This window comes from Scyliorhinus canicula, chromosome 25, assembly GCF_902713615.1.
Source record: "Scyliorhinus canicula chromosome 25, sScyCan1.1, whole genome shotgun sequence".
Lineage (NCBI taxonomy): Eukaryota > Metazoa > Chordata > Chondrichthyes > Carcharhiniformes > Scyliorhinidae > Scyliorhinus > Scyliorhinus canicula.
Window position 1 is genome coordinate 16,698 of NC_052170.1, and position 71,452 is coordinate 88,149.

The following is a 71,452-nucleotide window of genomic DNA, read 5'->3' on the forward strand; positions in this document are numbered from 1 at the left end:
GAGGTCGTATTATTGTCAGTGTTGCTGTGTTTAATGCTGAGGTGTCAGTGTTGCTGTGTTTAATACCGAGGTGGTATTATTGTCAGTAATTCTCTGTTTAATGCTGAGGTAGTATTATTGTCAGTGTTGCTGTGTTTAATGCTGAGGTGTCAGTGTTGCTGTGTTTAATACTGAGGTGGTATTATTGTCAGTAATTCTGTGTTTAATGCTGAGGTCGTATTATTGTCAGTATTGCTGTGTTTAATGCTGAGGTGGTATTATTGTCAGTATTGCTGTGTTTAATACTGAGGTGGTATTATTGTCATTATTGCTGTGTTTAATACTGAGGTGGTATTATTGGCATTATTGCTGTATTTAATACTGAGATGGTATTATTGTCAGTGTTGCTGTGTTTAATGCTGAGGTGTCAGTGTTGCTGTGTTTAATACTGAGGTGGTATTATTGTCAGTAATTCTCTGTTTAATGCTGAGGTAGTATTATTGTCAGTGTTGCTGTGTTTAATGCTGAGGTGTCAGTGTTGCTGTGTTTAATACTGAGGTGGTATTATTGTCAGTAATTCTGTGTTTAATGCTGAGGTCGTATTATTGTCAGTATTGCTGTGTTTAATGCTGAGGTGGTATTATTGTCAGTATTGCTGTGTTTAATACTGAGGTGGTATTATTGTCAGTATTGCTGTGTTTAATGCTGAGGTGGTATTATTGTCAGTATTGCTGTATTTAATGCTGAGGTAGTATTATTGTCAGTATTGCTGTGTTTAATGCTGAGGTGGTATTATTGTCAGTATTGCTGTGTTTAATACTGAGGTGGTATTATTGTCAGTATTGCTGTGTTTAATGCTGAGGTGGTATTATTGTCAGTATTGCTGTGTTTAATACTGAGGTGGTATTATTGTCAGTAATTCTGTGTTTAATGCTGAGGTAGTATTATTGTCAGTATTGCTGTGTTTAATGCTGAGGTGTCAGTGTTGCTGTGTTTAATGCTGAGGTGGTATTATTGTCAGTATTGCTGTGTTTAATACTGAGGTGGTATTATTGTCAGTATTGCTGTGTTTAATACTGAGGTGGTATTATTGTCAGTATTGCTGTGTTTAATGCTGAGGTGGTATTATTGTCAGTATTGCTGTGTTTAATGCTAAGTTGGTATTATTGTCAGTATTGCTGTGTTTAATACTGAGGTGGTATTATTGTCAGTATTGCTGTGTTTAATGCTGAGGTGGTATTATTGTCAGTAATTCTCTGTTTAATGCTGAGGTGGTATTATTGTCAGTAATTCTCTGTTAATGCTGAGGTAGTATTATTGTCAGTGTTGCTGTGTTTAATGCTGAGGTGGTATTATTGTCAGTAATTCTCTGTTTAATGCTGAGGTAGTATTATTGTCAGTGTTGCTGTGTTTAATGCTGAGGTGTCAGTATTGCTGTGTTTAATGCTGAGGTGTCAGTGTTGCTGTGTTTAATACTGAGGTGGTATTATTGTCAGTAATTCTGTGTTTAATGCTGAGGTCGTATTATTGTCAGTGTTGCTGTGTTTAATGCTGAGGTGGTATTATTGTCAGTATTGCTGTGTTTAATACTGAGGTGGTATTATTGTCATTATTGCTGTGTTTAATACTGAGGTGGTATTATTGGCATTATTGCTGTATTTAATACTGAGATGGTATTATTGTCAGTGTTGCTGTGTTTAATGCTGAGGTGTCGGTGTTGCTGTGTTTAATACTGAGGTGGTATTATTGTCAGTAATTCTCTGTTTAATGCTGAGGTAGTATTATTGTCAGTGTTGCTGTGTTTAATGCTGAGGTGTCAGTGTTGCTGTGTTTAATACTGAGGTGGTATTATTGTCAGTAATTCTGTGTTTAATGCTGAGGTCGTATTATTGTCAGTATTGATGTGTTTAATACTGAGGTGGTATTATTGTCAGTATTGCTGTGTTTAATACTGAGGTGGTATTATTGTCATTATTGCTGTGTTTAATACTGAGGTGGTATTATTGTCAGTATTGCTGTGTTTAATACTGAGGTGGTATTATTGTCAGTATTGCTGTGTTTAATACTGAGGTGGTATTATTGTCAGTATTGCTGTGTTTAATGCTGAGGTGGTATTATTGTCAGTATTGCTGTGTTTAATACTGAGGTGGTATTATTGTCAGTATTGCTGTGTTTAATGCTGAGGTGGTATTATTGTCAGTATTGCTGTGTTTAATGCTGAGGTGTCAGTATTGCTGTGTTTAATGCTGAGGTCGTATTATTGTCAGTATTGCTGTGTTTAATACTGAGGCGGTATTATTGTCAGTATTGCTGTATTTAATACTGCGGTGGCATTATTGTCAGTATTGCTGTGTTTAATACTGAGATGGTATTATTGTCAGTATTGCTGTGTTTAATGCTGAGGTGGTATTATTGTCAGTGTTGCTGTGTTTAATGCTAAGGTGTCAGTATTGCTGTGTTTAATGCTGAGGTCGTATTATTGTCAGTATTGCTGTGTTTAATGCTGAGGTGGTATTATTGTCAGTATTGCTGTGTTTAATACTGAGGTGGTATTATTGTCAGTATTGCTGTGTTTAATACTGAGGTGGTATTATTGTCAGTATTGCTGTGTTTAATGCTGAGGTGTCAGTGTTGCTGTGTTTAATACTGAGGTGGTATTATTGTCAGTAATTCTCTGTTTAATGCTGAGGTGGTATTATTGTCAGTATTGCTGTGTTTAATACTGAGGTGGTATTATTGTCAGCACTGCTGCGTTTAAAGCTGAGGCGGTATTATTGTCAGTATTGCTGTGTTTAATGCTGAGGTGTCAGTGTTGCTGTGTTTAATGCTGAGGTGGTATTATTGTCAGTAATTCTCTGTTTAATGCTGAGGTAGTATTATTGTCAGTGTTGCTGTGTTTAAAGCTGAGGCGGTATTATTGTCAGTATTGCTGTGTTTAATGCTGAGGTGTCAGTGTTGCTGTGTTTAATGCTGAGGTGGTATTATTGTCAGTGTTGCTGTGTTTAATGCTGAGGTGGTATTATTGTCAGTGTTGCTGTGTTTAATGCTGAGGTGTCAGTGTTGCTGTGTTTAATACCGAGGTGGTATTATTGTCAGTAATTCTCTGTTTAATGCTGAGGTAGTATTATTGTCAGTGTTGCTGTGTTTAATGCTGAGGTGTCAGTGTTGCTGTGTTTAATACTGAGGTGGTATTATTGTCAGTAATTCTGTGTTTAATGCTGAGGTCGTATTATTGTCAGTATTGCTGTGTTTAATGCTGAGGTGGTATTATTGTCAGTATTGCTGTGTTTAATACTGAGGTGGTATTATTGTCATTATTGCTGTGTTTAATACTGAGGTGGTATTATTGGCATTATTGCTGTATTTAATACTGAGATGGTATTATTGTCAGTGTTGCTGTGTTTAATGCTGAGGTGTCAGTGTTGCTGTGTTTAATACTGAGGTGGTATTATTGTCAGTAATTCTCTGTTTAATGCTGAGGTAGTATTATTGTCAGTGTTGCTGTGTTTAATGCTGAGGTGTCAGTGTTGCTGTGTTTAATACTGAGGTGGTATTATTGTCAGTAATTCTGTGTTTAATGCTGAGGTCGTATTATTGTCAGTATTGCTGTGTTTAATGCTGAGGTGGTATTATTGTCAGTATTGCTGTGTTTAATACTGAGGTGGTATTATTGTCAGTATTGCTGTGTTTAATGCTGAGGTGGTATTATTGTCAGTATTGCTGTATTTAATGCTGAGGTAGTATTATTGTCAGTATTGCTGTGTTTAATGCTGAGGTGGTATTATTGTCAGTATTGCTGTGTTTAATGCTGAGGTGGTATTATTGTCAGTATTGCTGTGTTTAATACTGAGGTGGTATTATTGTCAGTAATTCTGTGTTTAATGCTGAGGTAGTATTATTGTCAGTATTGCTGTGTTTAATGCTGAGGTGTCAGTGTTGCTGTGTTTAATGCTGAGGTGGTATTATTGTCAGTATTGCTGTGTTTAATACTGAGGTGGTATTATTGTCAGTATTGCTGTGTTTAATGCTGAGGTGGTATTATTGTCAGTATTGCTGTGTTTAATGCTAAGTTGGTATTATTGTCAGTATTGCTGTGTTTAATACTGAGGTGGTATTATTGTCAGTATTGCTGTGTTTAATGCTGAGGTGGTATTATTGTCAGTAATTCTCTGTTTAATGCTGAGGTGGTATTATTGTCAGTAATTCTCTGTTTAATGCTGAGGTAGTATTATTGTCAGTGTTGCTGTGTTTAATGCTGAGGTGGTATTATTGTCAGTAATTCTCTGTTTAATGCTGAGGTAGTATTATTGTCAGTGTTGCTGTGTTTAATGCTGAGGTGTCAGTATTGCTGTGTTTAATGCTGAGGTGTCAGTGTTGCTGTGTTTAATACTGAGGTGGTATTATTGTCAGTAATTCTGTGTTTAATGCTGAGGTCGTATTATTGTCAGTGTTGCTGTGTTTAATGCTGAGGTGGTATTATTGTCAGTATTGCTGTGTTTAATACTGAGGTGGTATTATTGTCATTATTGCTGTGTTTAATACTGAGGTGGTATTATTGGCATTATTGCTGTATTTAATACTGAGATGGTATTATTGTCAGTGTTGCTGTGTTTAATGCTGAGGTGTCGGTGTTGCTGTGTTTAATACTGAGGTGGTATTATTGTCAGTAATTCTCTGTTTAATGCTGAGGTAGTATTATTGTCAGTGTTGCTGTGTTTAATGCTGAGGTGTCAGTGTTGCTGTGTTTAATACTGAGGTGGTATTATTGTCAGTAATTCTGTGTTTAATGCTGAGGTCGTATTATTGTCAGTATTGATGTGTTTAATACTGAGGTGGTATTATTGTCAGTATTGCTGTGTTTAATACTGAGGTGGTATTATTGTCAGTGTTGCTGTGTTTAATACTGAGGTGGTATTATTGTCAGTATTGCTGTGTTTAATGCTGAGGTGGTATTATTGTCAGTATTGCTCTGTTTAATACTGAGGTGGTATTATTGTCAGTATTGCTGTGTTTAATACTGAGGTGGTATTATTGTCAGTAATTCTGTGTTTAATGCTGAGGTAGTATTATTGTCAGTATTGCTGTGTTTAATGCTGAGGTGTCAGTGTTGCTGTGTTTAATGCTGAGGTGGTATTATTGTCAGTATTGCTGTGTTTAATACTGAGGTGGTATTATTGTCAGTATTGCTGTGTTTAATACTGAGGTGGTATTATTGTCAGTATTGCTGTGTTTAATGCTGAGGTGGTATTATTGTCAGTAATTCTCTGTTTAATGCTGAGGTGGTATTATTGTCAGTAATTCTCTGTTTAATGCTGAGGTAGTATTATTGTCAGTGTTGCTGTGTTTAATGCTGAGGTGGTATTATTGTCAGTAATTCTCTGTTTAATGCTGAGGTAGTATTATTATCAGTGTTGCTGTGTTTAATGCTGAGGTGTCAGTATTGCTGTGTTTAATACTGAGGTGGTATTATTGTCAGTAATTCTGTGTTTAATGCTGAGGTCGTATTATTGTCAGTGTTGCTGTGTTTAATGCTGAGGTGTCAGTGTTGCTGTGTTTAATACTGAGGTGGTATTATTGTCAGTAATTCTGTGTTTAATGCTGAGGTCGTATTATTGTCAGTGTTGCTGTGTTTAATGCTGAGGTGTCAGTGTTGCTGTGTTTAATACTGAGGTGGTATTATTGTCAGTAATTCTGTGTTTAATGCTGAGGTCGTATTATTGTCAGTGTTGCTGTGTTTAATGCTGAGGTGTCAGTGTTGCTGTGTTTAATACCGAGGTGGTATTATTGTCAGTAATTCTCTGTTTAATGCTGAGGTAGTATTATTGTCAGTGTTGCTGTGTTTAATGCTGAGGTGTCAGTGTTGCTGTGTTTAATACTGAGGTGGTATTATTGTCAGTAATTCTGTGTTTAATGCTGAGGTCGTATTATTGTCAGTATTGCTGTGTTTAATGCTGAGGTGGTATTATTGTCAGTATTGCTGTGTTTAATACTGAGGTGGTATTATTGTCATTATTGCTGTGTTTAATACTGAGGTGGTATTATTGGCATTATTGCTGTATTTAATACTGAGATGGTATTATTGTCAGTGTTGCTGTGTTTAATGCTGAGGTGTCAGTGTTGCTGTGTTTAATACTGAGGTGGTATTATTGTCAGTAATTCTCTGTTTAATGCTGAGGTAGTATTATTGTCAGTGTTGCTGTGTTTAATGCTGAGGTGTCAGTGTTGCTGTGTTTAATACTGAGGTGGTATTATTGTCAGTAATTCTGTGTTTAATGCTGAGGTCGTATTATTGTCAGTATTGCTGTATTTAATACTGAGGTGGTATTATTGTCAGTATTGCTGTGTTCAATGCTGAGGTGGTATTATTGTCAGTATTGCTGTGTTTATTGCTGTGGAGGTATTATTGTCAGTATTGCTGTGTTTGATGCTGAGGTGTCAGTATTGCTGTGTTTAATACTGAGGTGGTATTATTGTCAGTATTGCTGTGTTTAATGCTAAGGTGGTATTATTGTCAGTTCTGCTGTGTTTAATGCTGAGGTAGTATTATTGTCAGTACTGCTGTGCTTAATGCTAAGTTGGTATTATTGTCAGTATTGCTGTATTTAATGCTGAGGTAGTATTACTGTCAGTATTGATGTGTTTAATGCTGAGGTGGTATTATTGTCAGTATTGCTGTATTTAATGCTGAGGTAGTATTACTGTCAGTATTGCTGTGTTTGATGCTGAGGTGGTGTTATTGTCAGTATTGCTGTGTTTAATACTGAGGTAGTATTATTGTCAGTATTGCTGTGTTTAATACTGAGGTGGTATTATTGTCAGTATTGCTGTGTGTAATACTGAGATGTCAGTGTTGCTGTGTTTAATGCTGAGGTGGTATTATTGGCATTATTGCTGTGTTTAATACTGAGGTAGTATTACTGTCAGTATTGATGTGTTTAATGCTGAGGTGGTATTATTGTCAGTATTGCTGTGTTTAATGCTGAGGTGGTATTATTGTCAGTATTGCTGTGTTTAATACTGAGGTGGTATTATTGTCAGTATTGCTGTGTTTAATACTGAGGTGGTATTATTGTCAGTATTGCTGTGTTTAATGCTGAGGTGGTATTATTGTCAGTATTGCTGTGTTTAATACTGAGGTGGTATTATTGTCAGTATTGCTGTGTTTAATGCTTAGGTGGTATTATTGTCAGTATTGCTGTGTTTAATGCTGAGGTGGTATTATTGTCAGTATTGCGGTGTTTAATGCTGAGGTAGTATTACTGTCAGTATTGCTGTGTTTAATGCTGAGGTGGTATTATTGTCAATGTTGTTGTGTTTAATGCTGTAGAGGTATTATTGTCAGTATTGCTGTGTTTAATGCTGAGGTGTCAGTATTGCTGTGTTTAATGCTGAGGTGGTATTATTGTCAATGCTGTTGTGTTTAATGCTGTAGAGGTATTATTGTCAGTATTGCTGTGTTTAATGCTAAGGTGTCAGTATTGCTGTGTTTAATGCTGTAGAGGTATTATTGTCAGTATTGCTGTGTTTAATGCTGAGGTGTCAGTATTGCTGTGTTTATTGCTGAGTGGTATTATTATCAATGCTGTTGTGTTTAATGCTGTAGAGGTAGAATTGTCAGTATTGCTGTGTTTAATGCTGAGGTGTCAATATTGCTGTGTTTAATGCTGTAGAGGTATTATTGTCAGTATTGCTGTGTTTAATGCTGAGGTGTCAGTATTGCTGTGTTTATTGCTGTGGAGGTATTATTGTCAGTATTGCTGTGTTTAATGCTGATGTGTCAGTATTGCTGTGTTTATTGCTGTGGAAGTATTATTGTCAGTATTGCTGTGTTTAATGGTAAGGTGTCAGTATTGCTGTGTTTAATGCTGTCGAGGTATTATTGTCAATGTTGTTGTGTTTAATGCTGTAGAGGTATTATTGTCAGTATTGCTGTGTTTAATGCTAAGGTGTCAGTATTGCTGTGTTTATTGCTGTGGAGGTATTATTGTCAGTATTGCTGTGTTTAATGCTGAGGTGTCAGTATTGCTGTGTTTATTGCTGTGGAGGTATTATTGTCAGTATTGCTGTGTTTAATGCTGAGGTGTCAGTATTGCTGTGTTTATTGCTGTAGAGGTATTATTGTCAGTATTGCTGTGTTTAATGCTGAGGTGTCAGTATTGCTGTGTTTATTGCTGTGGAGGTATTATTGTCAGTATTGCTGTGTTTAATGCTGAGGTGTCAGTATTGCTGTGTTTATTGCTGTGGAGGTATTATTGTCAGTATTGCTGTGTTTAATGCTGAGGTGTCATTATTGCTGTGTTTATTGCTGTGGAGGTATTATTGTCAGTATTGCTGTGTTTAATGCTGAGGTGTCAGTATTGCTGTGTTTATTGCTGTGGAGGTATTATTGTCAGTATTGCTGTGTTTAATGCTGAGGTGTCATTATTGCTGTGTTTAATGCTGTAGAGGTATTATGGTCCGTGTTTAATTCTGCTGTTATATTCATGCTTGTTACTGCTCCTGCTGTCTTTGTTGGTTGTGTCCTTTGTCTCCCAGTGTTTGCATTATTGATGTTCCACCGTGTCGTCCCCGATTCCTGGATTCTCCGGGTTGCAGCTGTGGTTTTCCTGAACTGAGATCCTTAAACTGTGGAGCGTTTGGGAGAAATCAGGAAATGGCTGAGGACTGAAGGTGGGTTTATTCCCTCTCGGGGTCGGTGCTCCCGGTATTTTCTTGTCGGCTGAGCAGACATCATCCATTGTGCGGAATAACTGGGGGTAAAATTGAAAGAAGAGAGACTTTATTTATTGTGTAACTCAGCCCTGGCAGAGATCTGATTTAATTTTGAGCCGAATTTTTTATTTTCTGTAAACCTTTTATTCCAAAGTGACACTTGATTGGTTATCGTCATATCAACAACCATGTTAATTTCTGCAACACCTTTCCAGAAATGTTCGTGAAAAAAAGCTGAGGGCAAGTGGCAAACACTGGGGCGGTTTTGAAGGGGTAAAGAGCGATGGAGGAACTCAGGGAGTAAATTGCGAAATGCAAATGGTGAAGCCACAGTCTCCATTTAAAATGATTCCATCCGGGGTGGAAACGAGTGCAGAATTGGAGATGGACACAAAACCTGAGGATTTGTAGAGCTGGAGGAGTTTAAAGGGATGAGGGCTCGGAGGGATTTGAAGCATATAATCAGCAGACAGACAAATGAGAGCGATGCTTGTCATTCCGAATGCAGTAAGTTCACAGCATCATGGGTTGGGGTTCTGGACGCTGGTGTGGGAGGGCGTAAGGGTAGGTGTGATGGGGAGAGCACCTGTAGGAAAGCAATAGTGATAGGGGATTCGATAGTGATAGGGGATTCGATAGTGATAGGGGATTCAATAGTGATAGGGGATTCAATAGTGATAGGGGATTCAATAGTGATAGGGGATTCAATAGTGATAGGGGATTGAATAGTGATAGGGGATTGAATAGTGATAGGGGATTGAATAGTGATAGGGGATTCGATAGTGATAGGGGATTCGATAGTGATAGGGGATTCGATAGTGATAGGGGATTCGTTAGTGATAGGGGATTCGATAGTGATAGGGGATTGAATAGTGATAGGGGATTCGATAGTGATAGGGGATTCGATAGTGATAGGGGATTCGATAGTGATAGGGGATTCGATAGTGATAGGGGATTCGATAGTGATAGGGGATTCGATAGTGATAGGGGATTCAATAGTGATAGGGGATTCAATAGTGATAGGGGATTCAATAGTGATAGGGGATTGAATAGTGATAGGGGATTCAATAGTGATAGGGTTAGAGTCCATTTATGATATCAATAAAAATGGTCAAAAGAGGGACAGGGTTCTGCAGCTCCCAGAGAAATTAATAAACTGGATCTCAAAGTTAGTAATCTCCAATTACCCCGATGCCATACACTAGCAAGTATATAAATAGGCCTGTCGTGCAGTGTTATCAACAGAATGAATGTGGTTCTTCAGTCTGTAAGCAGGATGTGGGTGTGTAAGGTGTGTGTACTTCTTTATCCTGACAATCATTCTTTTCTCATTTGAAATAAATTCCAGCAGCAAGCTTCTTGGTGATTTTAAAAATAAAGTAAGACAACACCAGGTTAAAGTCCAACAGGTTTGTTTCAAACGCTAGCTTTTGGAGCACTGCTCCTTCCTCAGGTGAAGCACTCTGAAAGCTAGTATTTGAAACAAACCTGTTGGAATTTAACCTGGTGTTGTAAGAATTCTTACTGTGCTCACCCCAGTCCAACGCCGGCATCTCCACATCTTAAAAATAAAGGCAATTTATTATCACAGACCTCCCAGCTGTTTAAAACACAATCACTGGCCCCCTAGTGTCCAAAAAGGTTGGGTAGGGTTACTGGGTTGCGGGGATAGGGTGGAAGAGAGGGCTTAAGTAGAGTGCTCTTTCTAAGAGCTGGTGCAGAGTCGATGGGCCGAATGGCCTCCTTCTGGGTGGCACGGTGACACAGTGGTTAGCACTGCTGCCTCACAGCGCCAGGGACCCGGGTTCAATTCCAGGTCCCAGATGACTGTGCAGAGTCTGCACATTCTCCCCATGTCTGCATTGGTTTCCTCCGGATGCTCCGGTTTCCTCCCACAGTCCAAAGGCGTGCAGGTTAGGTGGATTGGGTTTTCTAAATTGACCCTTGGTGTCCAGGGATGTGTAGGCTCGGTTAAGGGGTTCTTGGGATAGGGCAGGTAAATAGACTTGGGTGGAGTCCTTTTTCAGCGGGTTGGTGCAGACTCGATGGGCCAAATGGCCTCCTTCTGCACTGTAGGGATTCTATGGATCTCTCTGTCACACACATAACAATTATACAAATGAAGTTAAAACTGTAATGATGACGGGTAAGGGACAGTTAGGAGTTTGGAGATGGAGATCAGATGGCAGTCACCGCTGAGGGGCGAATCAAGTGAGGTGCGGAACACGGGCTAGGAGTTGGCCTGGGAAAGGTCATGGTTGACCGACAGGGGAGGGGGTGCAAAAGACCCCCCGACCAGACTGGTTACATGGAATGTTCGTGGACTGAACGGGCTTGTTAAGAAAGCTTGTGTGTTTGCACACCTGAGACAGTTAAAAGCGGACGTGGCTATGCTACAGGAGACACACTTGAAGTTGGGAGACCAAATTAGATTAAAGAAGGGATGGGTTGGGCAAGTGTTTCACTCAGGACTGGACTTTAAAACAATGGGGTAGCTATCCTGATTAATAAAAGGGTGACATTCGAGGTGGGGAGGATAGAGGTAGACCCGGGAGGCAGATTTGTTATGGTTAGAGGGAAGCTGGAGGGAATGGCAATGGTGCTGGTGAATATATATGCCCCAAACTGGGATGATGTCGCCTTTATCAGGAAGGTGCTGGGGAAGATCCCAGACCTTCACTCGGTCATTGGGGGGTGACTTTAATACGGTCCTGGACCCGAGGCTGGACCGGTCGAGTGCTAGGTTGGGGAAGCTATCAGCAATGGCAAAGGAACTGCGGGGGTTCATGGCGCGCATGGGAGGGATGGATCCGTGGAGATTTGAGAGACCAAGGAGCAGGGAATTAATAGAAAGCAGAGAGTTGGGATAAATGGGTGTTTCTCTGGTTGGCAATCAGTAGCTAGTGGTGTCCCTCAGGGATCATTGTTGGGCCCACAACTGTTCACAATTTACATAGATTTGGAGTTAGGGACCAAGGGCAATGTGTCCAAGTTTGCAGATGACACTAAGATGAGTGGTAAAGCAAAAAGTGCAGAGGATACCGGAAGTCTGCAGAGGGATTTGGATAGGTTAAGTGAATGGGCTAAGGTCTGGCAGATGGAATACAATGTTGACAAATGTGAGGTTATTAGTTTTGGTAGGAATATCAGCAAAAGGGATTATTATTTAAATGTTAAAATATTAAAACATGCCGCTGTGCAGAGAGACCTGGGTGTCCCAGTGCATGAGTCGCAAAAAGTTGGTTTACAGGTGCAATAGGTCATTAAGAAGGCAAATGGAATTTTGTCCTTCATGGTTAGAGGGATGGAGTTTAAGACTAGGGAGGTTATGTTGCAATTGTATAAGGTGTTAGTGCGGCCACACCTGGAGTATTGTGTTCAGTTTTGGTCTCCTTACTTGAGAAAGGACGTACTGGCACTGGAGGGTGTGCAGAGGAGATTCACTAGGTTAATCCAGAGCTGAAGGGGTTGGATTATGAGGAGAGGTTGAGTAGACTGTGACTGTACTCATTGGAATTTATAAGGATGAGGGAGGATCTTATAGAAACATATAAAATTATGAAGGGAATAGATAGGATCTGTGGTTTCCCTTTGCAGGTGAAAGCAGAACTAGAGGGCACAGCCTCAAAATAAGGGGAAGTAGATTTAGGATTGAGTTTAGGAGGAACTTCTTCACCCAAAGGGTTGTGAATCTATGGAAACCGGTGGGGGGGGGGGGGGGGGGGGGGGGGGGGGGGGGGGGGGGCAGATGACCAAGTTCATGGAGGTATTAGGAGAATTTGGGCGATTTTCAGGCTATAAGTTAAACCTGGGAAAAAGTGAGCTGTTCGTGATTCAGGCACGGGGGCAGGAAAGGAGGCTGAAGGAGTTCCTTTTAAAGTGGTTGGGAAGAGTTTTAGGTATCTGGGGATTCAAGTGGCCAAGGATTGGGGGCAGCTTCACAAGTTAAATTTTGGCAAAGCAGTTGACCAAATGAGAAGGGATTTTTGTAGATGGGACACGCTCCCACTGACGCTGGAGGGGAGGGTTCAGATGGTGAAGATGACGGTCTTTCCGAGACTGCTTTTCTTTTTTCAGTGTTGTGGTAGTAACCATTCTGTATATATTAGGGTATGTATGGTAAGGCCCTGTACGACAAGTACGGGGGTAGTCCCCGCCTGCTGGCTCCGCCCAGTAGGCGGAGTATAAATATGTGTGCTCCGCATACGGCAGCCATTTTGCCAGCTGCTGTGGGAGGCCACACATCTTAGTGTAATAAAGCCTCAGTTGTATTCAGCTCTCGTCTTTGTGCAATTGAACGTGCATCAATTTATTACACTGAAGTTTTAAGAAGATGGACCTCCGCATTAAGCAGGATCGCCTGCAGCTGGATCCGCAATCAGGCAACGCCAAAAAGGACTTTGAACACTTACTGGCTTGTTTCAAAGCAACAGACCCAATTCCGGAAGCTCAAAAGATCCAGATCCTCTCCATGCAGCTGAGCTCCAGCGTTTTCCTGCTTATGCAGGACGCTCCGACCTACGATGAAGCCATGGCGCTACTGAAAGAGAATTACGCTCAGCGAACTAACACGCTTTACACCAGCACGTCCTCTCAACTCGTAGTCAGCTCCCTGGTGAGTCAATAGAAGATTTCTGGTGTGCCCTAATTCCCCTGGTCAGAGACTGTGACTGTCCGGCCGTCACGCTGGTCAGAGACTGTGACTGTCCGGCCGTCACGCTGGTCAGAGACTGTGACTGTCCGGCTGGTCAGAGACTGTGACTGGTCCGCTGGTCAGAGACTGTGACTGTCAGGCCGTCACGCTGGTCAGAGACTGTGACTGTCCGGCCGTCACGCTGGTCAGAAGGACTGTGACGGCCGGCCGTCACGCTGGTCAGAGACTGTGACTGTCCGGCCGTCACGCTGGTCAGAGACTGTGACTGTCCGGCCGTCACGCTGGTCAGAGACTGTGACTGTCCGGCCGTCACGCTGGTCAGAGACTGTGACTGTCCGGCCGTCACGCTGGTCAGAGACTGTGACTGTCCGGCCGTCACGCTGGTCAGAGACTGTGACTGTCCGGCTTGGTCAGAGACTGTGACTGTCCGGCTGGTCAGAGACTGTGACTGTCCGGCTGGTCAGAGACTGTGACTGTCCGGCTGGTCCAGAGACTGTGACTGTCCGGCCGTCACGCTGGTCAGAGACTGTGACTGTCCGGCTGGTCAGAGACTGTGACTGTCCGGCCGTCACGCTGGTCAGAGACTGTGACTGTCCGGCCGTCACGCTGGTCAGAGACTGTGACTGTCCGGCCATCACGCTGGTCAGAGACTGTGACTGTCCGGCCGTCAGGCTGGTCAGAGACTGTGACTGTCCGGCTGGTCAGAGACTGTGACTGTCCGGCCGTCAGGCTGGTCAGAGACTGTGACTGTCCGGCCGTCACGCTGGTCAGAGACTGTGACTGTCCGGCTGGTCAGAGACTGTGACTGTCAGGCTGGTCAGAGCTGTGACTGTCCGGCCGTCACGCTGGTCAGAGACTGTGACTGTCCGGCCGTCACGCTGGTCAGAGACTGTGACTGTCCGGCCATCGCTGGTCAGAGACTGTGACTGTCCGCCGTCAGGCTGGTCAGAGAGCTGTGACTGTCCGGCTGGTCAGAGACTGTGACTGTCCGGCCGTCAGGCTGGTCAGAGACTGTGACTGTCCGGCCGTCACGCTGGTCAGAGACTGTGACTGTCCGGCTGGTCAGAGACTGTGACTGTCAGGCTGGTCAGAGACTGTGACTGTCCGGCCGTCACGCTGGTCAGAGACTGTGACTGTCCGGCCGTCACGCTGGTCAGAGACTGTGACTGTCCGGCCGTCACGCTGGTCAGAGACTGTGACTGTCCGGCCGTCACGCTGGTCAGAGACTGTGACTGTCCGGCCGTCACGCTGGTCAGAGACACTGACTGTCCGGCCGTCAGGCTGGTCAGAGACTGTGACTGTCCGGCTGGTCAGAGACTGTGACTGTCCGGCCGTCACGCTGGTCAGAGACTGTGACTGTCAGGCTGGACAGAGACTGTGACTGTCCGGCCGTCACGCTGGTCAGAGACTGTGACTGTCCGGCCGTCACGCTGGTCAGAGACTGTGACTGTCCGGCCGTCACGCTGGTCAGAGACTGTGACTGTCCGGCTGGTCAGAGACTGTGACTGTCCGGCCGGTCAGAGACTGTGACTGTCCGGCCGTCACGCTGGTCAGAGACTGTGACTGTCCGGCCGTCAGGCTGGTCAGAGACTGTGACTGTCCGGCCGTCACGCTGGTCAGAGACTGTGACTGTCCGGCCGTCAGGCTGGTCAGAGACTGTGACTGTCCGGCTGGTCAGAGACTGTGACTGTCAGGCTGGACAGAGACTGTGACTGTCCGGCCGTCAGGCTGGTCAGAGACTGTGACTGTCCGGCCGTCACGCTGGTCAGAGACTGTGACTGTCCGGCTGGTCAGAGACTGTGACTGTCCGGCTGGTCAGAGACTGTGACTGTCCGGCCGTCACGCTGGTCAGAGACTGTGACTGTCCGGCTGGTCAGAGACTGTGACTGTCCGGCTGGTCAGAGACTGTGACTGTCCGGCTGTCACGCTGGTCAGAGACTGTGACTGTCCGGCCGTCACGCTGGTCAGAGACTGTGACTGTCCGGCCGTCACGCTGGTCAGAGACTGTGACTGTCCGGCCGTCACGCTGGTCAGAGACTGTGACTGTCCGGCTGGTCAGAGACTGTGACTGTCCGGCCGTCACGCTGGTCAGAGACTGTGACTGTCACGCTGGTCAGAGACTGTGACTGTCCGGCCGTCACGCTGGTCAGAGACTGTGACTGTCCGGCCGGTCAGAGACTGTGACTGTCCGGCTGGTCAGAGACTGTGACTGTCCGGCCGTCACGCTGGTCAGAGACTGTGACTGTCCGGCCGTCACGCTGGTCAGAGACTGTGACTGTCCGGCCGGTCAGAGACTGTGACTGTCCGGCTGGTCAGAGACTGTGACTGTCAGGCCGTCACGCTGGTCAGAGACTGTGACTGTCCGGCCGTCACGCTGGTCAGAGACTGTGACTGTCCGGCTGGTCAGAGACTGTGACTGTCCGGCCGTCACGCTGGTCAGAGACTGTGACTGTCCGGCCGGTCAGAGACTGTGACTGTCCGGCCGTCAGGCTGGTCAGAGACTGTGACTGTCCGGCCGTCAGGCTGGTCAGAGACTGTGACTGTCCGGCTGGTCAGAGACTGTGACTGTCCGGCTGGTCAGAGACTGTGACTGTCCGGCCGTCACGCTGGTCAGAGACTGTGACTGTCCGGCCGTCACGCTGGTCAGAGACTGTGCTGTCCGGCCGTCACGCTGGTCAGAGACTGTGACTGTCCGGCCGTCAGGCTGGTCAGAGACTGTGACTGTCCGGCTGGTCAGAGACTGTGACTGTCCGGCTGGTCAGAGACTGTGACTGTCCGGCTGGTCAGAGACTGTGACTGTCCGGCTGGTCAGAGACTGTGACTGTCCGGCTGGTCAGAGACTGTGACTGTCCGGCTGGTCAGAGACTGTGACTGTCCGGCCGTCACGCTGGTCAGAGACTGTGACTGTCCGGCTGGTCAGAGACTGTGACTGTCCGGCCGTCAGGCTGGTCAGAGACTGTGACTGTCCGGCCGTCACGCTGGTCAGAGACTGTGACTGTCCGGCCGTCACGCTGGTCAGAGACTGTGACTGTCCGGCCGTCACGCTGGTCAGAGACTGTGACTGTCCGGCTGGTCAGAGACTGTGACTGTCCGGCCGTCACGCTGGTCAGAGACTGCGACTGTCCGGCCGTCACGCTGGTCAGAGACTGTGACTGTCCGGCTGGTCAGAGACTGTGACTGTCCGGCCGTCACGCTGGTCAGAGACTGTGACTGTCCGGCCGGTCAGAGACTGTGACTGTCCGGCTGGTCAGAGACTGTGACTGTCCGGCCGTCACGCTGGTCAGAGACTGTGACTGTCCGGCCGTCAGGCTGGTCAGAGACTGTGACTGTCCGGCCGTCACGCTGGTCAGAGACTGTGACTGTCCGGCCGTCACGCTGGTCAGAGACTGTGACTGTCCGGCCGTCACGCTGGTCAGAGACTGTGACTGTCCGGCCGTCACGCTGGTCAGAGACTGTGACTGTCCGGCCGTCAGGCTGGTCAGAGACTGTGACTGTCCGGCTGGTCAGAGACTGTGACTGTCCGGCTGGTCAGAGACTGTGACTGTCCGGCCGTCACGCTGGTCAGAGACTGTGACTGTCCGGCTGGTCAGAGACTGTGACTGTCCGGCTGGTCAGAGACTGTGACTGTCCGGCCGTTACGCTGGTCAGAGACTGTGACTGTCCGGCCGTCACGCTGGTCAGAGACTGTGACTGTCCGGCTGGTCAGAGACTGTGACTGTCCGGCTGGTCAGAGACTGTGACTGTCCGGCCGTCAGGCTGGTCAGAGACTGTGACTGTCCGGCCGTCACGCTGGTCAGAGACTGTGACTGTCCGGCCGTCACGCTGGTCAGAGACTGTGACTGTCCGGCCGTCACGGCCACGGAACACTCGGATTTACTCATGCCGGACGCTTTTGTTACGGGGATTGCGTCAGATCACATCCGGCCAGTGACTTTTAGAGGGGGCCACGCTCGACCTTGTGGCAACCAAAAAGCTGGGGCTATCGATGACAGTCGCCTCGCGCAATATCCAGGCCTACACCCCCGGCAGCGCGGCCTACCCCTTCTACGCATCGTGGACCCCGCAGACGGCCACCCCATCGGGGACCCCGCTCAGCCAACCCTACGCCTGTGCCATGCGCCAACCAGCCAACCCCAGGGGCCCGGCCCGCAGCGCCCTTTGCAAAGCCTGTGGCAGAAAGGGGCTGTGGTGTTCCAGCCTCGCTCAGTCACCGCTGTCTCTCCGCCCCCCCCCCACTGCGTATGGACAGTGCCCGCCGGCATCTCTCCCCCCGCAGACCACGCACGGCCAGTGGGCGCCGCCATCTTCCCCTCCCCAGGCCACGTGCGGCCCATGGGCGCCGCCATCTTCCCCTCCCCAGGCCACGCACGGCCAGTGGGCGCCACCATCTTCCCCTCCCCAGGCCACGTGCGGCCCATGGGCGCCGCCATCTTCCCCTCCCCAGGCCCACGCACGGCCAGTGGGCGCCACCATCTTCCCCTCCCCAGGCCACGTGCGGCCCATGGGCGCCACCATCTTCCCCTCCCCAGGCCACGCACGGCCAGTGGGCGCCACCATCTTCCCCTCCCCAGGCCACGTGCGGCCCATGGGCGCCGCCATCTTCCCCTCCCCAGGCCACGCACGGCCAGTGGGCGCCGCCATCTTCCCCTCCCCAGGCCACGCACGGCCCATGGGCGCCACCATCTTCCCCTCCCCAGGCCACGTGCGGCCCATGGGCGCCACCATCTTCCCCTCCCCAGGCCACGCAAGGCCAGTGGGCGCCGCCATCTTCCCCTCCCCAGGCCACGCAAAGTCAGTGGGCGCCGCCATCTTCCCCTCCCCAGGCCACGCAAGGCCAGTGGGCGCCGCCATCTTCCCCTCCCCAGGCCACGTGAGGCCCTGGGTGCCGCCATCTTGTCTCCCCCACAGCATGCGGGCGCCACCATCATTCCAAGACTCGTGCCCCACGGGCACCTCATTGTCTGTGAAGATCAGCCGCGACTCGCCTCGGTCACTATCGATCAGTCTCGCCCTCACAATCTAGCAACCGCCTCCACAAGCCTGAAGATCAATGGGCACAAGATCTCCAGTCTGCTGGACTCCGGGAGCACCGAGAGCTTAATACATCCCGATACGGAAATCCACCTCCGGGGTGTCACTCCCGACTTGGCTCGCAGTTCCAGGACCCGTCCGCCTCCGTAAGTACGTACGATTCCACAAGGCGGACCCATTGGTGGAAAGGGTGCAGTTACTCCATGCAAACCCCCAGTATGCCTACGTAGCGTACCCCAATGGCCGCCAAGATACTATCTCTCTCTCAGGGACCTGGCACCAGCAAGTTCCACACACACATACACCCACCCCAGCCCGACGCCACCCTCCGCTCCCCTGGCGCACCCAGCAGCAACCCCCCCAGGACCATCCGTCATCCCCCTACCCATGCCCGAGGATAAAGAGGATCTTGGCACGCTCCCAGAATCACCGAAGATCAGACCGCCACCACGGTCTCCCCCACAGCACTGCCGCCACCACTGCGTCGCTCACAACGTCACATCCAGGCTCCGGACCGGTTAGACCTGTAATTGTTTCTGGACTCAAAATTATTTTTCTCCGTTTATTAAACTTGCTCTGTATATAGTTCTCCACCACCCCCGCCTGACTCAATTTTAACAGGGGGTGAATGTGGGGTAGCCCGGCCAACCATGTTCATATGTTTTGGGCATGTCTGAAACAGGGAATTCTGGCAGGGATTTGCAGATGTTATGTCGGAAGTCCTGGAAGGTAGGGTAACTCCGAGTCCAGAATTGGCAATATTTGGGGAGTCAGAAGATCTGGGGGCAAAGGGGGGGAGGTATGCCGATATTCTGGCCCTCTCCTCCCTGGTGGCCCGGACACGGATCTTGCTGAGATGGAGGAACTCGGAGCCCCCGGAATCAGGAATGTGGGTCAGTGATATGGTAGGGTTTCTCAGTCTGGAGAAAATCAAGTTCACTCTCAGAGGATCAACACAGGGATTCGCCCGGAGTTGGCAGCCGTTCATCGATTTCTTTAACAAAAACTGAACGTCAGCAGTAAGGGGGGAAAGGGAAAAGGGGGGGGGGGGGGAATAGGAGGCATGGTAATGTTAAATAAGGACAGGGAATTTAGTATACGGGTAATTGGGGATAGGGCGGGAGAAGGGGGGTACGTGGTTTATTGTTTGTTGTTATTTTAGGGGGCGTTTTGTGCATCGACCCGTGCGGTTGTTTTAGAAATGTCAATATGTTAAATTGTGAAAATCCCAAATGCTTCAATAAAATATTTTTTGTTTAAACTGTAATTATAAAAATGGAATTATAACTCGGTTTGTATGACAATGCAGGTCTGATGTCTTTTCAGTTTCTATTTTAGTGGGAAAGAAGTGAAGTGCTTTGATGGTCAGCTTTGATGATTCAGATATTTCTCCTCCCAGATTTGCTTTTTTAAGTTGAATGATTAGGGTTCAAGGGACACAGATATCAAAGATAGGTCGTCAAGTATTCGTAAGTAATTTTAAGATTGTTTGTTAGATTTATTTAGCAGCAACTTTAGACATAATGTTAAATAGACAGAAAGATATATATGACTCATGGAGTGGAGAATAGCTCACTGACCACAGTGGGTGAAAGGACAGTTCGTACAGAGCGTGTTGATCTCAGTGGCTTGTGATGGCAACATTCTCTTTATGAATCTTCCCCTGTTTTCCTCACTCATTCCTGGCCCATCTTCCATCAGAAAGAGGTAGCTGCCCGACTAGGACTGCATCCAGACGAGGACCGCCCCCAGACGAGGACCGTCCCCAGACGAGGATTGGTCCCAGACGAGGACCGTCTCCAGACGAGGATTGGTCCCAGACGAGGACCATCCCCAGATGAGGATTGGTCCCAGACAAGGACCGTCCCCAGACGAGGACCGTCTCCAGACGAGGACTGGCCCTAGACGAGGACTGTCCCCAGACGAGGATTGGTCCCAGACGAGGACCGTCCCCAGACGAGGACCGTCTCCAGACGAGGACTGGCCCTAGACGAGGACTGTCTCCAGACGAGGACCGGCCCCAGACGAGGACCGTCTCCAGACGAGGACTGTCCCCAGACGAGGACCGGCCCCAGACGAGGACCGGCCCCAGACGAGGACCGGCCCCAGACGAGGACCGTCCCCAGGCGAGGACCGTCCCCAGACGAGGCCTGGCCCCAGACGAGGACCGGCCCCAGACGAGGACCGGCCCCAGACGAGGACCGTCCCAGACGAGGACCGTCCCCAGGCGAGGACCGGCCCCAGACGAGGACCGTCCCAGGCGAGGACCGTCCCCAGGCGAGGACCGTCCTCTGACCAGCACAACCCAGACATAAACTGACCCCTGTCTCCGACAACTCATTAACATACTTTAACTCATTAACATACTCATTAACATACTTCATTTCGAGGGCCAACAGCTTAATCCATGTCAATCATCTGCTCAAACCCTTCTGATCAGCGAATACAGTTGGTTGCTCAATGAATTGGCCCAGAAAACGATCCCGTATAAATTCCAGGAATTCCTCCTCCACGGCATTGTGGTTAATTTGATTTGCCCAATCTATATGCAGAATAAAATCACCCATAATTACAGATGTTCCATTATTGCATGCATCTCCAATTCCATGTTTAATGTCATTCCCAACATCATCACAGCAGTTTGGGGGTCTATATATGACTTCCACTAATGTTTTTTGTCCTTTGGTATTTCTCAGCTCTACCCATACAGATTCCACATTGTCAGAGCTAATATCCTTTCTTACTATTGTGTTAATTTCCTCTTTAACCAGCAGTGCCACGCCACCACCTTTTCCTTTCTGCCTGTCCTTTCTAAATACTGAGAACCCTGGGACATTCAGTTCCCATCCCTGGTCACCCTGCAGCCATGTCTCGGTAATCCCCTTTATATCACCCCCGTTTATGTCTATTTGTGTGATTAGTTCATCCGCTTTATGGCGAATTCTCCACACAAAGCCTTTCAGTTTGTCTTTTTAACATTACTAGTCCCGCTCCCAATATTTTTCCCTGTGTTCCTGTTTGAATCTGGGCCTTGGTTTCTCTGCCTGTCACTTTTGTTATTCCCCTTTTTGTCTTTTATTTTGTCCTTGTTTCCTCCTCTGACTCTGTGGTGAATGTAACTCCGTAATTCACACTGTATTGTATGTACATGAGACCATGCCTTTGTAAGTGCAGTTGCGTTGCCCGACCACTAGGGGGAGTAGCACTGGGAATGCTTAGGAGTTTGTACAGGGCTCCACCCTTGGCTCCGCCCATGACTCCTCCCCCTGAACTGCTGTATAAATACCAATGCTCAGAGCCAGTCGTTCAGTTCATCGAGAGTTCAACGCGGAACAGGCTGGCTCTGTTATAAGTAGATTAAAACCACTGTGCATATCTTAAAGCACGTGTCTAGTGAATTGATGGTTCCATCAGACTCTTTGCCTAGGTTCCTATCCCCCTGCCACATTAGCTTAAACCCTCCCCAACCACTCTAGCAAGTACCCCCCCACCCCCAAACATTAGTCCCGATCCTGCCCAGGTGTAACCCGTCCAGTTTGTACAGGTCCCACCTCCCCCAGAACCAGAATGTTCTGTAACCACTCCGAGACATCCTTGACCCTAGCACCAGGGAGGCAACACACCATCCTGGAGTCCGTTTGCAGCTACAGAAATGTCTTTCTGTTCCCCTTACAATTGAATCCCCAGTAACTATTGCATTCTTACACTTTTTGCTCCTCCTTGCTTTTCCCCTGAAAGGTCATTCACTTCAACAGTATCCAAACAGACCCCTGAACTACCTGCCTGTTTCTTTTTGATTGTCTGGTGGTCACACATTCTCTTCCTGCCTGTGGAGTCTGAGCCTGCGCTGTGACCACCTCTCCATAAGCGCTACCACGATGCTCTCCGACTCACGGATGCTCCACACTGACCCCAGCCGCCGCTCCAGCTCCGAGACCCGGGCATCAGGAGCTGCAGCTGGAGCTCTCCTGCCGTGACTAAACCCTTTAAATTTAAAACTTCAGAAGACTAAAGTATTAAAAAACATCAACAAAGTCCCTACTCCTTCCTAAGCCAAAGACTTACAATTTAATATAGTTTGGAACATACCCAACAGGACTTACTCACCAATCAGCTGCGCCTTTTGTGAACTCCCGGCTCCTCTCTCGCTCTCTCTGTGAACTCCCGGCTCCTCTCTCGCTCTCTCTGTGAACTCCCGGCTCCTCTCCCGCTCTCTCTGTAAACTCCCGGCTCCTCTCTCGCTCTCTGTAAACTGCCGGCTCTTCTCTCGCTCTCTCTGTAAACTCCTGGCTCCTCTCTTGCTCTCTCTGTAGACTCCTGGCTCCTCTCTCGCTCTCTCTGTAAACTCCCGGCTCCTCTCTCGCTCTCTCTGTAAACTCTTGGCTCCTCTCTCGCTCTCTCTGTGAACTCCCGGCTCCTCTCTCGCTCTCTCTGTAAACTCCCGGCTCCTCTCTCGCTCTTTGCGAACTCCCGGCTCCTCTCTCGCTCTTTGCGAACTCCCGGCTCCTCTCTCGCTCTTTGTGAACTCCCGGCTCCTCTCTCGCTCTCTCTGTAAACTCCCGGCTCCTCTCTCGCTCTCTCTGTAAACTCCCGGCTCCTCTCTCGCTCTCTCTGTAAACTCCCGACTCCTCTCTCGCTCTTTGTGAGCTCCCGGCTCCTCACTCGCTCTTTTCAAACTCCCGGCTCCTCTCTCGCTCTGTGTGAACTCCCGGTTCCTCTCTCGCTCTCTCTGTAACTCCCGGCTCCTCTCTCGCTCTCTCTGTAAACTCCCGGCTCCTCTCTCGCTCTCTCTGTAAACTCCCGGCTCCTCTCTCGCTCTCTCTGTAAACTCCCGGCTCCTCTCTCGCTCTCTCTGTAAACTCCCGACTCCTCTCTCGCTCTTTGTGAGCTCCCGGCTCCTCTCTCGCTCTTTTCAAACTCCCGGCTCCTCTCTCGCTCTGTGTGAACTCCCGGTTCCTCTCTCGCTCTCTCTGTAAACTCCCGGCTCCTCTCTCGCTCTCTCTGTAAACTCCCGGCTCCTCTCTCGCTCTCTCTGTAAACTCCCGGCTCCTCTCTCGCTCTCTCTGTAAACACCCGGCTCCTCTCTCGCTCTCTCTGTAAACTCCCGGCTCCTCTCTCGCTCTCTCTGTAAACTCCCGGCTCCTCTCTCGCTCTTTGTGAGCTCCCGGCTCCTCTCTCGCTCTCTCTGTAAACTCCCGGCTCCTCTCTCGCTCTTTGTGAGCTCCTGGCTCCTCTCTCGCTCTCTCTGTAAACTCCCGGCTCCTCTCTCGCTCTTTGTGAACTCCCGGCTCCTCTCTCGCTCTCTCTGTAAACTCCCGGCTCCTCTCTCGCTCTTTTCAAACTCCCGGCTCCTCTCTCGCTCTGTGTGAACTCCCGGCTCCTCTCTCGCTCTCTCTGTAAACTCCCGGCTCCTCTCTCGCTCTCTCTGTAAACTCCCGGCTCCTCTCTCGCTCTCTCTGTAAACTCCCGGCTCCTCTCTCGCTCTCTCTGTAAACTCCCGGCTCCTCTCTCGCTCTTTGTGAGCTCCCGGCTCCTCTCTCGCTCTCTCTGTAAACTCCCGGCTCCTCTCTCGCTCTCTCTGTAAACTCCCGGCTCCTCTCTCGCTCTTTGTTAGCTCCCGGCTCCTCTCTCTTGCTCTTTGTGAGCTCCCGGCTCCTCTCTCGCTCTTTGTGAATTCCAGGATCCTCTCTCGCTCTTTGTGAATTCCAGGATCCTCTCTCGCTCTTTGTGAATTCCAGGATCCTCTCTCGCTCTTTGTGAGCTCCCGGCTCCTCTCTCGCTCTTTGTGAATTCCAGGATCCTCTCTCGCTCTTTGTGAATTCCAGGATCCTCTCTCGCTCTTTGTGAATTCCAGGATCCTCTCTCGCTCTGTGTGTCTGTGGCATTGTGGAGAGACCCATCCTTCGCAATGCTGGTGACAGGTAGAACCTCAGCACGTAGTGACACTTAGTGTTTATGTACAAGGATGTACGCAAAGCTTGATGCAGCCACATACAAATGTAACTATCAGGATTAGGGACATGGTGGGGATGTTTCTTTCCCCTTTCGAGGATTGTGCATCATTTGTCTTCAAACACAGTCCGTTTTTGACCCCAGTGAAAATAGCTCGATTGATTGTCACAGCGCAGGAGTTAGGAATGGGCCAGACCTGTGCCACACACACCAACACCAAGACTGCCTCACCCCTGATGATCAGGTTCTGAGGGAGCGTCATTCCTGCATCCCCAATTTTTGGTTCATTATACCTACTCTCGCCTTCCAGTTTCTAAAGATGACCTAGCTCCTGTAAACCATCTGGCCTGATGGTGATGGGGACAAGGGCTCAGTCAACCCAGTTGTCCAAAAACATGGCCTTGCTGTTGCCATGGTGTCTGGGCTCCCGAGGTCAGTTTGAACTGGTTGTAGATGCTGATCGTCTGTGGACTTGAAAGTGGATCCGGGGAGAAGGTGGTGACATCGTCCATGTACAGAGAGGCGGGTATCCACAACATTTCCTGCACATCGGCAACCATATTCCTGAGTGATGCACTATCGCCCCACTCCCATTCATTGGCCAGCTTAATCCGGCCAGCGCAGAGACCCCCGCCCGGGTCCCTTTCCCCCTTGCCCGACCCTAGGAAAACCCAAAATTCCCCCTTTTAGCACATAAACTCCGCATATCCACCTGCACCCCACGGAGCCCTCACTTCGAGTGAAAGTCCCACCACTTCCCTTGTCCAAATATATACAACACCGGCTCCTTTAGCCCATACACCCGCACGCAGTGAAACAAACAAACAAAAAAAAAGAAAATACAGTCCTGAGGTTACATCGGCACATGGCCATATCTCAGTTTCTCAGTTCTGCCACAGTCCTTCTGCCTTCGCAAACTCCTCCGCTGCCTCCACCGTTCCAAAATAAAAGTCCTTGAGCTTGTAAGTCACCCTCAGCTTCGCTGGATATACAATGCCGCGCTGCACCTTGCTAATGTACAGTGCCCTCTTCACCCGGTTGAAAGCAGCCCGCCTCCTCGCCAGCTCCACCGTAAAGTCCTGGTATACACATATACCAGCTCCAGCCCACTGCACCACCCGCTTCTGCTTGGCCCAGCACAGGACCTTCTCCTTCACACAGTACCTACGGAAGCACAGAGTCACTACCCTTGGCGGCTCACTCGCCTTTGGTACAGGCCTCCACGACCGATTAGCCCGATCCAGCTTATATCGGGAGGGATCCTCCCCCTCCCCCAATAGTTTCGCCAGCATCGCGGCAAAATACTCAGTCGGCCTCGGCCCTTCAACTCCTTCGGGCAGCCCCACAATCCTCAAATTCTGTCGCCTGGACCTGTTTTCCAGGTCTTCCATTTTCCCTCACAGATCCTTATTAATATCCATCACTTTCCGCATCTCCTTCCCCGTCGAGGTAAGTTGATCACCGTGCTGCAATAATGTCTCCTCCACTTCCTTCAGCGCCTCCCCTTGCTCCCGCACCTCCGTCACTGCGCTCGTCACCGCCGTCGTCACCGGGGAAATCGCCTCCTCCACCAGCACACTCAAAACCTCCCTCATCTCCTTCCTCCACCAGCTCACTCAAACCGCCCTCATCTCCTTCCTCCACCAGCTCACTCAAAACCGCCCTCATCTCCTTCCTCATTGTCTCCATGTATTTTGTAAACTGCCTTTCGAATTCCTCAGCCATCACCTTAGTTATTTCTTTAGCCGTAAGCAATGCGGCCTCCCCTGGTGCTCCAGCCTCCATTTTCCTTGGTGACCCCGCGGTGACCTTTCTACTCCCCTATGAACTTTCAGCTGTTTTCTTACTGGTCCTCGACATATCCCTTCCCTGTACTTTCTCCTGGCCTTCACCGCCTTCGCTGCCCCTAGGACCGGGCGTCAATCCCCGACAATGCCGTTCCCAAATGGGAGCCTTCCAACACGCGGCTGCCTCCCGCCCGCCGTCACCGGAAGTCAGCCGTCACCGCTTCTTCAATGGCCTTGGTGAGATCTTTTCCCAGTTGTTCCCTCTGCTGCTAGAATTCAGCTTTAATAAAGGCCCTCAGGTCAGCTTGAGGCCTCTAAGCCGGCCCTTCCCCCGCCTGCCTGCTGGAAGAGGCTTTTGTCTTTGCTGCAGCTTCAGCCAAATCTTTCACTGTTTCTGCGGGTCTGGTAACCAAGAAACATATCATTCCTGGGGGAAAGTACTCCTCCAACATTCACCTACGCCGTTTCATCAAAATTCCTCCCCGTATTGCTTAAAAAAGAGCTCTTTTCTGTAACCTTGGGTAGGAGCTGCCTTGTGTGTGACCACCTACTCCATGGTGCACAACGGCAACTCCAGGGCAGACTTGACCCGATTGGCGATGACCTTGGGCAGAGTTTTATGATCCACATTCAACAATGAAATGGTCCCCAATTTTTAATTTCTTCCCCCTTCTGCTTGTAAATCGGTATCACAGTAATTAGCACTGTTGCTTCACAGCACCAGGGTCCAGGTTCGATTCCCGGCTTGGGTCGCTGTCTGCGCGGAGTCTACACGTTCTCCCTGTGTCTCCGTGGGTTTCCTCTGGGTGCTCCGGTTTCCTCCCACAAGTCCCGAAAGACGTGCTTGTTAGGTGAATTGGACATTCTGAATTCTCCCTCTGTGACCCGAACAGTCGCCGGAGTGCGGCGACTAGGGGCTTTTCACAGTAACTTCATTGCCGTGTTAATGTAAGCCTACTTGTGACAGTAAATATCATTATTATTATTAAATGAGGGTAATGATAGATTCTGATGTGTAGGATCACATTGCTCGATCTATTATATTCTGCTTCCTGTATACACAGTAGTCCTGTGTTGTAGCTTCGCCAGGTTAACATATGGTATTCCCTAGTGCTGCTCCTGACATGCCCTCCTACACTCTTCATTCAACTCTTTATCTGTTTACCATGTCTAGTCGGAAGGTAACCCTGACTTTATTTATGTCTAGTCGGGAGGTAACCCTGGCTTTATTTATGTCTCGTCGGAAGGTAACCCTGACTTTATTTATGTCTAGTCGGGAGGTAACCCTGGCTTTATTTATGTCTCGTCGGAAGGTAACCCTGACTTTATTTATGTCTAGTCGGAGGGTAACCCTGGCTTTATTTATGTCTAGTCGGAGGGTAACTCTGGCTTTATTTATGTCTAGTCGGGAGGTAACCCTGGCTTTATTTATGTCTCGTCGGAAGGTAACCCTGACTTTATTTATGTCTAGTCGGAAGGTAACCCTGGCTTTATTTATGTCTAGTCGGAGGGTAACTCTGGCTTTATTTATGTCTAGTCGGAAGGTAACCCTGGCTTTTATTTGTTCACCATGTTCAGTATCGTGTTTATCCAGTTTCCATTCTTTCTTTTTAAATAATTTTAGAGTATTCCAATTCATTTTTTCCAATTAAGGGGCAATTTAGCATGGCCAATCCACCTACTCTGCACATCTTTGGGTTGTGGGAGCGAAACCCACGCAGACACGGGGAGAATGTGCAACTTCATCCAGTTTCCATTCTGACAGTTGTTGAAGAACGTGCTGCCGCTCTCTTTCAGGTGGAGAGGATCTGTGGTGTCGAACATGACCCGAGAACAGAATGAAGTGCGTCGAAGCGATTCTATCATTCCGTGTTTTGTGTGCATTGAGGTATGTTTTATTAAAATATCTATCCAGAACTCTGAGCACAGAGTTGAATACAGAGCATCTCTCCCACTCCCTTCAACTTTTCTGCCTCTTTCCTTTTCTCCTCATCCTGCCTTCCTTCTCCCTCGCCTTCTCTTTCTATGCTCTCTTTCTTTCTCTCTCTCCCCTCCCTTTCTCTTTCTCCCTCCCTTTCTCTCTCTCCCTCCCTTTCTCTCTCTCCCTCCCTTTCTCTTTCTCCCTCCCTTTCTCTCTCCCCCCCTCTCTTTCTCTTTCTCCCTCCCTTTCTCTTTCTCCCTCCCTTTCTCTTTCTCCCTCCCTTTCTCTCTCCCCCCCCCTCCCTTTCTCTCTCCCCCCCTCCCTTTCTCTCTCTCCCCCCCCTCCCTTTCTCTTTCTCCCTCCCTTTCTCTTTCTCCCTCCCTTTCTCTTTCTCCCTCCCTTTCTCTCTCTCCCTCCCTTTCTCTTTCTCCCTCCCTTTCTCTCTCTCTCCCCTCCCTTTCTCTTTCTCCCTCCCTTTCTCTCTTCCCCCCCTCCCTTTCTCTTTCTCCCTCCCTTTCTCTTTCTCCCTCCCTTTCTCTTTCTCCCTCCCTTTCTCTCTCTCCCTCCCTTTCTCTTTCTCCCTCCCTTTCTCTTTCTCCCTCCCTTTCTCTCTCCCCCCCCCCCTCTCTTTCTCTTTCTCCCTCCCTTTCTCTTTCTCCCTCCCTTTCTCTTTCTCCCTCCCTTTCTCTCTCCCCCCCCCCTCCCTTTCTCTCTCCCCCCCCCCCCCCCTCCCTTTCTCTCTCTCCCCCCCCCCTCCCTTTCTCTTTCTCCCTCCCTTTCTCTTTCTCCCTCCCTTTCTCTTTCTCCCTCCCTTTCTCTCTCTCCCTCCCTTTCTCTTTCTCCCTCCCTTTCTCTCTCTCCCCTCCCTTTCTCTTTCTCCCTCCCTTTCTCTCTTCCCCCCTCCCTTTCTCTTTCTCCCTCCCTTTCTCTTTCTCCCTCCCTTTCTCTTTCTCCCTCCCTTTCTCTCTCTCCCTCCCTTTCTCTTTCTCCCTCCCTTTCTCTTTCTCCCTCCCTTTCTCTCTCTCCCCTCCCTTTCTCTCTCCCACTCCCTTTCCCTCCCCTTCTCCTTCTCTCCCCCTCCCTCTCTCTCCATCCCACTTTTCCTCTCTCTCTCTCTCTCTTCATTCTCCATCTTTTCTCTTTCCTTTTCTCTCCACCGCCCTCCGTTTCCTGTCTTCCTTCTACCCCCCCCCCCCGTCTTCCCTTCACTTTCATCCCCCTCCTTTTTCCCCACCTCCCTCTATCCCTTCCGTCCACCCCTCCCTCTACCCCTCTCTTTAATATCCTCTCTCCTATCTATCTCCTATTCTGTCTCTCAACTCTCTCTATATCTCTCTCCCACCATTATCTCTCTACCTCCTTTTTCTCTCTCCCTGCTTCTCACTTCTCTCCCTCTCTGTCTCTCGTATCCCATTCTGTCTCTCCACCCACCTATCCATCTCTCTCCCCATCCTCCTCTTTCCCTCCCCTACCTTTCTCTCATCCTCCTCACTCTGTCTCTCTCTCCTTCTGTCTCACCACTCACTCTCGCTTTTCCCTCATCCTGTTACTCATCTTCCTTTCTCTCTCCTCTGCCCCTCTGTACCCTCCCTCTCAATCAGTCCCCTCCCACTCTCTCTCTCCCTCTCCTTCTCTGTATGAGACCCCCTCCCTCTCTGTCTCTCTCATCCCAACTCTCCCCTTTTTTCTCATTATTCATTCAAGGGATGTAAGTTTTCTTGGTTAGACCAGCATTTATTGCCCATTCTAAACTGCTCTTGAGAAGGTGGTGGTGAGCTGCCTTCTTGAACAGCTGCAGTCCACGTGGTGTAGGTGCACCCACAGTGCAGTTAGGAAGGGAGTTCCAGGATTTTGATCGAGCGGCAGTGAAGGAACGGCCAAGTCAGGGTGGGGAGTGACTTGGAGGGGAACCTCCAGGTGGTGGGGTTCCCAGGTATCTGCTGCTCTTATAAAAAGCAAATTACTGCGGATGCTGGAATCTGAAATGAAAGGGAAAATGCTGGAAAATCTCAGTAAGTCTGGCAGCATCTGTAGGGAGAGAAAAGAGCTAACGTTTCGAGTCCAATGACTCTGTCAAAGCTGCTCTTGTCCTTCTAGATGGTGGAGGTTGTGGGTTTGGAAGGTGCTGTCTGAGGAGCCTTGGTGAGTTGCTGCAGTGCATCTTGTAGATGGTACACACGGCTGCTGCTGTGTGTCGGTGGTGGAGGGTTTGAATATTTGTGGGTGGGGTTCCAATCAAGTGGGTTGTTTTGTTCTGGATAATGTTGAGCTTCTTGAGTGTTGTTGGAGCTGCGCTCATCCAGGCAAGTGGAGAGTATTCCATCACACTCCTGACTTGTGCCTTGTAGATAGTGGACAGGATTTGGGGAGTCTTGAGATGAGTGAATTGCCACAAGATTCCTTGCCTTTGATCAGTTCTTGCAGCCATGGCTAGTCCAATCCAGTTTCTGGTCAATGGTAACCCCTGGATATTGATAGAGAGGACTCAGCGATGGTAATGCAATTGAATGTCAAGGGCCAATGATTAGATTCTCTCTTATTGGAGATGGTCATTGTCTGGCACTTGTGTGGCACGAATGTAACTTGTCACTTCTCAGCCCAAGCCTGGATATTGTCCAAGTCTTGCTGCATTTGGACATGGACTGTTTCAATATTTGAGTCACGAATGGTGCTGAACATTGTGTAATCATCAACAAGCACCCCCACTTCTGACCTTCTGATAGAGGAAAGGACTGCAGATCTCCTTCCCTGAAGGGCATTATTGAACCTGGTCCCTCCACTTCCCTCCCTGTGTCTCCTCCTCTCCCTCTTCACCCCCCGTCTCTCTTCTTCACTCTTTCTCTCCCTTCTCTCTCTTGCACTTCCTTTCTCGCTGTCTCATTTCCTCTTTCTCCCCCCCTCTCTCTGACACCCCCTCCTTCTCTGTCTCCTCCCCATATTCTCTCTCCCCCTTCTCTCTCTCTCCTCGCTCTCTACTCCCCTTCTCTGTCCCTACCCACCCTGTCTCTGACCCTCACTCTCCTGTCTCTCCGTCTCTCTCTCTCTCTCTCTCTCTCTCCCCCTCTCTTGTTGGGAAGAGGTGATGAGAAATAAATGCTTTCAGAAAGTCATGTTTCTGCTGATCAATTTGTGTCCATTACATTACACTCAGAGAGCAACTATAAATTTCCAGCTGATACGGTATTTGGAAAAGTGTGGCTTTTGGGAGCGGGGGTGATGCAGTGGTATAATCGCTGGACAAGTAATCCAGAGACTCTGGGAATTGCCCTGGGCAACCAAGTTCAAATCCCACCATGGCAGATGTTGGAATTTAAACTCAATAAATCATCTGAAGTTAAAAGTCTAATTATGACCATGAACCAATGTTGATTATTGTAAAAACCCATCTGGCTGACTGATATCCCTCACAAAGGAAATCTGCCGCCCTTACCTGGTCCGGCCTACATGTGACTCCAGACCCATGCAGAAAGCTGGTTGGCTCATAAATGCCCTCTGAAATGGCCGCAAGCCACTCACTTTTATTCAACCGCTACAAACACACAAAAAAGGAATAAAACCGGACAAACCACCCAGCATTGACCCTGGTACCAGAACCGATAATAACAAACCCAACCCTGCCAACCCTGCAAACTCCTCCTTACTAACATCTGGGGGCTTGTGCCAAGGTTGGGAGAGCTTCTCACAGACTGGTCAAGCAACAGCCTGACATAGTCATAGTCAAGGAATCGTAACTTACAGACAATGTCCCAGACACGACCATTCCTGGGTATGCCCTGTCTCACCAGCTGGACAGAAATATAGAAAATAGTTGCAGGAGTAGGCCATTCGGCCCTTCGTCCCTACATCACCATTCAATATGATCATGGCTGATCATGCAAATTCAGTATCCCACTCCCGCTTTCTCTCCACACCTCTTGATGCCTTTAGCCGCAAGGGCCACTTCCAGCTCCCTCTTGAATATGTCCAATAAACCGGCAGCAACAGCTTTCTGTGGTGGAGAATTCCACAGGTTCACAACTCTCTGAGAGAAGAAGTTCTTCCTCATCTCAGTCCTAAATGGCTGACCCCTCATTCTTAGACTATTCTTAGGCTATGACCCCGAATTCTGGATGTCGCCATTCTTCCCGAATCCAGCCTGTCCAGCCCCATCAGGATTTTATATGTTTCTGTGAGATCCCCTCTCATTCTTCTAAACTCCAGTCAGTACAAGCCCAGTCCATCCAGCCTTTCTTCATATATCAGTCCCGACATCCCGGGGATTAGTCTGGTGAACCTTCGCTGGACACCCTCAATAGCAGGAATGTCCTTCCTCAAGCTAGGAGACCAAAACTGCCCATAATACTCAAGGTATGGCCTCACCAAGGCCCTGTATAACTGCAGCAAGACATCCCTACTCCTATACTCAATCCTCTCACTATGAAGGTCAGCATGCCATTAGCTTGCCTCACCGCCTGTTGTACCTGCATGTTGCCTGGTATGGAGGACATTAGCTATGAGGAGAGGTTGAATAAACTTGTTTTATTCTCACTGGAACGAGGGGCGACCTGATTGAGGTCTCCAAAATTATGAGGGGCATAGTCAGAGTGGACAGTCAGAGGCTCTTTCCTAGGGTAGAGGGGTCAATTACTGGGGGACATCGGTTTAAGGTGCGAGGGGCAAGGTTTAAACCATACCTTCAAGCGGCTATTGGATAGGTACATGGATTAGGGTAGAATAATGGAGTGTAGAGTAATTTGTTCTTAAGGGCAGCATGGTAGCATTGTGGATAGCACAATTGCTTCACAGCTACAGGGTCCCAGGTTCTGTTCTGGCTTGGGTGAACCGTATGTGCAGAGTCTGCACATCCCCCCCGTGTGCACAAAGATGTGCAGGTTAGGTGGATTGGCCATGATAAATTTCCCTTAGTGTCCAAAAATGCCCTTAGTGTTGGATGGAGTTGCTGGGTTATGGGGATAGAGTGGAGGTGTTGACCTTGGGTGGGGTGCTCTTTCCAAGAGCCGGTGCAGACTCGATGGGCCGGGTGGCCTCCTTCTGTGCTGTAAATTCTACGATAATCTATGATTAATCTCGGACAAAGGTTCGGCACAACATCGTGGGCCGAAGGGCCTGTTCTGTGCTGTATTTTTCTATGTTCCATGTTCTATGTATGAGGCATGTTTTTTACACAGAGGGTAGTGGGTGCCTGGAATTCGCTGCCGGAGGTGGTGGAAGCAGGGATGATAGTGACATTTAAGGGGCATCTTGACAAATACATGCATAGGATGGGAATAGAGGGATACGGACCCTGGAAGTGTAGAAGATTTTAGATAGACGGGCAGCATGGTCGACACAGGCTTGGAGGGCCAAAGGGCCTGTTCCTGTGCTGTACTTTTCTTTGTTATTTGTTCTGTCCCTCTGACATTCTCAAACTGTCTGGTATTTCACAGGAGCTTTTCACAGTAACTTCATTGAAGCTTACTTGTGACAATAAGTGATTATTGTTTTTATTATTAATTACAGCTGATGATTATGGTGGGGATGATGCTGCTGGCATATTACTTTGAGTTCACGGACACCTTCACTGTGCACAAACAAGGCTTTTTCTGCTTCGACAGTGCTTATATGAAACCATACCCAGGGCCAGAGGAGAACAGCATCTTACCCCCGGTCCTGCTACAGTCCTTGGCTTCTGGTGTTCCCATGACAACAGTAAGAATTACTTTGATCAGCATATTTGTTGCACACGCCCAGATTATATTCGATTTTATTCAGGGATCTCTGCAGCAAAAAGGAAATTTCAACTCAAACTGAGTTTTATTTAACTATCTTTTATTGGGAAATCGTCTTCGATCTGTGGGTTAGTACAAAACGACACGCATTGTGTGTGTGTGTGTAACATGGTTACTGAGTGTGTGTTTGTGTGTGCGCGTGTAACATGGTTACTGACTGCATGTTTGTGTGTGTGTATGCACGCACGCGCGTGTGTGTATGTGTGTGTGTGTAACATAGTTACTGAGTGTGTGTTTGTGTGTGTGCAGGCACGCACGCGCGTGTGTGTATGTGTGTGTGTAACATAGTTACTGACTGCATGTTTGTGTGTGTGCATGCACACACGCGCGTGTGTGTATGTGTGTGTGTGTGTGTGTGTGTGTGTAACATAGTTACTGACTGCATGTTTGTGTGTGTGCATGCACACACGCGCGTGTGTGTATGTGTATGTGTGTGTGTGTGTAACATAGTTACTGACTGCATGTTTGTGTGTGTGCATGCACGCACGCGTGTGTGTGTATGTGTATGTGTGTGTGTGTAACATAGTTACTGACTGCATGTTTGTGTGTGTGCATGCACGCACGCGTGTGTGTGTATGTGTATGTGTGTGTGTGTGTGTGTGTAACATAGTTACTGACTGCATGTTTGTGTGTGTGCATGCACGCACGCGTGTGTGTGTATGTGTATGTATGTGTGTGTGTGTAACATAGTTACTGACTGCATGTGTGTGTGTGTGCATGCACACACGCGCGTGTGTGTATGTGTATGTGTATGTGTGTGTAACATGGTTACTGACTGCATGTTTGTGTGTGTGCATGCACGCACGCGCGTGTGAGTATGTGTATGTGTATGTGTGTAACATGGGGCGGGATTCTCTGTTTCCCGACATCGATATTGTGATCGGCAGCCAATCCCTGTTTGTGACCGAATAGGGAACGGTGCCTATTATTGGATGCTACGCCCCCTTCAAAACAGCATCATCGAGGAGTAAGCCACACGTCGTTAGGACGGCCTCAGGATGTTAGATGAAGGCCCTCCGCTAATGCTCCACCCCCGATGGGCCAGGTTCCCAGTGGCGTGGGACACGTGTGCTGCTCCGTGAACCCGGCGTGGTGGCTGCGGACTGTGTCCAGCGCGGCCACAGTCAGGGGGGGAGCCGTGCTCCTGGCCAGGGGAGTTTCCGCGAGGGCTGGGGCAGGTGGCGAGGAGATGTCAAGGGGGGCACTATCTGGCAGGTCAGGTCCATGAGCAGCCGGTGCCATGTTGCACAACGTGACCCCCGCAGGTCGTCGCCGTGCGCATGCACTGACCCGGCAATTTTCCGGCGGTTTTTGTGGAGGCCGGGTGTTTTACGTGGAGCAGCTGCTCGCCCCTCACCTGTCGGAAGATCGGTGCTGGGGCCCCACCGATATTTTTCATCGTAAAACAAAACAATTCCTCCGGATATAGCTTCAAAAGCGGAGAATCGAGCCCAGGGTTACAGACACTAGGCGAGATTCTCCAGTCGCCGACGACAAAATCGCATTCGCCGATCAGCCTGAGATCCCCGATTCCGACCAAATCGGGGCGGCGCCGCTTTTGCGATGCTCCACCCCCTCCAAAGCCACGTATCGACAGGCTCAGCTTGAGCCCCGCCTCTGACCGGCCGGGTTCCTGACCGTGTCGGTCACAAAGATCAAACAATAAAGAAACGTCCTGAGGCCGTCCCAACCACGTGCGGCTTACTCCTCGATGCTGCTGTTTTGAAGGGGGCGTAGCATCCAAGAAAAGCCCTCCAAGCCTGCGCCAACCATGCTGCCCGTCCAACCTAAAATCTTTTACGCTTCCTGGGTCCGTATCCCTCTATTCCCATCCTATTCATGTGTTTCTCAAGATGCCCCTTAAATGTCACTATCGTCCCTGCTTCCACCACCTCCTCCGGCAGCGAGTTCCAGGCACCCACTACCCTCTGTGTAAAAAACTTGCCTCGTACATCTCCTCTAAACCTTGCCCCTCGCACCTTAAACCTATGCCCCCTAGTAATTGACCCCTCTACCCTGGGAAAAAGCCTCTGACTATCCACCCTGTTTGTGCCCCTCATAATTTTGTAGACCTCTATCAGGTCGGCCCTCAACCTCCGTCGTTCCAGTGAGAACAAACCGAGTTTATTAAACCTCTCCTCATAGCTAATGCCTCATACCAGGCAACATCCTGGTAAATCTCTTCTGCACCCTCTCTAAAGCCTCAACATCCTTCTGGTAGTGTGGCAACCAGAATTGAACACTATACTCCAAGTGTGGTCTAACTACGGTTCTATACAGCTGCAACATGACTTGCCAATTCTTATACTCAATGCCCCGGCCAATGAAGGCAAGCATGCCGTATGCCTTCTTGACTACCTTCTCCACCTGTGTTGCCCCTTTCAGTGACCTGTGGACCTGTACACCTAGATCTCTCTGACTGTCAATACTCTTGAGGGTCTACCATTCACTGTATATTCCCCACCTGTATTAGACCTTCCAAAATGAATTACCTCACATTTGTCCAGATTAAACCCCATCTGCCATCTCTCCGCCCAAGTCTCCAAACGATCTAAATCCTGCTGTATCCTCTGACAGTCCTCATCGCTATCCACAATTCCACCAAGCTTTGTGTCGTCCGCAAACTTACTAATCAGACCAGTTACATTTTCCTCCAAATCATTTATATATACTACAAACAGCAAAGGTCCCAGCACTGATCCCTGCGGAACACCCCTAGTCACAGCCCTCCAATCAGAAAAGCACCCTTCCATTGCTACTCTCTGCCTTCTATGACCTAGTCAGTTCTGTATCCACCTTGCCAGTTCCCCCCTGATCCCGTGTGACTTCACCTTTTGTACCAGTTTGCCATGAGGGACCTTGTCCATGGCCTTACTGAAGTCCATATAGACAACATACACTGCCCTACCTGCATCAATCATCTTTGTGACCTCCTCGAAAAACTCTATCGAGTTAGTAAGACCGGCCTCCCCTTCACAAAACTGTGCTGCCTCTCACTAATACGTCCATTTGCTTCCAAATGGGATAGATCCGTTTCGTAGAATTCTCTCCAGTAATTTCCCTACCACTAATGTAAGGCTCACCGGCCTGTAGTTCCCTGGATTATCCTTGCTACCCTTCTTAAACAAAGGAACAACATTGGCTATTCTCCAGTCCTCCGGACCATCACCTGAAGACAGTGAGGATCCAAAGATTTCTGTCAAGGCCTCAGCAATTTCCTCTCTAGCCTCCTTCAGTATTCTGGGGTAGATCCCATCAGGCCCTGGGGACTTATCTACCTTCATATTTTCAAGACACCCAATACCTCGTCTTTTTGGATCTCAATGTGACCCAGGCTATCTACACACCCATCTCCAGACTCAACATCCACCAATTCCTTCTCTTTGGTGAATACTGATGCAAAGTATTCATTTAGTACCTCGCCCATTTCCTCTGGCTCCACACATAGATTCCCTTGCCTATCCTTCAGTGGGCCAACCCTTTCCCTGGCTACCCTCTTGCTTTTTATGTACGTGTAAAAAGCCTTGGGATTTTCCTTAACCCTATTTGCCAATGACCTTTCATGAACCCTTTTAGCCCTCCTGACTGCTTGCTTAAGTTCCTTCCTACTTTCCTTATATTCCACACAGGCTTCGTCTGTTCCCAGCCTTCTAGCCCTGACAAATGCCTCCTTTTCCTTTTTGACGAGGCCTTCAATATCTCTCGTTATCCAAGGTTCCCGAAATTTGCCGTGTTTATCCTTCTTCCTCACAGGAACATGCCGGTCCTGAATTCCTGTCAACTGACATTTGAAAGCCTCCCACATGTCAGATGTTGATTTACCCTCAAACATCCGCCCCCAATCTAGGTTCTTCAGTTCCCGCCTAATATTGTTATAATTAGCCTTCCCTCAATTTGGCACATTCACCCTGGGATCACTCTTATCCTTGTCCACCAGCACTTTAAAACTTACTGAATTGTGGTCACTGTTCCCGAAATGCTCCCCTACTGAAGCTTCTACCACCTGGCCGGGCTCATTCCCCAATACCATGTCCAGTACAGCCCCTTCCCTAGTTGGACTATCTACATATCGTTTTAAGAAGCCCTCCTGGATGCTCCTTACAAACTCTGCCCCATCCAAGCCCCTAGCACTGTGAGTCCCAGTCAAGATTGGGGAAGTTAAAGTCTCCCATCACAACAACCCTGTTGTTTTTACTCCTTTCCAAAATCTGTCTACCTATCTGCTCCTCTATCTCCTGCTGGCTGTTGGGTGGCCTGTAGTAAACCCCCAACATTGTGACTGCACCCTTCTTATTCCTGATCTCTACCCATATAGCCTCGCTGCCCTCTGAGGTGTCCTCCCGCAGTACAGCTGTGATATTCTCCCGAACCAGTAACGCAACTCGGCCACCCCTTTTACATCCCGCTCTGTCCCGCCTGAAACATCTAAATCCTGGAACGTTTAGCTGCCAATCCTGTCCTTCCCTCAACCAGGTCTCTGTAATGGCAACAACATCATAGTTCCAAGTACTAATCCAAGCTCTAAGTTCATCTGCCTTACCTGTTACACTTCTTGCATTAAAACACATGCACTTCAGGCCACCAGACCCGCTGTGTTCAGCAACATCTTCCTCAGAGCTATACTGGCCCTATTCCCTAATTCTACCTACATTTTTTCACCTTCTGACCTATTGCTCCGGTACCCACCCCCCTGCCTTACTAGTTTAAACCCTCCCGTGTGACACTAACAAACCTCGCGGCCAGGATATTTATGCCTCTCCAGTTTAGTTGCAACCCGTCCTTATACAGGTCACACCTGCCCCGGAAGAGCTGCCAGTGGTCCAGATAATGGAAACCCTCCCTCCTAAACCAGCTGTTTAGTCGCGTGTTTAGCTGCTCTATCTTCCTATTTCCAGTCACGTGTGGTATCATCCATCGGGAACTGGGCGTGGCGGCCGTGGACTCAGCCCAGCACCGCCACAGTCGGGGGAGGACCGATCCATGATGGAGGGGGGTCATTATGTGGGGCTGGAGGCACTGTCCGCAAGCTGGCCAAGGGGGGGCACTATTACATGGGCCAGCTCCAAGGGCTGCGTCTGCCGTGTGCATGCATGACCACTGCAGGCCACCATCGTGTGCACGCATGACCACTGCAGGCCACCATCGTGTGCACGCATGACCACTGCAGGCCACCATCGTGTGCACGCATGACCACTGCAGGCCACCATCGTGTGCACGCATGACCACTGCAGGTCACCATTGTGTGCACGCGCGGCCACAGACCCGGTAATTCTCTGGGCCGTACCGGCAGCTAGAGCCGGGTGCTCGATGATGCCTTCCTGCTGGCCCCCAGCAAAATGGAGGATCGGTGGCCATTTTACACCATTTTTAACCCTCAGAATCAGAGAATCCAGCTCCCATGGGCCAACGGAGAATCTGTGGTGTTCCACGGCGGGAAAGCTGGCACGAAACTGGCACACCCGAACTGGTCGAGCCAGAAAACATGGCGCCGGCCATGTGTTTGTGTGTCTGTGTGTGTGTCTGTATCTGTATCTGTGTGTGTGTGTGGCTGTATCTGTGTGCCTGTGTGTGTCTTGTGTGTCTGTGTGTGTGTCTGTGTTTGTGTGCGTGTGTCTGTGTGCGTGTGTCTGTGTGCGTGTGTCTGTGTGCGTCTTGTGTGTTTGTGTGTCTGTGTGTGTGTCTTGTGTGTTTGTGTGTCTGTGTGTGTGTCTGTATCTGTGTGTCTGTGTGTGTGGGGAACATGGTTACTGACACTGAGTAGTGTGTGTAAACCGTAGTTATCATTGCTGACCGACTCTCAGAGGCTTATGGGCAGCTGCTCTGTTGTGTGGGTAGTTATTTGCTGGTTGGTCCTTGGTAAAATCTGTTTCAAAGTCTAACAATGGCAATGGAGTCAATTGCTTCAATGAGTTAAATGGTATGGAATTGGGTGCTTGTGTTAAGATTTACCAGAGTTGTGTAACACCAGATGTATTATCCTCTTTGGCCTAAATCTGACGGGCTGCTGCGTCTGGTTTTACCTCTATCTCTGCACAGTCACCACATAACTGCTTCCTGGATGGTATCTTCATTTAGTGAAGAGCTGGGCGGAAGGCCACAAGTTTGGGGAACACTTTGAAAACTGGTGTTCTGATTTTCACAGCAAGTATTATTCACCTTTTATTTTGCAGATTGTTGTGGGTGAATTGGCTGCATTTGTCTTTCAAGCACAGTTTGTGCGTCAGGAGAGAACAATTGTGACTGCAGATTGCTGTTCTCTGAATCCACTGCTTCGCAGAGTCATAAGGTTTTTGGGTCGGTCTGATTTTCCCTCTTGTCCAGTTTTCATTGAATGTCTAACTCACTGGTTATAGATGAATTATAATCTGTCGAATGGAAAATCTTTGAAATATTTTCTGACTTCATTATGTTTCCCTCATTCACCCTCTGCAGATCACTTAGCAGGAGGGACATTAACATTGTCCCAATATCAATGTTGTGAGTGAAAGTTCTACAGGAACAGAGTTGAAGCTATAGATTTATGGGTCTGAGGCTGAGGAGGAGTAACTCAAAAACAGACAGACACACAGTTTGGCAATATCTGTGGAGTGAGAAAAACAGCTAATGTTTCAAGTCAAAGACCTTTCTTCAGAACTGAGGGAGAAAACTGACACAATTAAATGTTAACTGCTTCCTTTTCCTTTATGCTGTTATTTTAAATTAATCCTCAATGGACGCTGATTTATAATTCCCACACTTTGAAAAGACAAATGTGTGGGTGAGCATTAAATGTGACACAAAGGCAGGGTTATAAACGTATTAATCACTATAATTGAGCACTATAGCTGGTTGTTAGCTGTTCTGTTTAGCATTATTGCCTATTAGGCAATTTAGAAATATAGCAAAAAGTTGCAGTAGTCGGCCATTCAGCCCTTCGAGCCTGCAAATTGAGTATCCCACTCCTGGTTTCTCCCTAAGGATTTTTTAAATAGTTTTTTGGGCCTGGTGGATGTTGACATTGCTGATTTAGTGACAATTTTTGGCTATTTGTGACAGTGATGTGACTCCCCCAATGATTCCAGATTGTGAATTCAGTGATACTGACCAGGTATCTCTGAAGGAAGAGCCAGTGTGTATGTCCTGGCCAAGGTGGTCTGTGATTTGAGGAGTAATTTGCAAGTGATGTTGTTTTTCCTTCGTGCTGGACAATTCCAGTTATAGTGAGAGCTTGGTGTTCGTCAGTTAATATTAGAATTCTGGGCTTTAAAATATCAGAGTGAATTCTAAATGCTAAGAAGTTCGGATGAACAGAGATACAAGTTTAAATTATGAGGGTAGGTTGATAAGACTGGGCTTGTCTTCCCTTGAATGTGGACCATTCAGTGATCAGATTGAGGCGTTTAAGATGTACAAAGGATATGATCAGCTGGATAGGGAGAAACTGTGCTCTCTGCTCAGAGGAGTCCAAAATCAAGGGTCAGAACCTGAAAATGGGAGCCAGGCCTCCCAAGGGTAATATTAGGAAGAACCTCTTTTTTAAAAAAGGGCAGTAAAAATATGGAATACTCTCTTCAAAAGCTGCTGAGCTAGGATTGTTTAAAATTTCAAAATTAAGATTGATAGATTTTTGTTGGGCAAGAATATTAAGGCTTTTGAACCCAGGCAGGGAAATGAGTTAGGATGGAAATTAACCATTAACAGAATTGGAGAGCAGGTTTGAATAATTGATTGGACCCGGCCTCTTCCTGTGCAACATGTTCAAAGGGCTAAATGGGCTCCTCCTGTGTGTGTGTCCTGTGCATTGGTCGTGGGATTGTCATCCAGGAATTTAGAAATTAGTGTCTTACATCGCTGCAATCAGCCATAGCTCATGTTCATAGCAATCTTGACTCTGCGTTAGAATTGTGGGTTTAAATCTCACTCTGGGTCTTGATTACAAAATTCAAAGCTCGCATTCCACTCCAGTACTAGAACATAGAACATAGAACAGTACAGCACAGAACAGGCCCTTCGGCCCTCAATGTTGTGCCGAGCAATGATCACCCTGCTCAAACCCACGTATCCACCCTATACCCGTAACCCAACAACCCCCCCTTAACCTTACTTTTATTAGGACACTACAGGCAATTTAGCATGGCCAACCCACCTAACCCGCACATCTTTGGACTGTGGGAGGAAACCGGAGCACCCGGAGGAAACCCACGCACACACACGGGGAGGACGTGCAGACTCCGCACAGACAGTGACCCAGCCGGGAATCGAACCTGGGACCCTGGAGCTGTGAAGCATTTATGCTAACCACCATGCTACCCTGCTACCATGCTACCCTACTGTGGGGGTGCTGTACTGCTAAAGGTGCTGTCTTTCACAATAATAATCTTTATTACTGTCACAAGTAGGCTTACATTAACACAGCAATGAAGTTACTGTGAAAAGCCCCTAGTCGCCACATTCCGGCGCCTGTTCGGGTACACAGAGGGAGAATTCAGAATGTCCAATTCACCTAACAGCACGTCTTTCTGGACTTGTGGGAGGAAACCGGAGCACCCGGAGGAAACCCACGCAGACACGGGGAGAACGTGCAGACTCTGCACAGACAGTGACCCAAGCCGGGAATCGAACCTGGGACCCTGGAGCTGTGAAGCAACAGTGCTAACCACTGTGCTACCCACAGATAAGACATAAACTGAGGCCCCATTTGTTCCTGAGATCCCATGGCATCATTTTGAATAAGAACAACTGAATTATGTCAGTTTTCTGGCCAATATTTATCCCTCAATCAACACCACAAAAGAGATTCTGGCCATTATTACTTTGTTTCTTGTGCAATCTTGCTCTGCACAAATTGCCTACCAAGTTTCCAGTATTACAACCGTTTTTTTCAATATAACGGGACATTTAAAATTAATATTTAATTGACTGTAAAGTGCTTTAAAATATCCTGTCGGTGTGAAATTTCAATTCCAATTCTCTTCCTGCACTAAGGCAGACTTTTGTCTGTTTCCATTGCGAGTTCTTCCTGGATCAAGTCACTAGACTGTTGCCAGAGGCTGACAGTTTGAGAGGAATCCACTCCACATATAGCTCAGCTGTCTAAAAATCTCTCCCGTTCTTACCCCCTGCCATTGGCGTGTTGGAAGGATTTTGCAGATTGACGCACAACCTGATTGGCTGAGTTATGAATACGCCTTCTTTGGCCATAAAACCTGGACCTTCTGGCCCAGAGGTCGGGGGGTCACCCATTGCATCACAAAATCTCCTGTGTGGTTGTGAAACGGTGCTATTTTCAATCCAATTATAGGTACCTAATCTGAAGCTGCTGCTGGTATTCAAATGTACACAACTTCTGTGGCACTAGGTTCATTCCAGCTATTTTATAAGAATGGCAATTAATGGTGGCTGCTTTGATCTGATTCAAGTACAAAAGTCATAAAATGACTTGTTATTACACATCCCAATGGACCAATCTGATTGGCAGAAACCCCAATCCTCAGCAATGGGGAGGTGGATCCCCGATCCCAGGAATCTGGATGATCCCTGGTCCCGGAGTTAAAAGCTGCAGCAGAAACTCAGGAAGTGAGAGGGAAAGGAGGATAAAACGAGTAAATATCAGAGGCGGGAGATTGAGTGAAACAGGTTACATATTAAATTCATATTATTTTATCAGTCCTGAGCTGTCTTTTCTTTTCTAGGAGTTTATACTTTTGGTCTTTTTGCAACTGACATATTTGTAAACGCGGGACAAGTGGTGATGGGAAGTCCAACACCACATTTCCTAACCGTGTGTCAACCAAACTATACTGCCTTGGGCTGCAGGCTACCCACCCAGTTCATCAGCTCGCAGGATGCCTGCACAGGAAGTCCGAACCTCATATCCCGTGCAAGACGAGCGTTCCCTTCCAAAGATGCTGCCCTTAGTATGTACGCTGCCTTGTACACAGTGGTAAGTGACACACTGCATGTACGCTGCCTTGTACACAGCGGTAAGTGACACACTGCATGTACGCTGCCTTGTACACAGCGGTAAGTGACACACTGCATGTACGCTGCCTTGTACACAGTGGTAAGTGACACACTGCATGTACGCTGCCTTGTACACAGCGGTAAGTGACACACTGCATGTACGCTGCCTTGTACACAGCGGTAAGTGACACACTGCATGTACGCTGCCTTGTACACAGCGGTAAGTGACACACTGCATGTACGCTGCCTTGTACACAGCGGTAAGTGACACACTGCATGTACGCTGCCTTGTACACAGCGGTAAGTGACACACTGCATGTACGCTGCCTTGTACACAGCGGTAAGTGACACACTGCATGTACGCTGCCTTGTACACAGCGGTAAGTGACACACTGCATGTACGCTGCCTTGTACACAGCGGTAAGTGGAACACAATATTGATTTGTGCCATGTATACAATGGTGAGTGAAACACAGTCTGTATGTTACCACATACAGAATGGTGAATGCAACACGGTTTGTACATTGCCATGTACGCAGTATGAGAAATACAGTATCTACAATGCCGTGTACACAACGGTATCTGAATCACAGTATATACCCAGCCATGTACATACACACCACTGCTACAGATGCACTTTCACCAAGTCATTAGCTTTTATGTATTTTAACCATTCATTGAATGGTGGTGACTATGAGTAAGTGTGCACTATGTATATGTAAGTGTGCATTATGAATGTGTAAGTGTGCACTGTACACTTTCCAGGCATATTTATCTGAACCACGACATCAAAGGTGTGAATCCATCCCTTGTAAGTATTCCTGTCTCTTAGTGCCACTGCTCTGTCTGAACAGCTGTCAGTCTTTTGATTAGCCAGAAGATCATGGAGGCCAGTTTCCTCGACCTAAAAACTCTTGGAATCTCGCATGAGGCAGGAAAATGGTTGATTGGGATTTAACTTCATTTGTGCTGCTACAAATGGCCCCAGTGGCGTTGGTACTGACTCGCCAGCCACTGGCTGGGGCCACCCCCATGGCCCCAGTGGCGTTGGTACTGACTCGCCAGCCACTGGCTGGGGCCACCCCCATCGCCCCAGTGGCGTTGGTACTGACTCGCCAGCCACTGGCTGGGGCCACCCCCATCGCCCCAGTGGCGTTGGTACTGACTCGCCAGCCACTGGCTGGGGCCACCCCCATGGCCACAGTGGTGTTGGTACTGACTCGCCAGCCACTGGCTGGGGCCACCCCCATGGCCACAGTGGCGTTGGTACTGACTCGCCAGCCACTGGCTGGGGCCACCCCCATGGCCACAATATACGTGATACAGTCGGACTGTGACTCTGGGAGTCGGGGTTTAAGATACATTCAGACTGATGCTATCAGTACATTTTCATTTGTTCTGATTGAAGCAGCATGCATGTGCTGCTTCCCTGTTTGTAGTTCTGAACAACCCAGATGTAAATTGCAGATATTTGAACCAGAAATTTAGTGTAAAACTGAGATGAAATTACTTTGTTAACTGTTCTCAATAACTGATTTATTTTGTTGGCCTTGATGTGAGAATGCTGACTTGTTTTTATGCCTAGATGTATCTGACAGTCATGTTCCAAGCTAAGGGGACACGGCTCACCAAGCCCATGCTGTGTCTAACACTCCTGTGCCTGACATTTTTAACGGGAGTAGTGCGAGTCTCTGAGTATCGCAATCATTGGTCGGATGTTCTTGTGGGATTCCTCACCGGCGGAGCAGTTGCTGTGTTTCTGGTGAGTGAATCACTTTAAATAACAATACAACCCACATTGACAGGGAACTAGGATGAGAAGAGTGAGAGAATCCAAACTTGATTCAATTGGTTTTTCTGAATATTCGGTTAAGATCAGTTCCTGCACAGTCCCTGGATGCAGAATCAGTTCCTGCACAGTCCTTGGGTGCAGAATCAGTTCCTGCACAGTCCCTGGGTGCAGAATCAGTTCCTGCACAGTCCCTGGATGCAGAATCAGTTCCTGCACAGTCCCTGGATGCAGAATCGGTTCCTGCACAGTCCCTGGATGCAGAATCGGTTCCTGCACAGTCCCTGGATGCAGAATCAGTTCCTGCACAGTCCCTGGATGCAGAATCAGTTCCTGCACAGTCCCTGGGTGCAGAATCAGTTCCTGCACAGTCCCTGGGTGCAGAATCAGTTCCTGCACAGTCCCTGGATGCAGAATCAGTTCCTGCACAGTCCCTGGATGCAGAATCAGTTCCTGCACAGTCCCTGGATGCAGAATCAGTTCCTGCACAGTCCCTGGGTGCAGAATCAGTTCCTGCACAGTCCCTGGATGCAGAATCGGTTCCTGCACAGTCCCTATATGCAGAATCAGTTCCTGCACAGTCCCTGGATGCAGAATCAGTTCCTGCACAGTCCCTGGATGCAGAATCAGTTCCTGCACAGTCCCTGGATGCAGAATCGGTTCCTGCACAGTCCCTGGATGCAGAATCGGTTCCTGCACAGTCCCTGGATGCAGAATCGGTTCCTGCACAGTCCCTGGATGCAGAATCGGTTCCTGCACTGTCCCTGGATGCAGAATCTGTTCCTGCACAGTCCCTGGATGCAGAATCGGTTCCTGCACAGTCCCTGGATGCAGAATCAGTTCCTGCACAGTCCCTGGATGCAGAATCAGTTCCTGCACAGTCCCTGGATGCAGAATCAGTTCCTGCACAGTCCCTGGATGCAGAATCAGTTCCTGCACAGTCCCTGGATGCAGAATCGGTTCCTGCACAGTCCCTGGATGCAGAATCAGTTCCTGCACAGTCCCTGGATGCAGAATCGGTTCCTGCACAGTCCCTGGATGCAGAATCGGTTCCTGCACTGTCCCTGGATGCAGAATCTGTTCCTGCACAGTCCCTGGATGCAGAATCGGTTCCTGCACAGTCCCTGGATGCAGAATCAGTTCCTGCACAGTCCCTGGATGCAGAATTTTCAGATATAATTGAAGCAGCTGCTGAGTGTTTTTCATTAGTATAATAAACAGAATCATTATAAAGGATGTGGTATTGGACACTTGGAAAATAATAATATTACTTATAGAATCATAGAATTACAGTGCAGAAGGAGGCCATTCAGCCTATCGAGTCTGCACCGGCCCTTGGAAAGAGCCCCCCACTTAAGCCCACGCTTCCACCCTATCCCCATAACCCAGTAACCCAACTAACCGTTTGGACACTGTGGGACAATTTATCCTGGCCAATCCACCTAACCCGCACATCTTTAGACTGTGGGAGGAAACTGAAGGGGGGATAGAGGGGGTACAGAGACTGAGGGAGAGAGAGGGGGTACGGAGACTGAGGGAGAGAGAGGGGGTACAGAGACTGAGGGAGAGAGAGGGGGTACGGAGACTGAGGGAGAGAGAGGGGGGTACGGAGACTGAGGGAGAGAGAGGGGGTACGGAGACTGAGGGAGAGAGAGGGGGTACGGAGACTGAGGGAGAGAGAGGGGTACAGAGACTGAGGGAGAGAGAGGGGGTACAGAGACTGAGGGAGAGAGAGGGGGTACGGAGACTGAGGGAGAGAGAGGGGGTATAGAGACTGAGGGAGAGAGAGGGGGTACAGAGACTGAGGGAGAGAGAGGGGGTACAGAGACTGAGGGAGAGAGAGGGGGTACGGAGACTGAGGGAGAGAGAGGGGGTACAGAGACTGAGGGAGAGAGAGGGGGTACAGACATACATCAGCTGTATGGGTTAGGTGGTGGGTGGGGAGGTTCGCAGGGGTGGCCAGGAGGTGGGCTGTGGGGTCAGGGTGGACAGTCACAGAGCACTATGGCCACAGCCGGCAAGGCAGCCATACAGCTGCGCACACCGCTAACAGCCCACTTTAAACCTAGCGCCAAGGGTCATGTTGGTGTCCCCCCAGAATCGAATTGAAACTTCCAGGATACTGCGAGGCCTGGACGTGGAGAGGATGTTTCCACTTGTAGGAAAAACTGGAACCAGAGGACACCATCTCAGACTAAAGGGACGATCCTTTAAAACAGAGATGAGGAGGAAATTCTTCAGCCAGAGGGTGGCGAATCTGTGGAACTCTTTGCTGCAAAAGGCTGCGGAGGCCAAATCACTGAGTGTCTTTAAGACAGAGATAGATGGGTTCTTGATTAATAAGGGGATCAGGGATTATGGGGAGAAAGCAGGAGAATGGGGATGAGAAAATATCAGCCATGATTGAATGGCGGAGCAGATTCGATGGGCCGAGTGGCCTAATTCTGCTCCTATGTCCTGTGGTCTTATAGGTTTCCTTCTGACCCCAGACGACCCATCAGCTGTATGGGTTAGGGTTAGGGTTAGAAATAAGCCATCAGTTTATTGCTAAAACCACTCAGGTAAAGATGCAGAAATTTTAACAAAAGGCTTAAAATATACTAATGCCCAACTACCCACAAAAACAGCACCCCCCCCCCCCCCCACCCCCCCCCCCCCCACCCCCCCCCCCCCACCCCCCCCCCCCCCCCCCCAACATCACCACTAACCCCAAGTATGGAAAAATAAATAAAATAAGAGAATGATGTGTTTATTTGGCGGGTAGGATCAAGGAAAACCCCAAGGCCTTTTACACATATGTGAGAAATATGAGAATGACTAGAGCGAGGGTAGGTCCGATCAAGGACAGTAGTGGGAGATTGTGTATTGAGTCTGAAGAGATAGGAGAGGTCTTGAACAAGTATTTTTCTTCAGTATTTACAAACGAGAGGGGCCATATTGTTGGAGAGGACAGCGTGAAGCAGACTGATAAGCTCGAGGAGATACTTGTCAGGAAGGAAGATGTGTTGCGCGTTTTGAAAAACTTGAGGATAGACAAGTCCCCCGGGCCTGACGGGATATATCCAAGGATTCTATGGGAAGCAAGAAATGAAATTGCAGAGCCGTTGGCAATGATCTTTTCGTCCTCGCTGTCAACAGGGGTGGTACCAGAGGATTGGAGAGTGGCGAATGTCGTGCCCCTGTTCAAAAAAGGGAATAGGGATAACCCTGGGAATTACAGGCCAGTTAGTCTTACTTCAGTGGTAGGCAAAGTAATGGAAAGGGTACTGAGGGATAGGATTTCTGAGCATCTGGAAAGGCACTGCTTGATTAGGGATAGTCAGCACGGATTTGTGAGGGGTAGGTCTTGCCTTACAAGTCTTATTGACTTTTTTGAGGAGGTGACCAAGCATGTGGATGAAGGTAAAGCAGTGGATGTAGTGTACATGGATTTTAGTAAGGCATTTGATAAGGTTCCCCATGGTAGGCTTATGCAGAAAGTTAGGAGGCATGGGATAGTGGGAAATTTGGCCAGTTGGATAACAAACTGGCTAACCGATAGAAGACAGAGAGTGGTGGTGGATGGCAAATATTCAGCCTGGAGCCCAGTTATCAGTGGCGTACCGCAGGGATCAGTTCTGGGTCCTCTGCTGTTTGTGATTTTCATTAACGACTTGGATGAGGGAGTTGAAGGGTGGGTCAGTAAATTTGCAGATGATACGAAGATTGGTGGAGTTGTGGATAGTGAGGAGGGCTGTTGTAGGCTTCAAAGAGACATAGATAGAATGCAGAGCTGGGCTGAGAAATGGCAGATGGAGTTTAACCCTGACAAGTGTGAGGTTGTCCATTTTGGAAGGACAAATATGAATGCGGAATACAGGGTTAATGGTAGGGTTCTTGGCAATGTAGAGGAGCAGAGAGATCTTGGGGTCTATGTTCATAGATCTTTGAAAGTTGCCACTCAAGTGGATAGAGCTGTGAAGAAGGCCTATGGTGTGCTAGCGTTCATTAGCAGAGGGATTGAATTTAAGAGCCGTGAGGTGATGATGTAGCTGTACAAAACCTTGGTCAGGCCACATTTGGAGTACTGTGTGCAGTTCTGGTCACCTCATTTTAGGAAGGATGTGGAAGCTTTGGAAAAGGTGCAAAGGAGATTTACCAGGATGTTGCCTGGAATGGAGAGTAGGTCATACGAGGAAAGGTTGAGGGTGCTAGGCCTTTTCTCATTAGAACGGAGAAGGATGAGGGGCGACTTAATAGAGGTTTATAAGATGATTAGGGGAATAGATAGAGTAGACAGTCAGAGACTTTTTCCCCGGGTGGAACACACCATTACAAGGGGACATAAATTTAAGATAAATGGTGGAAGATATAGGGGAGATGTCAGAGGTAGGTTCTTTACCCAGAGAGTAGTGGGGGCATGGAATGCACTGCCTGTGGAAGTAGTTGAGTCGGAAAAGTTAGGGACCTTCAAGCGGCTATTGGATAGGTACATGGATTAGGGTAGAATAATGGAGTGTAGGTTAACGTCTTAAGGGCAGCACGGTAGCATTGTGGATAGCACAATTGCTTCACAGCTCCAGGGTCCCAAGTTCGATTTCGACTTGGGTCACTGTCTGTGCGGAGTCTGCACATCCTCCCCGTGTGTGCGTGGGTTTCCTCCGGGTACTCCGGTTTCCTCCCACAGTCCAAAGATGTGCAGGTTGGGTGGATTGACCATGAAAAGGTGTCCAAAATTCTATGATTAACCTAGGACAAAAGTTCGGCGCAACATCGTGGGGCGAAGGGCCTGTTCTGTGCTGTATTTCTCTTTATTTCTCTTTCTATTCCTAGTCTTTATTTTCTGCCTGTTAACCAATTTTTAATCCATATCAGTATATTACCCCAGTTTTGTGCAGTTTAGGTGGATTGGCCACGCTAAATTGTTGCTGCGTGTCCAATGATGTGCAGTTTAGGGGGGGTTGCGAGGATGGGGCAGGGGAGTGGGCCCAGGTAGGGCGCTCTTTCAGAGGGTCGGTGCAGACTCGATGGGCTGAATGGCCACCTCTGCACTATAGTGATTCTATGCTTGTTCTGTGTTACTGTACAAATGTGTTATTCAGCAGGGTAAGGAATACCCACTGGGTAACTGTAAAAGTATTATCCAGGAGGGGTGTTCCATGCTGAACGGCTTGAATAATTCAGCAGAATATGAGTTCTTTTACTTACAGCATACTTGAAAATAACTATGTTTTCACTGGGAACAAATAATAATGTCTAAGACTCTCCAATAACTTCTTACAGGTGTGCTGTGTCGTGTATAATTTTAAGAGCCCAAATCCGGTGTGTAAGAAAGCGTATAGTGTGTCGAAGCCAGTCTGTGTGATGCTCGCTCTCCCATGTGTGGAAAGTCCATTAGAAAAGTTAAGTGTTGTTCAGGTAAGAGGTCGCGACCCATAAGAAACCTGCAGAGTGACGGCTGAGTCTCTTCTCTGCTCCCCCTCCACAAACTAAACGTCTGGAAGAAAAATATAGAACTGCAGCCAATTTCATTAATGATCATTGAACTCCTCAGGAAGTGAGAATGAGTTTGGCAGCAAACCAGGCTGCAAGAATTAAACATTATTTACCTCCAATTAGGTAATGATCTTATCCATCCTCCTGAAACATTAGCACTTCATAAACCTTTTAATTACTTTATCCAGTACAATGTAATTTTTATCACTGAATTCTCTAATGAAGCCTTGAAAACTACAAATATCTGTTTATTGATGAGGTCAACATTTGGTGCTGATCTGCTTATGGTTATGACTACTAAAGACCTTCTTTAATCACATTTATGTACCTCCTGGCTCAACCTCTGCTGATTCCATGAACTGGCCCTGTTAGTATTTCATGGCAGCAACTGCTCATGTCCGCTTTGTGCAGTCAAACATGAGGATACCAATAAACAAATACAGTAATGAACACACTCCAGAAACACATGAGCTGGACTTAGTGTCTCCTGTAGCTATGATTATTGCTCTGCATTTTTACTTTGTTACACTTTGATGGCGAGACCCTAATCACGATGAACATGATTTCATTCTGAACCTTTGTGTTTTCAGAATTGTCCAGTTGCATTCGCAAAAGGTACATGAACGACCCTCCACTTTCTTCCCCTCAACACCAGATGTGCTGATCGCCACCCAATCAGTGATGAGTGAAGTTTGAGTTGCAGATGGAGCAGTCCGATGTGTGTGGAGTATTGCATGGTCCGTCTCTATAGAGCAGCAGTCTCATTGCATTAGAACTGAGTCTTGTGATTGTCAAGCAAGTAGGAACATTTGCTGTAATATCATCTGTTTTTATCAAACCCCTATTTTGGTCATATCACCAAATATTATGTAGGAATCAAACCCCAGTACCTCTGTGTCGATGCCCCAGGCCGGGGTAATATGAACAATTCAGTCTCGCTGTTGGTAGACTTGAATCGAGTAATTGGAAGTCTGGGATATTTTATTGGTTTGAGGAGCAATTTTGTACACATATCCTCACCACTCCTTCCAGCAGATTGTGAATAATCTGCATCAATAGGAACTCTGCAATATATTTCACCTTCGATGTAAGTTATCACAGCAAGAAACCAAAGCATCAATAGGAAACAGGTGAAGAATATCTGGGTGCTAGGCAGGGAATGGCTGGGCATCATGTGGTGAAAAGCTAGGCATCATGTTAGGAATAGTTGGGTATCAGGTGGGGAATAACTGGGTGTCAGGTGGGAAATAAGTGAGCATACAGCACAGGAACAGGCCCTTCGACCCTCCAAGCCTATACCGGTCATGAAAACAAACTTGGCCCAAATCCTCAGCACTTCCTTGTGCCGTATCCCTCTATACCCATCCTATCCATGTATTTGTCAAGATGTCTTTTGAACGCCATTAACGTAACTGCTTCCACAACCTCCCCTGGCAATGAGTTCCAGGCCCTCACCACGCTCTGTGTAAAAAGCCTGCCTCGCACATCTCCTCTCAATTTTGCCCCAAGGACCTTAAACCTATGCCCCCTGGTGACTGACCCCTCCACCCTGGGAAAGAGTGCCTGCCCATCCACTCTATCCATGCCCCTCATAATCTTGCAGATCTGTTTCAGGTCACCCCCTCAACCTCCGTCATTCCAATGAAAACAGTCCGGGTTTATTCACTCTCTGCATAGCTAACACCCTCCAGACCAGGCAACATCCTGGTAAACCTCCCCTCCACCCTCTCCAAAGTTTCCACAGCCTCCTGGCAGTGTGGTAACCAGAATTGTGCGCAATATTCCAAGTGCAGCCTTACCATAGTTTTATACAACTTAGCATGAGTTGCCAGTTTTTATACGCGATGCCCCGTCCAATGACGGCAAGCGTTCCGTATGCTTTCTTGACTACCTTGACCACTTGTGGTGCCACTTTCAAAGATCTGTGGACCTGCACTCCCAGATCTTCATAAGAGTTTTGCCATTTACTGTATATTTCCCCTCTATGTTAGACCTACCAAAATGCATTACCTCACATTTGTCCGGATTAAACTCCATTTGCCATTTCTCTGCCCAAGTCTCCAACCTAACTTCAACCTAGCCACACCCACGGTACAGGACAAGAGTACATAGAACATAGAGAAATATAGCACAGAACAGGCCCTTCGGCCCACGATGCTGTGCCGAACTTTTGTCCTAGGTTAATCATAGATCATAGAATTTTGGACACTAAGGGCAATCAATTTATTATGGCCAATCCACCCAACCTGCACATCTTTGGACTGTGGGAGGAAACCGGAGCACCTGGAGGAAACCCACGCACACACGGGGAGGATGTGCAGACTCCACACAGACAGTGACCCAAGTCAAAATCGAACCTGGGACCCTGGAGCTATGAAGCAATTGTGCTATCCACAATGCTACCGTGCTGCCCTTAAGAACAAATTAATCTACACTCCATTATTCTACCATAATCCATGTACCTATCCAATAGCCGCTTGAACGTTTACGACTCAACTACTTCCACAGGCAGTGCATTCCATGCCCCCACTACTCTCTGGGTAAAGAACCTACCTCTGACATCCCCCCTATATCTTCCACCATTTATCTTAAATTTATGTCCCCTTGTAATGGTGTTCCACCCGGGGAAAAAGTCTCTGACTGTCTACTCTATCTATTCCCCTGATAATCTTATAAACCTCTATCAAGTCGCCCCTCATCCTTCTCCGTTCTAATGAGAAAAGGCCCAGCGCCCTCAACCTTTCCTCGTATGACCTACTCTCCATTCCAGGCAACATCCTGGTAAATCTCCTTTGCACCTTTTCCAAAGCTTCCACATCCTTCCTAAAATGAGGTGACCAGAACTGCACACAGTACTCCAAATGTGGCCTGACCAAGGTTTTGTACAGCTGCATCATCACCTCACGGCTCTTAAATTCAATCCCTCTGCTAATGAACGCTAGTACACCATAGGCCTTCTTCACAGCTCTATCCACTTGAATGGCAACTTTCAAAGATGTATGAACATAGACCCCAAGATCTCTCTGCTCCTCCACATTGCCAAGAACCCTACCATTAACCCTGTATTCCGCATTCATATTTGTCCTTCCAAAATGGATAACCTCACACTTGTCAGGGTTAAACTCCATCTGCCACTTCTCAGCCCAGCTCTGCATTCTATCTATGTCTCTTTGCAGCCGACAACAGCCCTCCTCACTATCCACAACTCCACCAATCTTCGTATCATCTGCAAATTTACTGACCCACCCTTCAACTCCCTCATCCAAGTCATTAATGAAAATCACAAACAGCAGAGGACCCAGAACTGATCCCTGCGGTACGCCACTGATAACTGGGCTCCAGGCTGAATATTTGCCATCCACCACCACTCTCTGTCTTCTATCGGTTAGCCAGTTTGTTATCCAACTGGCCAAATTTCCCACTATCCCATGCCTCCTTACTTTCTGCATAAGCCTACCATAGGGAACCTTATCAAATGCCTTACTAAAATCCATGTACACTACATCCACTGCTTTACCTTCATCCACATGCTTGGTCACCTCCTCAAAGAAGTCAATAAGACTTGTAAGGCAAGACCTACCCCTCACAAATCCGTGCTGACTATTTAAAATCAAGCAGTGCCTTTCCTGATGCTCAGAAATCCTATCCGTCAGTACCCTTTCCATTACTTTGCCTACCACTGAAGTAAGACTAACTGGCCTGTAATTCCCAGGATTATCCCTATTCCCTTTTTTGAACAGGGGCACGACATTCGCCACTCTCCAATCCCCTGGTACCACCCCTGTTGACAGTGAGGACGATAAGATCATTGCCAACGGCTCTGCAATTTCATTTCTTGCTTCCCATAGAATCCTTGGATATATCCCCTCGGCCCGGGGTTTTTCAAAACGCCCAACACATCTTCGTTCCGAACAAATATCTCCTCGAGCTTACCAGTCTGTTTCACACTGTCCTCTCCAACAATATGGCCCCTCTCATTTGTAAATACTGAAGAAAAGTACTCATTAAAGATCTCTCCTATCTGTTCAGACTCAATACACAATCTCCCGCTACTGTCCTTGATCGGACCTACCCTCGCTCTAGTCATTTTCATATTTCTCACATATGTGTAAAAGGCCTTGGGGTTTTCCTTGATCCTACCTGCCAAAGATTTTTCATGCCCTCTCTTAGCTCTCCTAATCCCTTTCTTCAGTTCCCTCCTGGCTATCTTGTATCCCTCCAGCGCCCTGTCTGAACCTTGTTTCTTCAGCCTTACATAAGTCTCCTTCTTCCTCTTAACAAGACATTCAACCTCTCTTGTCAACCATGGTTCCCTCACTCGACCATCTCTTCCCTGCCTGACAGGGACATACATATCAAAGACACGCAGTACCTGTTCCTTAAACAAGTTCCACATTTCACTTGTGTCCTTCCCTGACAGCCTATGTTCCCACCTTCTGCACTTCAATTCTTGTCTGACAGCATCGTATTTACCCTTACCCCAATTGTAAACCTTGCCCTGTTGCACGCACCTATCCCTCTCCATTACTAAAGTGAAAGTCACAGAATTATGGTCACTACCTCCAAAATGCTCCCCCACTAACAAATCTATCACCTGCCCTGGTTCATTACCAAGTACTAAATTCAATATGGCCTCCCCTCTGGTCGGACAATCTACATACTGTGTTAGAAAAGCTTCCTGGACACACTGCACAAACACTACCCCATCCAAACTATTTGATCTAAAGAGTTTCCACTCAATGTTTGGGAAGTTGAAGTCACCCATGACTACTACCCTATGACTTCTGCACCTTTCCAAAATCTGTTTCCCAATCTGTTCCTCCACATCTCTGCTGCTATTGGGGGGCCTATAGAAAACTCCCAACAAGGTGACTGCTCCTTTCCTATTTCTGACTTCAACCCATACTACCTCAGTAGGCAGATCCTCCTCGAACTGCCTTTCTGCAGCTGTTATACTATCTCTAATTAACAATGCCACCCCCCCACCTCTTTTACCATCCTCCCTAAACTTGTTGAAACATCTATAACCAGGTACCTCCAACAACCATTTCTGCCCCTCTTCTATCCGAGTTTCCGTGATGGCCTCCACATCATAGTCCCAAGTACCGATCCATGCCTTAAGTTCACCCACCTTATTCCTGATGCTTCTTGCGTTGAAGTATACACACTTCAACCCATCTCCTTGCCTGCAAGTACTCTCCTTTGTCAGTGTTACCTTCCCCACTGCGTCACTACGTGCTTTGGCGTCCTGAATATCGACTTCCTTAGTTGCTGGACTACAGATCCGGTTCCCATTCCCCTGCCAAATTAGTTTAAACCCTCCCGAAGAGTACTAGAAAACCTCCCTCCCAGGATATTGGTGCCCGTCTGGTTCAGGTACAACCCGTCCTGCTTGTACAGGTCCCACCTTCCCCAGAATGCGCTCCAATTATCCAAATACCTGAAGCCCTCCCTCCTACACCATTCCTGCAGCCACGTGTTCAACTTCACTCTCTCCCTATTCCTAGCCTCGCTATCACGTGGCACCGGCAACAAACCAGAGATGACAACTCTGTCTGTCCTGGCCTTTAACTTCCAGCCTAACTCCCTCAACTTGTTTATTACCTCCACACCCCTTTTCCTACCTACATCGTTGGTACCATTGTGCACCAGTAGCTGGGTTACAGTCAGGGGAAAGAAAACAAATGGGCAGACAGTGCAGGGATCCCTCGTGGCCGTTCCCCTTCAAAACAAGTATACCGTTTTGGATGCTGTTGAGGGAGATGGCCTACTGGGGGAAGGCCCCAGCGGCCAGGTCTCTGGCACTGAGTCTGGCTCTGGGGCTCAGAAGGGAAGGGGGAAGAATAGAAAAGCAATTGTGATAGGAGACTCAATTGTTAGGGGAATAGATGGGAGACTCTGTGGTCGCGAGCGAGACTCCCGGAAAGTATGTTGCCTCCCGGGTGGCCAGGGTCAGGGATGTCTCGGATCGAGGGTCAGGGATGTCTCGGATCGAGTCTACAGGATTCTTAAGGGAGAGAGGGAGCAACCAGAAGTCATGGTGCACGTAGGCACCAACGACATAGCTAAGAAAAGGCATGAGGATCTAAAAAGTGATTTTAGGGAGTTAGGTTGGAAGCTAAAGAGGAGGTCGAGCAGAGTAGTGATCTCAGGATTGCTACCGGCGCCACGTGCAAGTGAGACAAGGAAAAGAGAGCGAGTGTAGCTGAACACGTGGCTACAGGGCTGGTGCAGGAGGGAAGGCTTCAGATATATGGATCATTGGGATATCTTTGGGGGAAGGTGGGACCTGTACATGAAGCATGGGTTGTACCTAAACTGGAGGGACACCAATATCTTGGGCAGGAGGTTTGCTAGAGCTCTTCGTGAGCGTTTAAACCAGTTTTGCAGGGGGATGGGAACCAGAGCTATGGATCAGAGGATAGGGTAGCTGTTGAACAGGCATAAATATTATGTAGCAAGTCTGTGAGGAAGGATAGACAGTTGATAGGGCAAAGTTACATTCAGTGGGATGGGTTAAAGTGTGTCTGTTTCAATGCAAGGAGTATCAGGAATAAGGGAGATGAACTTAGAGCACAGATCAGTACTTGGAACTACGATGTTATGGCCATTACGGAGACATAGATTTCACAGGGGTAGGAATGGTTGTTAGATGTTCCCCGATTTAGATGTTTTCAGAAGAATAGGGAGGGAGGTAAAAGAGGGGGAGTGGCACTGTTAATTCGGGAGTGCACTACAGCCTCAGAAAAGTAGCTAGTTGGGGAGGATTTGTCTACTGAGTCAGTATGGGTAGAAGTCAGAAACAAGAAAGGAGCAGTCACTTTATTGGGAGTTTTGTATAGAACCCCCAATAGCAGCAGAGAGATGGAGGGACAGATTGGGCGGCAGATCTTGGAACGGTGCAGAAGTAACAAGTGTTGTTGTCATGGGTGATTTCAACTTCCCTAATATTGACTGGAACCTCCTTAGTGCAAATGGTTTGGATGGAGCAGATTTTGTCAGGTATGTACAGGAAGGATTCCTGGCTCAATCTGTAGATAGGCCGACTATGGGAGAGGCCATATTGGATTTGGTGCTCGGCAACGAACCAGGTCAGGTGTCAGATGTCTCATTGGGAGAGAATTTCGGTGACAGTGACCACAATTCCTTGACCTTTACCATAGTCATGGAGAGGGATAGGAACTCACAGTATGGGAAGGTATTTAATTGGGGGAGGGGAAATTATACTGCTATTAGACAGCAGCTGAGGAGCATTAAGTGGGAACAGTTGTTCTTGGGGAAATGTATAACAGTAATGTGGGGATTGTTTAAGGAGCACTTGCTGCGAGTGCTGGATAGTTTTGTCCCACTGAGACGAGGAAGGAATGGTCAGGTGAAGGAGTCTTGGATGACAAGGGAAGTGGAGCTTTTAGTCAAGAGGAAGAAGGCAGCTTACGTAAGGTTGAGGAAGCAAGGATCTGACTCGGCTCTAGAGGGTTACAAGGTAGCCAGGAAGGAACTCAAAAATGGACTTAGGAGAGCTAGAAGGGGCCATGAAAAGCTCTGGTGGGAAGGATTAGTGAAAACTCCCAAGGCATTCTACACTTATGTGAGAAATAAGGAATGATCTGAGTGAGAGTAGGGCCGATCAGGGATAGTGGAGAGAACTTGTGCCGAGAGTCTAAAGAGGTGAGGCCCTAAATGAATATTTTGCTTCAGTATTCACGAGAGAGAGGGACCTTGTTGCTCATGAGAACAGCGTGAACCAGGTTAATAGGTTCGAACAGGTTGATATTAAGAAGGAGGATGTACTGGAAATTTTGAAAAGCATCAGGATAGATAAGTCCCCTGGGCCTGATGGGATATACCCAAGGTTACTACGGGAAGCGAGGGAAGAGATTGCTGCGCCATTGGCGATGATCTTTGCGTCCTCACTCTCCACTGGAGTAGTATCGGATGACTGGAGGGAGGTGAATGTTGTTCCCCTGTTCAAGAAAGGGAATAGGGAAATCCCTGGGAATTACAGACCCATCAGTCTTATGTCTGCGGTGAACAAAATATTGGAATGGATTCTGAGAGAGAGGATTTATGATTATTTAGAAAAACATAGTTTTATTAAAGATAGTCAGCATGGCTTTGTGAGGGGCAGGTCATACCTCACAAGCCTGATTGAATTCTTTGAGGATGTGACGAGACACATTGATGAAGATCGGGCAGTGGATGTGGTGTATATGGATTTCAGTAAGGCATTTGATAAGGTTCCCCATGGTCGGCTCATTCAGAAAGTTGGGGCATGGGATACAGGGAAATCTGGCTGTCTGGATACAGAATTGGCCGAAAGAAGACAGCGAGTGGTAGTGGATGGAAAGTATTCCGCCTGGAGGTCGGTGACCAGTGGTGTCCCGCAGGGATCTGTTCTGGGACCTCTGCTCTTTTTCTGTTTGGTTTTTATCAGTGACTTGGATGAGGAAGTGGAAGGGTGGGTTTGTAAGTTTGCCGATGACACGAGGATTGGTGGAGTTGTAGATAGTGTTGAGGGTTGGTGCAGGTTACAACAGGACATTGACAGGATGCAGAGCTGGGCTGAGAAGTGGCAGATGGAGTTCAACCTTGATAAATGTGAAGTGATCCATTTTGGAAGGTCAAATTTGAATGCTGAATACAGGGTAAAAGGCAGGATTCTTGGAGGTGTGGAGGAATGGAGGGATCTTGGGGTCTACGTACATAGATCCTTCAACGTTGCCACCCCCAGGTTGATAGGGTTGTTAAAAAGGCTTATGGTATGTTGGCTTTCATTAACAGGGGGGATTGAGTTTAAGAGCAAATTACTGCGGATGCTGGAATCTGAAACGAGAGAGAAAATGCTGGAAAATCTCAGCAAGTCTGGAAGCATCTGTAGGGAGAGAAAATAGCTAATGTTTCGAGTCCGATGACTCTTTGTCAAAGCTAACAGACAGAGAAAGTGGGAAATATTTATACTGTGGAGTGAGAATGTAAGATGAGTCATAGCCACAGAAACCCAGGGAAACTGGGTGCTAATGGCCACAGATACCAAGGGGAAAGAGTGTTAATGGCAGCACCCAGAGAGGACAAAAGATGTGAAAGGTCCAACAGCAGAGAAACTAACATCAGAGGATGAACTGTAGGTATGGGGGGAGGGGAAGTGGGAAGCAAAGAGGAGAAAGGTGCAGGAAAGGTGGATAAGATTGGGGGGGAAATTAAATGTATATTAAGAAAGAAAGAAATGGGAAAAGACAATTAAAATGAAATGAAAACAAATGGGTCGAGGTGGGGCTGATCATCTGAAGTTGTTGAATTCAATGTTCGGGCCGGAAGGCTGTAGCGTGCCTAACTGGAAGATGAGATGTTGTTCCTCCAGTTTGTGTTGAGCTTCACTGGAACATTGCAGCAGGCCAAGGACAGACATGTGGGCATGGGAGCAGGGTCTTTTGTTAAAATGGCAACAGGAAGATCAGGGTCCTGAATGTGCACAGACCCAAGATGCTCAGCAAACCGATCACCCAGTCTGCGTTTGGTCTCTCCGATATAGAGGAGACCACATTGGGAGCAGTGAATGCAGTAGACCAAATTGGAAGAGATGCAAGTGAAACGCTGCTTAACCTGGAATGAGTGTTTTGGGCCTGGAATGTTAAGCATGGAAGAGGTAAATGGGCAGGTGTTACACCTTCTGCGATTGCATGGGAAGGTGCCATGGGTGATGGGAAAGGTACTGGGTATGGTGGGAGTGGACTAGATTGTCTCAGAGGGAACGGTCTCTGCGGAATGCTGACAGAGGGAGTGAAGGGAAGATGTGTTTGGTGGTGGCATCATGCTGGAGTTGGCGAAAATGGCGGAGGATTATGCTTTGCATACTGGTGGGATGAAATGTGAGAACGAGGGGGACTCTATCCTTGTTCAGGAGGGAGGGGAAGGGGCGAGGGTAGTGGCGCGGGAGATGGACCGTACACTGTTGAGGGCCCTGTCCACAACTGTAGGTGGGAAATCACGGTCGAGGAAGGAGGAACACATTTGTGTTCATTGATGACTATTTTGTCATCAAAGTACATTGATGACTATTTTGGTGCCGCGTCATGCTTTCGTCCGGACCTGGAAAAATTAATCAACTTCACTTCCAGTTTCCACCCCTCCATCACTTTCACCTGGTCCATCTCAGATACTTCCCTTCCATTCCTTGACCTTTCTGTCTCCATTTCCGGCAATAGACAATCCACTAATATCCACTACAAGCCCACTGACTTCCACAGCTATCTGGACTACAGCTCTTCGCACCCTACACCCTGTAAGGACTCCATCCCTTTCTCTCAACTCCTTTGCCTCCGTCGCATTTGTTCAGATGATGCCACTTTCCAAAATGGTGCTTCGAAAATGTGTTCCTTCTTCCTCGACCCTGGCTGCTACCCTTTGCTTTCTGTGACTGAGCCAGTTCTGTATCCATCTTCCCAACTCACTTCTGATGCAATGTGTCATGGGAGTGTCCCTTCGAGAACGGTATTTGTCTTATCACATGATTTCAGTGATTTAATTGTTTGGGTGGAGCTGCGCTTTGGCTCTGGGAGCTTTTTTTTGGTTGTGCTTTCACTTTTGGTTGCTGTGGACTCAGACAGAGAACAGAACTTTATTTGGCCTGCCTATCTATATTTCAAAAGCTGTTTCCAGACGGCTTGGTAACTTAAAAGAGATAATTGCTTTCTGGAAGGAATTCAAACCGGCTGTTTGAAAAGGGGAACAGAGTATGGATAACAAGTCTTATACCAGTGAGAGTGCCGTTTACTGGGCTATGTCTTTGAAAAGGGGTTTCTGGTTTAACTTGGATTCTGCTATTGAATTGGAACAGTTAAGGGGGAATTCATTAAGGGTTATACATAAATTACTGTAGCTGTGTGGTTATCTTTATGTTTGTAGTTGATATAAATTCTTGCTGTGTGTGTTTATACAAATGTTAACTAACTTCTGAGAATAAAGCTTGTTTTTTTTAATTAAAAGCGCCTCAGAAGTCTGTTGAATAACAGCTGAAAGTTAGGCTCTTCTGTCATTGTAGCCAAAATCAATAAACAGTTGTAGGTAAGGTGAACTCCATAATATACTTTAGAGTTTATTAAACCTTGGACCATAACAAGTGTGACTTCACCAGTCTACCATGAGGCACCTTGTCAAAGGCTTTACTGAGGTTGATGTAAACAACAGGTGGAGAATAGCTGGGCAATAGTGAGGAGTAGGGCAGCACGGTGGCCCTCATCACGGCACCGATGTCCCAGGTTCGATTCCAGCTCTGGATCACTGTCCATGTGGAGTTTGCACATTCTCCCCATGTTGTGTGGGTTTCACCTCCTCAACCCAAACATGTGCAGGGTAGGTGGATTGGCCCCGTTAAATTGACCGTTAATTGGAAAATCATAATTGGGTACTCTAAATTTATTGTTTTTTAAAGTGAGGAGTAACTGGCATGAGGTGGGGAATAGATGGGTGTCAAAGAACAAAGAACAAAGAAAAGTACAGCACAGGAACAGGCCCTTCGGCCCTCCAAGCCCGTGCCGATCATGCTGCCCGTCTAAACTAAAATCTTCTACCCTTCCGGGATCCGTATCCCTCTATTCCCATCCTATTCATGTATTTGTCAAGATGCCCCTTAAACGTCACTATCGTCCCTGCTTCCACCACCTCCTCCGGCAGCGAGTTCCAGGCACCCACTACCCTCTGTGTAAAACACTTGCCTCGTACATCTCCTCTAAACCTTGCCCCTTGCACCTTAAACCTATGCCCCCTAGTAATTGACCCCTCTACCCTGGGAAAAAGTCTCTGATTATCCACTCTGTCTATGCCCCTCATAATTTTGTAGACCTCTATCAGGTCGCCCCTCAACCTCCGTCGTTCCAGTGAAAACAAACTGATTTTATTCAACCTCCCCTCATAGCTAATGCCCTCCATACCAGGCAACATCCTGGTAAATCTCTTCTGCACCCTCTCTAAAGCCTCCACATCCTTCTGGTAGTGTGGCAACCAGAATTGAACACTATACTCCAAGCGTGACCTAACTAAGGTTCTATACAGCTGCAACATGACTTGCCAATTTTTGTACTCAATGTCCCGGCCATTCACCCCCACCATCTGGCCTGAGTGCGAATTCCCACCAACTGTCCTGTCTTGAGATAATTCACACCTCTTTAACCTGGGATTATTCCTCTCTCCAGTTGCCCCGTCTGGACCTGTAATAAGATAATTACCTGTAAAGATTTGCATTTAAAGTACCGTCTGGCATCTTTGACTTTGTCTACATATATGTTTCTGGAATCCACCTCTTCATTCACCTGAGGAAGGAGCTGCGCTCCGAAAGCTAGTGTTTGAAACAAACCTGTTGGACTTTAACCTGGTGTTGGAAGACTTCTTACTCAGCTCAGCTAATGAAAGTAAGGATCCCATAGGCCTTCTTAACCAGCTGGTATACCTGTCCTGCTGCCTTCGGATTGTGAACATGCACCCCAAGATTGCACTGGTCCTCTGTACTTCTGCGTGTTCTACTATTCATTATGTATTCCCTTGCCTCGTTAGTCCTACCAAAATGCATCACCCCACACTTTTCAGGGTTAAATTCCATTTGCCACTGTTCTATCCATCTGACCAACCCATCCGAATCATCCTGTAATGTTTTTAAAATATCCAATTATTTTGTTTCCAATTAAGGGACAATTTAGTGTGGTCAATCCTCCTACCCTGAACATCTTTGGGTTGTGGGGGTGAGACCCACATAGGCACGGGGAGAATGTACAAACTCCACACGGACAGTGACCTGGGGCTGGGGCTGGGTTCAAACCCAGGTCATCAGGCCCATGAGGCAGCAGTGCTAAGTGCTGTAATCTAAGGCTTTCCTCCTCGCTATTTACCACACTATGTTTGCATCATCTGTGAATTTACTGATCATACCTCCTACATTCACGCCCAGATTATTAATGTATAACATAGGGCGGCACGGTGGCACAGTGGTTAGCATTGCTGCCTACGTCGCTGAGGACCCGGGTTCGAATCCTGGCCCTGGGTCACTGTCCGTGTGGAGTTTGCACATTCTCCCCGTGTCTGCGTGGGTTTCATCCCCACAACCCAAAGAAGTGCAGGATAGGTGGATTGGCCACGCTAAATTGCCCGAATTGGAAAAAATAATTGGGTACTCTAAATTTATTATTTAAAAAAATAAAAATTAATGTGCACTAGAAACAGCAAAGGATCCAAGCCTAATTCACTGGACACAGTCTTCATGTTACAGAACCAACCTTCGAACATCAGCCACTAAGCCAATTTTGGATCCAAATTGACAAATTGCTCTGGATCCCATGGACTCTTAACTTCTTGGCTCATTACACTTCTCATTCTCATGACTCGGGATCAATACACTCATCTGCTGGTGACTCAGTTTCATTACGGTCCCCAACGTGTGACTCGGGGTTATTGCATGGCCCCTGATGGTGACTCAGGGTGGTTACACTTCCCCTGCTGGTGACCCGAGGTCATTACACCCAACCTACTGGTGGCAAGGAGTCATTAAATCCACCCTGCTGGTCAATCACGGTTATTACATACCTCCGCTGGTGCCTCGGGTGGTATACAATACTAGCTGGTGACTCAGGGATATTAAATGGCCCTTACTGGTGACTTGGAGGTAATAAACTCCTCCATTGATGACTCAGGTTATCACGCTCACCATGCTATGACTCAGGGATATTACACTCCCCCTGATGGTGACTCAGGAATATAACACTTCCCTTGCTGGTGGTGCAGGATGTTACACCCCAGCCCCAGTGGTGACCGTGGATATTACACTCCCTCTTTTTTTTATTAGTTCATGGGGTGTGGGCGTCGCTGTGCCAGCATTTATTGCCCATCACTAATTGCCTTTGAGGGGCAGTTAAGAGTCAACCGCACTACTGTGGGTCTGGAGTCACATGTAGGCCAGACCAGGTAAGGACAGCAGATTTCCTTCTCGAAAGGACATTAGTGAACCGCAGACGTTTTTACGACATGCGTCAATGGTTTCATGGTCATCATTAGATTATATTTTCAGATTTTTTAAATATTAGGTTTAGGGTTAGTGACTGGTGACTGGGGGATAATACACGCCCCTGCCAGTGACTAGGGGATATTACACCCCCCTGCTGGTGACTGTGGGATATTACACCCCCCTGCTGGTGACTGGGGGATATTACACCCCCCTGCTGGTGACTGTGGGATATTACACCCCCCTGCTGGTGACTGTGGGATATTACACCCCCCTGCTGGTGACTGTGGGATATTACACCCCCCTGCTGGTGACTGTGGGATATTACACCCCCCTGCTGGTGACTGGGGGATATTACACCCCCCTGCTGGTGACTGGGGGATATTACACCCCTCCCCCTGCTGGTGGCTGAGGGATATTACACTTTCCTGCTGGTGACTGGGGGATATTACACCCCCTGCTGGTGACTGGGGGATATTACACCCCTCCCCCTGCTGGGGGATATTACACTTTCCTGCTGGTGACTGGGGGATATTACACCCCTCCCCCTGCTGGTGACTGTGGGATATTACACCCCTCCCCCTGCTGGTGACTGTGGGATATTACACCCCTCCCCCTGCTGGTGACTGTGGGATATTACACACCCCTGCTGGTGACGGGGGATATTACACTTTCCTGCTGGTGACTGGGGCAGGGGTGGGCAAACTTTTCCGTGCAAGGGCCACATTCAGAAATTCACAATTTTAAAGGGCCGCATAGTATATTAAGTAAAATAATTAATATTTTAAATAGCCAAAATAAAAGGTCTTTAAAGAAAAAAAAGCACATTTATTTGAAAAACAAAGTAACTCAGTAAGTAACAGAACAATGTCAATGAGAAGGATGCATCTGACTGCAGTCATTTACCAGTTTGTTGAAATCAGGTGTCAAGTTGCTTGTGCTGATCCTTAACACTGACAGAAGCACAGCCTAGCCGAGTCAACGATAAAAACGCGCGTAGTGGGGTGGATGAGTGGGGCTGTCTCATTGGTCGGTTTAGTTGGGTGTGCGACCAATAGGAGTCCAGGTTACAAACAATAGTAAGGCTTACTGTTTGTAACCTGGACTCCTATTCGTCGCACACCCAACTCAACCGACCAATGAGACAGCCCCACTCATCCACCCCACTACGCGCGTTTTTATGCGGCCCGCCAATGAGGTGCCCGGAATCATTTTTTTTTTTTTTTTTATAAATTTAGATTACCCAATTATTTTTTCCAATTAAGGGGCAATTTAGCGTGGCCAATCCACCTACTCTGCACATTTTTGGGTTGTGGGGGCGAAACCCACGCAGACACGGGGAGAATGTGCAAACTCCACACGGACAGTGACCCAGAGCCGGGATCGAACCTGGGACCTCAGCGCCGTGAGGCGGTTGTGCTAACCACTAGGCCACCGTGCTGCCCTGTGCCCGGAATCATAACCGGCATTTTTGAAAAGCCGCCGGGGAAAAGCCGCTGAAGTAAATGCGCTTATTCAATATGCTGCTTTTCAAAAATGCTGGTTATGATTCCGGGCAACTCATTGGCGGTCCGTATAAAAACCTTTGTCGGGCCGCATGCGGCACGCGGGCCGTAGTTTGCCCACCCCTGGACTGGGGGATATTACACTCCCCCTGCTGGTGACTGGGGGATATTACAGCCCCCTGCTGGTGACTAGTGGATATTACACTCTCCTGCTGGTGACTGGGGGATATTACACCCCCCTGCTGGTGACTGGGGGATATTACAGCCCCCTGCTGGTGATTGGGGGATATTACACACCCTTCTGGTGACTGGGGGATATTACACCCCCCTGCTGGTGACTGGGGGATATTACACTGCTGCTGGTGACTGGAGAATATTACACCCCCCCCTGCTGGTGACTGGGGGATATTACACTCTCCTGCTGGTGACTGGGGGATATTACACCCCCACCATCCTGGTGACTGGGGGATATTACACCCCCTGCTGCTGACTGGGGGATATTACACCCCCTGCTGGTGACTGGGGGATATTACACTCTCCTGCTGGTGACTGGGGGTTATTACACCCCCACCTTTCTGGTGACTGGGGGATATTACACCCCCTTCTGGTGACTGGGGGAATATTTCACCCCCCCCCCCCCCCCACGCTGGTGATTGGGAGATATTACACCCCCTTCTGGTGACTGGGGGATATTACACCCCCCTTCTGGTGACTGGGGGATATTACACCCCCCTGCTGGTGACTGGGGGATATTACACCCCCCCCTGCTGGTGACTGGGGGATATTAAACTCTCCTGCTGGTGACTGGGGGATATTACACCCCCACCTTTCTGGAGACTGGGGGATATTACACCCCCTGCTGCTGACTGGGGTATATTAAACCACCTGCTGCTGACTGGGGGATATTACACCCCTCCCCCTGCTGCTGACTGGGGGTTATTACACCCCCTGCTGGTGACTGGGGGATATTACACACTCCTGCTGGTGACTGGGGGATATTACACCCCCTGCTGGTGACTGGGGGATATTACACACTCCTGCTGGTGACTGGGGGATATTACACTCTCCTGCTGGTGACTGGGGGATATTACACCCCCACCTTTCTGGAGACTGGGGGATATTACACCCCCTGCTGCTGACTGGGGTATATTACACCCCCTGCTGCTGACTGGGGGATATTACACCCCTCCCCCTGCTGGTGACTGGGGGTTATTACACCCCCTGCTGGTGACTGGGGGATATTACACACTCCTGCTGGTGACTGGGGGATATTACACCCCCTGCTGGTGACTGGGGGATATTACACACTCCTGCTGGTGACTGGGGGATATTACACTCTCCTGCTGGTGACTGGGGGATATTACACTCTCCTGCTGGTGACTGGGGGATATTACACCTCCTGCTGGTGACTGGGGGATATTACACACTCCTGCTGGTGACTGGGGGATATTACACTCTCCTGCTGGTGACTGGGGGATATTACAGCCCCCTGCTGGTGACTGGGGGATATTACACTCTCCTGCTGGTGACTGGGGGATATTACACCTCCTGCTGGTGACTGGGGGATATTACACCCCCCTGCTGGTGACTGGGGGATATTACACTCTCCTGCTGGTGACTGGGGGATATTACACCCCCCCCTGCTGGTGACTGGGGGATATTAAACTCTCCTGCTGGTGACTGGGGGATATTACACCCCCACCTTTCTGGAGACTGGGGGATATTACACCCCCTGCTGCTGACTGGGGTATATTAAACCACCTGCTGCTGACTGGGGGATATTACACCCCTCCCCTGCTGCTGACTGGGGGTTATTACACCCCCTGCTGGTGACTGGGGGATATTACACACTCCTGCTGGTGACTGGGGGATATTACACCCCCTGCTGGTGACTGGGGGATATTACACACTCCTGCTGGTGACTGGGGGATATTACACTCTCCTGCTGGTGACTGGGGGATATTACACCCCCACCTTTCTGGAGACTGGGGGATATTACACCCCCTGCTGCTGACTGGGGTATATTACACCCCCTGCTGCTGACTGGGGGATATTACACCCCTCCCCCTGCTGGTGACTGGGGGTTATTACACCCCCTGCTGGTGACTGGGGGATATTACACACTCCTGCTGGTGACTGGGGGATATTACACCCCCTGCTGGTGACTGGGGGATATTACACACTCCTGCTGGTGACTGGGGGATATTACACTCTCCTGCTGGTGACTGGGGGATATTACACTCTCCTGCTGGTGACTGGGGGATATTACACACTCCTGCTGGTGACTGGGGGATATTACACTCTCCTGCTGGTGACTGGGGGATATTACAGCCCCCTGCTGGTGACTGGGGGATATTACACTCTCCTGCTGGTGACTGGGGGATATTACACCCCCCTGCTGGTGACTGGGGGATATTACACTCTCCTGCTGGTGACTGGGGGATATTACACACTCCTGCTGGTGACTGGGGGATATTACACCCCCCCTGCTGGTGACTGGGGGATATTACACTGCTGCTGGTGACTGGGGGATATTACACCCCCCTGCTGTGAGGTTGAGGGTCGATAGCACCGGAAGTGAATTGACGTTATTCCGGTTCCGGCGTGAGGAATGTGGCGGCTCTGAGCATGCGCAGGACCCGGTCTCCAACAAGTGAGTGTTTCAAACTGACCGAGCCCCCCCCCCATCACTCCCTCCCCCCGTCCTCCCTCCCTCCCTCCCCCGTCACTCCCTCCCTCCCTCCCCCGTCACTCCCTCCCCCCCCGTCCTCCCTCCCTCCCCGTCACTCCCTCCCTCCCCCCGTCACTCCCTCCCCCGTTCCTCCCTCCCTCCCCGTCACTCCCTCCCCGTCACTCCCTCCCTCCCCCGTCACTCCCTCCCTCCCTCCCCCGTCACTCCCTCCCTCCCCCCGTCACTCCCTCCCTCCCTCCCCCCCGTCACTCCCTCCCTCCCTCCCCCCCCCCGTCACTCCCTCCCCCGTTCCTCCCTCCCTCCCCGTCACTCCCTCCCCCGTCACTCCCTCCCTCCCCCCGTCACTCCCTCCCTCCCCGTCACTCCCTCCCTCCCCGTCACTCCCTCCTCCCTCCCCCCCCCCTCCCCCGTCTCCTCCCTCCCCCCGTCACTCCCTCCCTCCCTCCCCCCCGTCACTCCCTCCCTCCTCCCCCCCCCTGTCCTCCCTCCCCCCCCCCCCCCGTCACTACTCCCTCCCTCCCCCCGTCACTCCCTCCCTCCCTCCCCCCCGTCACTCCCTCCCTCCCTCCCCCCGTCCCTCCCCCCCGTCACTCCCTCCCCCCCCGTCACTCCCTCCCTCCCCCCCCCCGTCACTCCCTCCCTCCCCCCCGTCACTCCCTCCCTCCCTCCCCGTCACTCCCTCCCTCCCCCGCACTCCTCCCTCCTCCCCCCGTCACTCCCTCCCTCCCTCCCCCCGTCACTCCCTCCCTCCCCCCCGTCACTCCCTCCCTCCCTCCCCCCCTCACCCCCTCCCTCCCCCCCCGTCACTCCCTCCCTCCCCCCTCACTCCCTCCCTCCCCCCGTCACTCCCTCCCCCCCCCGTCACTCCTCCCTCCCCCGTCACTCCCTCCCTCCCTCCCCCCTCCTCCCTCCCTCCCCCCCCCCCTCCCCTCCCTCCCCCCTCCCCCACCCCCCCCCCCCCCTCCCCCCACTCCCTCCCTCCCCCCGTCACTCCCTCCCTCCCCCCGTCACTCCCTCCCTCCCCCCGTCACTCCCTCCCTCCCCCGTCACTCACTCCCTCCCTCCCCCCCTCACTCCCTCCCCCCGTCACTCCCTCCCTCCCCCCCGTCACTCCCTCCCCCCCGTCACTCTCCCTCCCCCCTCCTCCCCCCTCCCCCCCGTCACTCCCTCCCTCCCCCCCGTCACTCCCTCCCTCCCCCCCGTCACTCCCTCCCTCCCCCCCGTCACTCCCTCCCTCCCCCCGTCACTCCCTCCCTCCCCCCCGTCACTCCCTCCCTCCCCCCGTCACCCTCGCTCCCTCCCCCCGTCACTCCCTCCCTCCCCCCGTCACTCCCTCCCTCCCCCCCGTCACTCCCTCCCTCACCCCCGTCACTCCCTCCCTCCCCCCGTCACCCGTCACTCCCTCCCTCCCCCCGTCACTCCCCTCCCTCCCCCGTCACTCCCTCCCTCCCCCCGTCACTCCCTCCCTCCCTCCCCGTCACTCCCTCCCTCCCCCGTCACTCCCTCCCTCCCCCGTCACTCCCTCCCTCCTCCCCCCGTCACTCCCTCCCTCCCCCCTCACTCCCTCCCTCCCCGTCACTCCCTCCCTCCCTCCCCCCGTCACTCCCTCCCTCCCCCCCCCCACTCCCTCCCTCCCCCCGTCACTCCCTCCCTCCCCCCGTCACTCCCTCCCTCCCCCCCGTCACTCCCTCCCTCCCTCCCCCCCGTCACTCCCTCCCTCCCTCCCCGTCACTCCCTCCCTCCCCCCCCGTCACTCCCTCCCTCCCCCCCGTCACTCCCTCCCTCCCCCCCCGTCACTCCCCTCCCTCCCCCCCGTCACTCCCCCCTCCCCCGTCACTCCTCCCTCCCCCGTCACTCCCTCCCTCCCCCCGTCACTCCCTCCCTCCCCCGTCACTCCCTCCCTCCCCCCCGTCACTCCCTCCCTCCCCCCCGTCACTCCCTCCCTCCCCCCCGTCACTCCCTCCCTCCCCCCCGTCACTCTCCCTCCCTCCCCCCGTCACTCCCTCCCTCCCCCCGTCACTCCCTCCCTCCCCCCGTCACTCCCTCCCTCCCCCGTCACTCCCTCCCTCCCCCCCGTCACTCCCTCCCTCCCCCCGTCACTCCCTCCCTCCCCCCCGTCACTCCCTCCCTCCCCGTCACTCCCTCCCTCCCCCCGTCACTCCCTCCCTCCCCCCGTCACTCCCTCCCTCCCCCCGTCACTCCCTCCCTCCCCCCGTCACTCCCTCCCTCCCCCCGTCACTCCCTCCCTCCCCCCGTCACTC

General features: G+C 49.2%; 1 protein-coding gene across 7 annotated transcripts; it reads left to right on the plus strand.

Moving 5' to 3' along the window:
* The first annotated feature begins 8,157 nt into the window (after positions 1-8,157).
* Positions 8,158-52,391, plus strand: plppr2a (phospholipid phosphatase related 2a). Of its 7 annotated transcripts, none has more exons than XM_038784933.1 (8): positions 8,158-8,649; positions 27,913-28,003; positions 33,631-33,724; positions 39,975-40,098; positions 43,476-43,726; positions 45,332-45,508; positions 50,798-50,916; positions 51,601-52,391. In XM_038784933.1, the coding sequence occupies exons 2-8, from the start codon at positions 27,954-27,956 to the stop codon at positions 51,704-51,706; spliced, it is 921 nt and encodes a 306-aa protein (XP_038640861.1). In that variant the 5' UTR covers positions 8,158-8,649; positions 27,913-27,953; the 3' UTR covers positions 51,707-52,391. The 7 variants fall into 7 exon arrangements, with proteins under 7 accessions (XP_038640861.1, XP_038640858.1, XP_038640860.1 ...); XM_038784930.1 differs by having other exon boundaries at positions 8,160-8,649; positions 33,536-33,724; XM_038784932.1 differs by lacking the exon at positions 8,158-8,649 and adding an exon at positions 8,726-9,198 and having other exon boundaries at positions 33,536-33,724; positions 50,798-50,932.
* Positions 52,392-71,452: the final 19,061 nt, after the last annotated feature.

Bases quoted from the DNA above. Each gene is read 5' to 3' on its own strand.
- plppr2a (XM_038784929.1), top strand. The intron at 33,725-39,974 runs GTAAGAATTACT...TTTATTTTGCAG, and splicing joins CTGGTGTTCCCATGACAACA to ATTGTTGTGGGTGAATTGGC. The intron at 45,509-50,797 runs GTGAGTGAATCA...AACTTCTTACAG, and splicing joins GAGCAGTTGCTGTGTTTCTG to GTGTGCTGTGTCGTGTATAA.